The 60948-nt window shown below is 34.7% G+C and overlaps 1 protein-coding gene across 2 annotated transcripts; it reads left to right on the top strand.

The window, feature by feature from the left end:
* The first annotated feature begins 19509 nt into the window (after nucleotides 1-19509).
* Nucleotides 19510-54282, top strand: LOC129798485 (dnaJ homolog subfamily C member 13). 2 transcript variants are annotated; one of them, XM_055841643.1, is made up of 10 exons: nucleotides 19510-19657; nucleotides 20000-20551; nucleotides 26164-27272; nucleotides 29419-30225; nucleotides 32761-34344; nucleotides 41508-42862; nucleotides 45844-47026; nucleotides 47141-47314; nucleotides 53094-53475; nucleotides 53559-54282. In XM_055841643.1, exons 2-10 carry the CDS (start codon nucleotides 20080-20082, stop codon nucleotides 53672-53674), a joined length of 7182 nt encoding a protein of 2393 aa, XP_055697618.1. In that variant the 5' UTR covers nucleotides 19510-19657; nucleotides 20000-20079; the 3' UTR covers nucleotides 53675-54282. The 2 variants fall into 2 exon arrangements, with proteins under 2 accessions (XP_055697618.1, XP_055697619.1); XM_055841644.1 differs by having other exon boundaries at nucleotides 26185-27272.
* The last annotated feature ends 6666 nt before the right edge of the window (nucleotides 54283-60948 follow it).

Here is a 60948-nt window from a genome sequence, read left to right on the forward strand (position 1 = left end):
AAATCTTTAAACGCGAATATCTCCTAAACTAGAAGAGATAGACCCCCCAAAGTTGGCATCAAAAAAATTTTTTTAGGCATATTTTGTATGCAAATCTTTAAACGCGAATATCTCCTAAACTAGAAGAGATAGACCCCCCAAAGTTGGCATCAAAAAAAAATTTTTTTAAGCATATTTTGTATGCAAATCTTTAAACGCGAATATCTCCTAAACTAGAAGAGATAGACCCCCCAAAGTTGGCATCAAAAAAAATTTTTTTAGGCATATTTTGAATGCAAATCTTTAAACGCGAATATCTCCTAAACTAGAAGAGATAGACCCCCCAAAGTTGGCATCAAAAAAAATTTTTTTTAGGCATATTTTGTATGCAAATCTTTAACCGCGAATATCTCCTAAACTAGAAGAGATAGACCCCCCAAAGTTGGCATCAAAAAAAAAATTTTTAGGCATATTTTGTATGCAAATCTTTAAACGCGAATATCTCCTAAACTAGAAGAGATAGACCCCCCAAAGTTGGCATCAAAAAAAATTTTTTTAGGCATATTTTGTATGCAAATCTTTAAACGCGAATATCTCCTAAACTAGAAGAGATAGACCCCCCAAAGTTGGCATCAAAAAAAAATTTTTTTTAGGCATATTTTGTATGCAAATCTTTAAACGCGAATATCTCCTAAACTAGAAGAGATAGACCCCCCAAAGTTGGCATCAAAAAAAATTTTTTTAGGCATATTTTGTATGCAAATCTTTAAACGCGAATATCTCCTAAACTAGAAGAGATAGACCCCCCAAAGTTGGCATCAAAAAAAATTTTTTTAGGCATATTTTGTATGCAAATCTTTAAACGCGAATATCTCCTAAACTAGAAGAGATAGACCCCCCAAAGTTGGCATCAAAAAAAAATTTTTTAGGCATATTTTGTATGCAAATCTTTAAACGCGAATATCTCCTAAACTAGAAGAGATAGACCCCCCAAAGTTGGCATCAAAAAAAATTTTTTTAGGCATATTTTGTATGCAAATCTTTAAACGCGAATATCTCCTAAACTAGAAGAGATAGACCCCCCAAAGTTGGCATCAAAAAAAAAATTTTTTTTAGGCATATTTTGTATGCAAATCTTTAACCGCGAATATCTCCTAAACTAGAAGAGATAGACCCCCCAAAGTTGGCATCAAAAAAAATTTTTTTAGGCATATTTTGTATGCAAATCTTTAAACGCGAATATCTCCTAAACTAGAAGAGATAGACCCCCCAAAGTTGGCATCAAAAAAAATGTTTTTAGGCATATTTTGTATGCAAATCTTTAAACGCGAATATCTCCTAAACTAGAAGAGATAGACCCCCCAAAGTTGGCATCAAAAAAAATTTTTTTAGGCATATTTTGTATGCAAATCTTTAAACGCGAATATCTCCTAAACTAGAAGAGATAGACCCCCTAAAGTTGGCATCAAAAAAAAATTTTTTAGGCATATTTTGTATGCAAATCTTTAAACGCGAATATCTCCTAAACTAGAAGAGATAGACCCCCCAAAGTCGGCATCAAAAAAAATTTTTTAGGCATATTTTGTATGCAAATCTTTAAACGCGAATATCTCCTAAACTAGAAGAGATAGACCCCCCAAAGTTGGCATCAAAAAAAATTTTTTTTAGGCATATTTTGTATGCAAATCTATAAACGCGAATATCTCCTAAACTAGAAGAGATAGACCCCCCAAAGTCGGCATCAAAAAAAAATTTTTTAGGCATATTTTGTATGCAAATCTTTAAACGCGAATATCTCCTAAACTAGAAGAGATAGACCCCCCAAAGTTGGCATCAAAAAAAATTTTTTTTAGGCATATTTTGTATGCAAATCTTTAAACGCGAATATCTCCTAAACTAGAAGAGATAGACCCCCCAAAGTTGGCATCAAAAAAAATTTTTTTTAGGCATATTTTGTATGCAAATCTTTAAACGCGAATATCTCCTAAACTAGAAGAGATAGACCCCCCAAAGTTGGCATCAAAAAAATTTTTTTAGGCATATTTTGTATGCAAATCTTTAAACGCGAATATCTCCTAAACTAGAAGAGATAGACCCCCCAAAGTTGGCATCAAAAAAAATTTTTTTTAGGCATATTTTGTATGCAAATCTATAAACGCGAATATCTCCTAAACTAGAAGAGATAGACCCCCCAAAGTTGGCATCAAAAAAAAATTTTTTAGGCATATTTTGTATGCAAATCTTTAAACGCGAATATCTCCTAAACTAGAAGAGATAGACCCCCTAAAGTTGGCATCAAAAAAAAATTTTTTAGGCATATTTTGTATGCAAATCTTTAAACGCGAATATCTCCTAAACTAGAAGAGATAGACCCCCCAAAGTTGGCATCAAAAAAAATTTTTTTAGGCATATTTTGTATGCAAATCTTTAAACGCGAATATCTCCTAAACTAGAAGAGATAGACCCCCTAAAGTTGGCATCAAAAAAAAATTTTTTAGGCATATTTTGTATGCAAATCTTTAAACGCGAATATCTCCTAAACTAGAAGAGATAGACCCCCCAAAGTTGGCATCAAAAAAAAAATTTTTTTAGGCATATTTTGTATGCAAATCTTTAAACGCGAATATCTCCTAAACTAAAAGAGATAGACCCCCTAAAGTTGGCATCAAAAAAAAATTTTTTAGGCATATTTTGTATGCAAATCTTTAAACGCGAATATCTCCTAAACTAGAAGAGATAGACCCCCCAAAGTTGGCATCAAAAAAATTTTTTTAGGCATATTTTGTATGCAAATCTTTAAACGCGAATATCTCCTAAACTAGAAGAGATAGACCCCCCAAAGTTGGCATCAAAAAAAAATTTTTTTAGGCATATTTTGTATGCAATTCTTTAAACGCTAATATCTCCTAAACTAGAAGAGATAGACCCCCCAAAGTTGGCATCAAAAAAAATTTTTTTAGGCATATTTTGAATGCAAATCTTTAAACGCGAATATCTCCTAAACTAGAAGAGATAGACCCCCCAAAGTTGGCATCAAAAAAAATTTTTTTTAGGCATATTTTGTATGCAAATCTTTAAACGCGAATATCTCCTAAACTAGAAGAAATAGACCCCCCAAAGTTGGCATCAAAAAACATTTTTTTAGGCATATTTTGTATGCAAATCTTTAAACGCGAATATCTCCTAAACTAGAAGAGATAGACCCCCTAAAGTTGGCATCAAAAAAAAAATTTTATGCATATTTTGTATGCAAATCTTTAAACGCGAATATCTCCTAAACTAGAAGAGATAGACCCCCCAAAGTTGGCATCAAAAAAATTTTTTTTAGGCATATTTTGTATGCAAATCTTTAAACGCGAATATCCCCTAAACTAGAAGAGATAGACCCCCCAAAGTTGGCATCAAAAAAAATTTTTTTAGGCATATTTTGTATGCAAATCTTTAAACGCGAATATCTCCTAAACTAGAAGAGATAGACCCCCCAAAGTTGGCATCAAAAAAAATTTTTTTAGGCATATTTTGTATGCAAATCTTTAAACGCGAATATCTCCTAAACTAGAAGAGATAGACCCCCCAAAGTTGGCATCAAAAAAAATTTTTTTTAGGCATATTTTGTATGCAAATCTTTAACCGCGAATATCTCCTAAACTAGAAGAGATAGACCCCCTAAAGTTGGCATCAAAAAAAAATTTTTTAGGCATATTTTGTATGCAAATCTTTAAACGCGAATATCTCCTAAACTAGAAGAGATAGACCCCCCAAAGTTGGCATCAAAAAAAAAAAATTTTTTTAGGCATATTTTGTATGCAAATCTTTAAACGCGAATATCTCCTAAACTAGAAGAGATAGACCCCCCAAAGTTGGCATCAAAAAAATTTTTTTAAGGCATATTTTGTATGCAAATCTTTAAACGCGAATATCTCCTAAACTAGAAGAGATAGACCCCCCAAAGTTGGCATCAAAAAAAATTTTTTTAGGCATATTTTGTATGCAAATCTTTAAACGCGAATATCTCCTAAACTAGAAGAGATAGACCCCCCAAAGTTGGCATCAAAAAAAATTTTTTTAGGCATATTTTGTATGCAAATCTTTAACCGCGAATATCTCCTAAACTAGAAGAGATAGACCCCCTAAAGTTGGCATCAAAAAAAAATTTTTTAGGCATATTTTGTATGCAAATCTTTAAACGCGAATATCTCCTAAACTAGAAGAGATAGACCCCCCAAAGTTGGTATCAAAAAAAATTTTTTTAGGCATATTTTGTATGCAAATCTTTAACCGCGAATATCTCCTAAACTAGAAGAGATAGACCCCCCAAAGTTGGCATCAAAAAAAATTTTTTTAGGCATATTTTGTATGCAAATCTTTAAACGCGAATATCTCCTAAACTGGAAGAGATAGACCCCCCAAAGTTGGTATCAAAAAAAATTTTTTTAGGCATATTTTGTATGCAAATCTTTAACCGCGAATATCTCCTAAACTAGAAGAGATAGACCCCCCAAAGGTGGCATCAAAAAAAATTTTTTAGGCATATTTTGTATGCAAATCTTTAAACGCGAATATCTCCTAAACTAGAAGAGATAGACCCCCCAAAGTTGGCATCAAAAAAAATTTTTTTTAGGCATATTTTGTATGCAAATCTTTAAAAGCGAATATCTCCTAAACTAGAAGAGATAGACCCCCCAAAGTTGGCATCAAAAAAAAAAATTTTTAAGGCATATTTTGTATGCAAATCTTTAAACGCGAATATCTCCTAAACTAGAAGAGATAGACCCCCTAAAGTTGGCATCAAAAAAAAATTTTTTAGGCATATTTTGTATGCAAATCTTTAAACGCGAATATCTCCTAAACTAGAAGAGATAAACCCCCTAAAGTTGGCATCAAAAAAAAATTTTTTAGGCATATTTTGTATGCAAATCTTTAAACGCGAATATCTGCTAAACTAGAAGAGATAGACCCCCCAAAGTTGGCATCAAAAAAAAATTTTTTTAGGCATATTTTGTATGCAAATCTTTAAACGCGAATATCTCCTAAACTAGAAGAGATAGACCCCCCAAAGTTGGCATCAAAAAAAAATTTTTTTAAGGCATATTTTGTATGCAAATCTTTAAACGCGAATATCTCCTAAACTAGAAGAGATAGACCCCCCAAAGTTGGCATCAAAAAAATTTTTTTAAGGCATATTTTGTATGCAAATCTTTAAACGCGAATATCTCCTAAACTAGAAGAGATAGACCCCCCAAAGTTGGCATCAAAAAAAATTTTTTTAGGCATATTTTGTATGCAAATCTTTAAACGCGAATATCTCCTAAACTAGAAGAGATAGACCCCCCAAAGTTGGCATCAAAAAAAATTTTTTTAGGCATATTTTGTATGCAAATCTTTAAACGCGAATATCTCCTAAACTAGAAGAGATAGACCCCCTAAAGTTGGCATCAAAAAAAAATTTTTTAGGCATATTTTGTATGCAAATCTTTAAACGCGAATATCTCCTAAACTAGAAGAGATAGACCCCCCAAAGTTGGTATCAAAAAAAATTTTTTTAGGCATATTTTGTATGCAAATCTTTAACCGCGAATATCTCCTAAACTAGAAGAGATAGACCCCCCAAAGTTGGCATCAAAAAAGAATTTTTTTAGGCATATTTTGTATGCAAATCTTTAAACGCGAATATCTCCTAAACTGGAAGAGATAGACCCCCCAAAGTTGGTATCAAAAAAAATTTTTTTAGGCATATTTTGTATGCAAATATTTAACCGCGAATATCTCCTAAACTAGAAGAGATAGACCCCCCAAAGTTGGCATCAAAAAAAAATTTTTTTTAGGCATATTTTGTATGCAAATCTTTAAACGCGAATATCTCCTAAACTAGAAGAGATAGACCCCCCAAAGTTGGCATCAAAAAAAATTTTTTTTAGGCATATTTTGTATGCAAATCTTTAAACGCGAATATCTCCTAAACTAGAAGAGATAGACCCCCCAAAGTTGGCATCAAAAAAAATTTTTTTTAGGCATATTTTGTATGCAAATCTTTAAACGCGAATATCTCCTAAACTAGAAGAGATAGACCCCCCAAAGTTGGCATCAAAAAAAATTTTTTTAGGCATATTTTGTATGCAAATCTTTAAACGCGAATATCTCCTAAACTAGAAGAGATAGACCCCCCAAAGTTGGCATCAAAAAAAATTTTTTTTAGGCATATTTTGTATGCAAATCTTTAACCGCGAATATCTCCTAAACTAGAAGAGATAGACCCCCCAAAGTTGGCATCAAAAAAAAATTTTTTTAGGCATATTTTGTATGCAAATCTTTAAACGCGAATATCTCCTAAACTAGAAGAGATAGACCCCCCAAAGTTGGCATCAAAAAAAATTTTTTTTAGGCATATTTTGTATGCAAATCTTTAAACGCGAATATCTCCTAAACTAGAAGAGATAGACCCCCCAAAGTTGGCATCAAAAAAAATTTTTTTAGGCATATTTTGTATGCAAATCTTTAAACGCGAATATCTCCTAAACTAGAAGAGATAGACCCCCCAAAGTTGGCATCAAAAAAAATTTTTTTTAGGCATATTTTGTATGCAAATCTTTAACCGCGAATATCTCCTAAACTAGAAGAGATAGACCCCCCAAAGTTGGCATCAAAAAAAATTTTTTTAGGCATATTTTGTATGCAAATCTTTAAACGCGAATATCTCCTAAACTAGAAGAGATAGACCCCCCAAAGTTGGCATTAAAAAAAATTTTTTTAGGCATATTTTGTATGCAAATCTTTAAACGCGAATATCTCCTAAACTAGAAGAGATAGACCCCCCAAAGTTGGCATCAAAAAAAATTTTTTTTAGGCATATTTTGTATGCAAATCTTTAACCGCGAATATCTCCTAAACTAGAAGAGATAGACCCCCCAAAGTTGGCATCAAAAAAAAATTTTTTTTAGGCATATTTTGTATGCAAATCTTTAAACGCGAATATCTCCTAAACTAGAAGAGATAGACCCCCCAAAGTTGGCATCAAAAAAAATTTTTTTTAGGCATATTTTGTATGCAAATCTTTAAACGCGAATATCTCCTAAACTAGAAGAGATAGACCCCCCAAAGTTGGCATCAAAAAAAATTTTTTTTAGGCATATTTTGTATGCAAATCTTTAAACGCGAATATCTCCTAAACTAGAAGAGATAGACCCCCCAAAGTTGGCATCAAAAAAAAATTTTTTTAGGCATATTTTGTATGCAAATCTTTAAACGCGAATATCTCCTAAACTAGAAGAGATAGACCCCCCAAAGTTGGCATCAAAAAAAATTTTTTAGGCATATTTTGTATGCAAATCTTTAAACGCGAATATCTCCTAAACTAGAAGAGATAGACCCCCCAAAGTTGGCATCAAAAAAAATTTTTTTTAGGCATATTTTGTATGCAAATCTTTAAACGCGAATATCTCCTAAACTAGAAGAGATAGACCCCCCAAAGTTGGCATCAAAAAAAATTTTTTTTAGGCATATTTTGTATGCAAATCTTTAAACGCGAATATCTCCTAAACTAGAAGAGATAGACCCCCCAAAGTTGGCATCAAAAAAAAAATTTTTTAGGCATATTTTGTATGCAAATCTTTAAACGCGAATATCTCCTAAACTAGAAGAGATAGACCCCCCAAAGTTGGCATCAAAAAAAATTTTTTTTAGCCATATTTTGTATGCAAATCTTTAAACGCGAATATCTCCTAAACTAGAAGAGATAGACCCCCCAAAGTTGGCATCAAAAAAAAATTTTTAGGCATATTTTGTATGCAAATCTTTAAACGCGAATATCTCCTAAACTAGAAGAGATAGACCCCCCAAAGTTGGCATCAAAAAAATTTTTTTTAGGCATATTTTGTATGCAAATCTTTAAACGCGAATATCTCCTAAACTAGAAGAGATAGACCCCCAAAGTTGGCATCAAAAAAAAATTTTTTAGGCATATTTTGTATGCAAATCTTTAAACGCGAATATCTCCTAAACTAGAAGAGATAGACCCCCCAAAGTTGGCATCAAAAAAAATTTTTTAGGCATATTTTGTATGCAAATCTTTAAACGCGAATATCTCCTAAACTAGAAGAGATAGACCCCCCAAAGTTGGCATCAAAAAAAAAATTTTTTAGGCATATTTTGTATGCAAATCTTTAAACGCGAATATCTCCTAAACTAGAAGAGATAGACCCCCCAAAGTTGGCATCAAAAAAAATTTTTTTTAGGCATATTTTGTATGCAAATCTTTAAACGCGAATATCTCCTAAACTAGAAGAGATAGACCCCCCAAAGTTGGCATCAAAAAAAATTTTTTTTAGGCATATTTTGTATGCAAATCTTTAAACGCGAATATCTCCTAAACTAGAAGAGATAGACCCCCAAAGTTGGCATCAAAAAAATTTTTTTTAGGCATATTTTGTATGCAAATCTTTAAACGCGAATATCTCCTAAACTAGAAGAGATAGACCCCCCAAAGTTGGCATCAAAAAAATTTTTTTTAGGCATATTTTGTATGCAAATCTTTAAACGCGAATATCTCCTAAACTAGAAGAGATAGACCCCCCAAAGTTGGCATCAAAAAAAATTTTTTTTAGGCATATTTTGTATGCAAATCTTTAAACGCGAATATCTCCTAAACTAGAAGAGATAGACCCCCCAAAGTTGGCATCAAAAAAATTTTTTTTAGGCATATTTTGTATGCAAATCTTTAAACGCGAATATCTCCTAAACTAGAAGAGATAGACCCCCCAAAGTTGGCATCAAAAAAAATTTTTTTTAGCCATATTTTGTATGCAAATCTTTAACCGCGAATATCTCCTAAACTAGAAGAGATAGACCCCCCAAAGTTGGCATCAAAAAAATTTTTTTTTAGGCATATTTTGTATGCAAATATTTAAACGCGAATATCTCCTAAACTAGAAGAGATAGACCCCACAAAGTTGGCATCAAAAAAAATTTTTTTTAGGCATATTTTGTATGCAAATCTTTAAACGCGAATATCTCCTAAACTAGAAGAGATAGACCCCCCAAAGTTGGCATCAAAAAAATTTTTTTTAGGCATATTTTGTATGCAAATCTTTAAACGCGAATATCTCCTAAACTAGAAGAGATAGACCCCCCAAAGTTGGCATCAAAAAAAATTTTTTTTAGGCATATTTTGTATGCAAATCTTTAAACGCGAATATCTCCTAAACTAGAAGAGATAGACCCCCCAAAGTTGGCATCAAAAAAAATTTTTTTAGGCATATTTTGTATGCAAATCTTTAAACGCGAATATCTCCTAAACTAGAAGAGATAGACCCCCCAAAGTTAGCATCAATAAAATTTTTTTTAGCCATATTTTGTATGCAAATCTTTAAACGCGAATATCTCCTAAACTAGAAGAGATAGACCCCCCAAAGTTGGCATCAAAAAAAATTTTTTTTAGGCATATTTTGTATGCAAATCTTTAAACGCGAATATCTCCTAAACTAGAAGAGATAGACCCCCCAAAGTTGGCATCAAAAAAAAATTTTTTAAGGCATATTTTGTATGCAAATCTTTAAACGCGAATATCTCCTAAACTAGAAGAGATAGATCCCCCAAAGTTGGCATCAAAAAAAAATTTTTTTAGGCATATTTTGTATGCAAATCTTTAAACGCGAATATCTCCTAAACTAGAAGAGATAGACCCCCCAAAGTTGGCATCAAAAAAAAATTTTTTTAGGCATATTTTGTATGCAAATCTTTAAACGCGAATATCTCCTAAACTAGAAGAGATAGACCCCCCAAAGTTGGCATCAAAAAAAATTTTTTTTAGGCATATTTTGTATGCAAATCTTTAAACGCGAATATCTCCTAAACTAGAAGAGATAGACCCCCCAAAGTTGGCATCAAAAAAATTTTTTTTAGCCATATTTTGTATGCAAATCTTTAAACGCGAATATCTCCTAAACTAGAAGAGATAGACCCCCCAAAGTTGGCATCAAAAAAAATTTTTTTTAGGCATATTTTGTATGCAAATCTTTAAACGCGAATATCTCCTAAACTAGAAGAGATAGACCCCCCAAAGTTGGCATCAAAAAAAATTTTTTTTAGGCATATTTTGTATGCAAATCTTTAAACGCGAATATCTCCTAAACTAGAAGAGATAGACCCCCCAAAGTTGGCATCAAAAAAAAATTTTTTTAGGCATATTTTGTATGCAAATCTTTAACCGCGAATATCTCCTAAACTAGAAGAGATAGACCCCCCAAAGTTGGCATCAAAAAAAATTTTTTTTAGGCATATTTTGTATGCAAATCTTTAAACGCGAATATCTCCTAAACTAGAAGAGATAGCCCCCCAAAGTTGGCATCAAAAAAAATTTTTTTTAGGCATATTTTGTATGCAAATCTTTAAACGCGAATATCTCCTAAACTAGAAGAGATAGACCCCCCAAAGTTGGCATCAAAAAAAAATTTTTTTAGGCATACTTTGTATTCAAATCTTTAATCGCGAATATCTCCTAAACTAGAAGAGATAGACCCCCCAAAGTTGGCATCAAAAAAAAATTTTTTTAAGGCATATTTTGTATGCAAATCTTTAAACGCGAATATCTCCTAAACTAGAAGAGATAGATCCCCCAAAGTTGGCATCAAAAAAAAATTTTTTTAGGCATATTTTGTATGCAAATCTTTAAACGCGAATATCTCCTAAACTAGAAGAGATAGACCCCCCAAAGTTGGCATCAAAAAAAAATTTTTTTAGGCATATTTTGTATTCAAATCTTTAATCGCGAATATCTCCTAAACTAGAAGAGATAGACCCCCCAAAGTTGGCATCAAAAAAAATTTTTTTTTAGGCATATTTTGTATGCAAATCTTTAAACGCGAATATCTCCTAAACTAGAAGAGATAGACCCCCCAAAGTTGGCATCAAAAAAAAATTTTTTTAGGCATACTTTGTATTCAAATCTTTAATCGCGAATATCTCCTAAACTAGAAGAGATAGACCCCCCAAAGTTGGCATCAAAAAAAAATTTTTTTTAGGCATATTTTGTATGCAAATCTTTAAACGCGAATATCTCCTAAACTAGAAGAGATAGACCCCCCAAAGTTGGCATCAAAAAAAAATTTTTTTAGGCATATTTTGTATGCAAATCTTTAAACGCGAATATCTCCTAAACTAGAAGAGATAGACCCCCCAAAGTTGGCATCAAAAAAATTTTTTTTAGGCATATTTTGTATGCAAATCTTTAAACGCGAATATCTCCTAAACTAGAAGAGATAGCCCCCCAAAGTTGGCATCAAAAAAAATTTTTTTTAGGCATATTTTGTATGCAAATCTTTAAACGCGAATATCTCCTAAACTAGAAGAGATAGACCCCCCAAAGTTGGCATCAAAAAAAAATTTTTTTAAGGCATATTTTGTATGCAAATCTTTAAACGCGAATATCTCCTAAACTAGAAGAGATAGATCCCCCAAAGTTGGCATCAAAAAAAATTTTTTTTAGGCATATTTTGTATGCAAATCTTTAAACGCGAATATCTCCTAAACTAGAAGAGATAGACCCCCCAAAGTTGGCATCAAAAAAAATTTTTTTTAGGCATATTTTGTATGCAAATCTTTAAACGCGAATATCTCCTAAACTAGAAGAGATAGACCCCCCAAAGTTCGCATCAAAAAAAAATTTTTTTAGGCATATTTTGTATGCAAATCTTTAAACGCGAATATCTCCTAAACTAGAAGAGATAGACCCCCCAAAGTTGGCATCAAAAAAAAATTTTTTTAAGGCATATTTTGTATGCAAATCTTTAAACGCGAATATCTCCTAAACTAGAAGAGATAGATCCCCCAAAGTTGGCATCAAAAAAAAATTTTTTTAGGCATATTTTGTATGCAAATCTTTAAACGCGAATATCTCCTAAACTAGAAGAGATAGACCCCCCAAAGTTGGCATCAAAAAAAAATTTTTTTAGGCATATTTTGTATTCAAATCTTTAATCGCGAATATCTCCTAAACTAGAAGAGATAGACCCCCCAAAGTTGGAATCAAAAAAAATTTTTTTTTAGGCATATTTTGTATGCAAATCTTTAAACGCGAATATCTCCTAAACTAGAAGAGATATACCCCCCAAAGTTGGCATCAAAAAAAAATTTTTTTAGGCATATTTTGTATGCAAATCTTTAAACGCGAATATCTCCTAAACTAGAAGAGATAGACCCCCCAAAGTTGGCATCAAAAAAAATTTTTTTAGGCATACTTTGTATTCAAATCTTTAATCGCGAATATCTCCTAAACTAGAAGAGATAGACCCCCCAAAGTTGGCATCAAAAAAAAATTTTTTTTAGGCATATTTTGTATGCAAATCTTTAAACGCGAATATCTCCTAAACTAGAAGAGATAGACCCCCCAAAGTTGGCATCAAAAAAAAATTTTTTTAGGCATATTTTGTATGCAAATCTTTAAACGCGAATATCTCCTAAACTAGAAGAGATAGACCCCCCAAAGTTGGCATCAAAAAAAATTTTTTTTAGGCATATTTTGTATGCAAATCTTTAAACGCGAATATCTCCTAAACTAGAAGAGATAGACCCCCCAAAGTTGGCATCAAAAAAAAATTTTTTTTAGGCATATTTTGTATGCAAATCTTTAAACGCGAATATCTCCTAAACTAGAAGAGATAGACCCCCCAAAGTTGGCATCAAAAAAAATTTTTTTTAGCCATATTTTGTATGCAAATCTTTAAACGCGAATATCTCCTAAACTAGAAGAGATAGACCCTCCAAAGTTGGCATCAAAAAAAATTTTTTTTAGGCATATTTTGTATTCAAATCTTTAAACGCGAATATCTCCTAAACTAGAAGAGATAGACCCCCCAAAGTTGGCATCAAAAAAAAATTTTTTTTAGGCATATTTTGTATGCAAATCTTTAAACGCGAATATCTCCTAAACTAGAAGAGATAGACCCCCAAAGTTGGCATCAAAAAAAATTTTTTTTAGCCATATTTTGTATGCAAATCTTTAAACGCGAATATCTCCTAAACTAGAAGAGATAGACCCCCCAAAGTTGGCATAAAAAAAATTTTTTTTAGGCATGTTTTGTATGCAAATCTTTAAACGCGAATATCTCCTAAACTAGAAGAGATAGACCCCCCAAAGTTGGCATCAAAAAAAATTTTTTTTAGGCATATTTTGTATGCAAATCTTTAAACGCGAATATCTCCTAAACTAGATGATATAGACCCCCCAAAGTTGGCATCAAAAAAAATTTTTTTTAGCCATATTTTGTATGCAAATCTTTAAACGCGAATATCTCCTAAACTAGAAGAGATAGACCCCTCAAAGTTGGCATCAAAAAAAATTTTTTTTAGGCATATTTTGTATGCAAATCTTTAAACGCGAATATCTCCTAAACTAGAAGAGATAGACCCCCCAAAGTTGGCATCAAAAAAAATTTTTTTTAGGCATATTTTGTATGCAAATCTTTAAACGCGAATATCTCCTAAACTAGAAGAGATAGACCCCCCAAAGTTGGCATCAAAAAAAAATTTTTTTAGGCATATTTTGTATGCAAATCTTTAAACGCGAATATCTCCTAAACTAGAAGAGATAGACCCCCCAAAGTTGGCATCAAAAAAAATTTTTTTTAGCCATATTTTGTATGCAAATCTTTAAACGCGAATATCTCCTAAACTAGAAGACATAGACCCCCCAAAGTTGGCATCAAAAAAAATTTTTTTTAGCCATATTTTGTATGCAAATCTTTAAACGCGAATATCTCCTAAACTAGAAGAGATAGACCCCCCAAAGTTGGCATCAAAAAAAATTTTTTTTAGGCATATTGTGTATGCAAATCTTTAAACGCGAATATCTCCTAAACTAGAAGAGATAGACCCCCCAAAGTTGGCATCAAAAAAAAATTTTTTTTAGGCATATTTTGTATGCAAATCTTTAAACGCGAATATCTCCTAAACTAGAAGAGATAGACCCCCCAAAGTTGGCATCAAAAAAAATTTTTTTAGCCATATTTTGTATGCAAATCTTTAAACGCGAATATCTCCTAAACTAGAAGAGATAGACCCCCCAAAGTTGGCATCAAAAAAAATTTTTTTTAGCCATATTTTGTATGCAAATCTTTAAACGCGAATATCTCCTAAACTAGAAGAGATAGACCCCCCAAAGTTGGCATCAAAAAAAATTTTTTTTAGGCATATTTTGTATGCAAATCTTTAAACGCGAATATCTCCTAAACTAGAAGAGATAGACCCCCCAAAGTTGGCATCAAAAAAAATTTTTTTAGGCATATTTTGTATGCAAATCTTTAAACGCGAATATCTCCTAAACTAGAAGAGATAGACCCCCCAAAGTTGGCATCGAGAAAAATTTTTTTTAGGCATATTTTGTATGCAAATCTTTAAACGCGAATATCTCCTAAACTAGAAGAGATAGACCCCCCAAAGTTGGCATCAAAAAAAATTTTTTTTAGGCATATTTTGTATGCAAATCTTTAAACGCGAATATCTCCTAAACTAGAAGAGATAGACCCCCCAAAGTTGGCATCAAAAAAATTTTTTTTAAGGCATATTTTGTATGCAAATCTTTAAACGCGAATATCTCCTAAACTAGAAGAGATAGGCCCCCCAAAGTTGGCATCAAAAAAAATTTTTTTTAGGCATATTTTGTATGCAAATCTTTAAACGCGAATATCTCCTAAACTAGAAGAGATAGACCCCCCAAAGTTGGCATCAAAAAAAATTTTTTTTAGGCATATTTTGTATGCAAATCTTTAAACGCGAATATCTCCTAAACTAGAAGAGATAGACCCCCCAAAGTTGGCATCAAAAAAAATTTTTTTTAGGCATATTTTGTATGCAAATCTTTAAACGCGAATATCTCCTAAACTAGAAGAGATAGACCCCCCAAAGTTGGCATCAAAAAAAAATTTTTTTAAGGCATATTTTGTATGCAAATCTTTAAACGCGAATATCTCCTAAACTAGAAGAGATAGGCCCCCCAAAGTTGGCATCAAGAAAAATTTTTTTTGAGGCATATTTTGTATGCAAATCTTTAAACGCGAATATCTCCTAAACTAGAAGAGATAGACCCCCCAAAGTTGGCATCAAAAAAAATTTTTTTTAGGCATATTTTGTATGCAAATCTTTAAACGCGAATATCTCCTAAACTAGAAGAGATAGACCCCCCAAAGTTGGCATCAAGAAAAATTTTTTTTAGGCATATTTTGTATGCAAATCTTTAAACGCGAATATCTCCTAAACTAGAAGAGATAGACCCCCCAAAGTTGACATCAAAAAAAATTTTTTTTAGGCATATTTTGTATGCAAATCTTTAAACGCGAATATCTCCTAAACTAGAAGAGATAGACCCCCCAAAGTTGGCATCAAGAAAAATTTTTTTTAGGCATATTTTGTATGCAAATCTTTAAACGCGAATATCTCCTAAACTAGAAGAGATAGGCCCCCCAAAGTTGGCATCAAAAAAAATTTTTTTTAGGCATATTTTGTATGCAAATCTTTAAACGCGAATATCTCCTAAACTAGAAGAGATAGACCCCCCAAAGTTGGCATCAAAAAAAATTTTTTTTAGGCATATTTTGTATGCAAATCTTTAAACGCGAATATCTCCTAAACTAGAAGAGATAGACCCCCCAAAGTTGGCATCAAAAAAAATTTTTTTTAGGCATATTTTGTATGCAAATCTTTAAACGCGAATATCTCCTAAACTAGAAGAGATAGACCCCCCAAAGTTGGCATCAAAAAAAAATTTTTTTAAGGCATATTTTGTATGCAAATCTTTAAACGCGAATATCTCCTAAACTAGAAGAGATAGGCCCCCCAAAGTTGGCATCAAGAAAAATTTTTTTTGAGGCATATTTTGTATGCAAATCTTTAAACGCGAATATCTCCTAAACTAGAAGAGATAGACCCCCCAAAGTTGGCATCAAAAAAAATTTTTTTTAGGCATATTTTGTATGCAAATCTTTAAACGCGAATATCTCCTAAACTAGAAGAGATAGACCCCCCAAAGTTGGCATCAAGAAAAATTTTTTTTAGGCATATTTTGTATGCAAATCTTTAAACGCGAATATCTCCTAAACTAGAAGAGATAGACCCCCCAAAGTTGACATCAAAAAAAATTTTTTTTAGGCATATTTTGTATGCAAATCTTTAAACGCGAATATCTCCTAAACTAGAAGAGATAGACCCCCCAAAGTTGGCATCAAGAAAAATTTTTTTTAGGCATATTTTGTATGCAAATCTTTAAACGCGAATATCTCCTAAACTAGAAGAGATAGACCCCCCAAAGTTGACATCAAAAAAAATTTTTTTTAGGCATATTTTGTATGCAAATCTTTAAACGCGAATATCTCCTAAACTAGAAGAGATAGACCCCCCAAAGTTGGCATCAAAAAAAATTTTTTTTAGGCATATTTTGTATGCAAATCTTTAAACGCGAATATCTCCTAAACTAGAAGAGATAGACCCCCCAAAGTTGGCATCAAGAAAAAATTTTTTTAGGCATATTTTGTATGCAAATCTTTAAACGCGAATATCTCCTAAACTAGAAGAGATAGACCCCCCAAAGTTGGCATCAAAAAAAATTTTTTTTAGGCATATTTTGTATGCAAATCTTTAAACGCGAATATCTCCTAAACTAGAAGAGATAGACCCCCCAAAGTTGACATCAAAAAAAATTTTTTTTAGGCATATTTTGTATGCAAATCTTTAAACGCGAATATCTCCTAAACTAGAAGAGATAGACCCCCCAAAGTTGGCATCAAAAAAAATTTTTTTTAGGCATATTTTGTATGCAAATCTTTAAACGCGAATATCTCCTAAACTAGAAGAGATAGACCCCCCAAAGTTGGCATCAAGAAAAAATTTTTTTAGGCATATTTTGTATGCAAATCTTTAAACGCGAATATCTCCTAAACTAGAAGAGATAGACCCCCCAAAGTTGGCATCAAAAAAAATTTTTTTTAGGCATATTTTGTATGCAAATCTTTAAACGCGAATATCTCCTAAACTAGAAGAGATAGACCCCCCAAAGTTGGCATCAAAAAAAATTTTTTTTAGGCATATTTTGTATGCAAATCTTTAAACGCGAATATCTCCTAAACTAGAAGAGATAGACCCCCCAAAGTTGGCATCAAAAAAAATTTTTTTTAGGCATATTTTGTATGCAAATCTTTAAACGCGAATATCTCCTAAACTAGAAGAGATAGACCCCCCAAAGTTGGCATCAAAAAAAAATTTTTTTAGGCATATTTTGTATGCAAATCTTTAAACGCGAATATCTCCTAAACTAGAAGAGATAGACCCCCCAAAGTTGGCATCAAGAAAAAATTTTTTTAGGCATATTTTGTATGCAAATCTTTAAACGCGAATATCTCCTAAACTAGAAGAGATAGACCCCCCAAAGTTGGCATCAAAAAAAATTTTTTTTAGGCATATTTTGTATGCAAATCTTTAAACGCGAATATCTCCTAAACTAGAAGAGATAGACCCCCCAAAGTTGGCATCAAAAAAAATTTTTTTTAGGCATATTTTGTATGCAAATCTTTAAACGCGAATATCTCCTAAACTAGAAGAGATAGACCCCCCAAAGTTGGCATCAAAAAAAATTTTTTTTAGGCATATTTTGTATGCAAATCTTTAAACGCGAATATCTCCTAAACTAGAAGAGATAGACCCCCCAAAGTTGGCATCAAAAAAATTTTTTTTTAGGCATATTTTGTATGCAAATCTTTAAACGCGAATATCTCCTAAACTAGAAGAGATAGACCCCCCAAAGTTGGCATCAAAAAAAAATTTTTTTTAGGCATATTTTGTATGCAAATCTTTAAACGCGAATATCTCATAAACTAGAAGAGATAGGCCCCCCAAAGTTGGCATCAAAAAAAATTTTTTTTAGGCATATTTTGTATGCAAATCTTTAAACGCGAATATCTCCTAAACTAGAAGAGATAGACCCCCCAAAGTTGGCATCAAAAAAAATTTTTTTTAGGCATATTTTGTATGCAAATCTTTAAACGCGTATATCTCCTAAACTAGAAGAGATAGACCCCCCAAAGTTGGCATCAAAAAAATTTTTTTTAGGCATATTTTGTATGCAAATCTTTAAACGCGAATATCTCCTAAACTAGAAGAGATAGACCCCCCAAAGTTGGCATCAAAAAAAATTTTTTTTAGGCATATTTTGTATGCAAATCTTTAAACGCGAATATCTCCTAAACTAGAAGAGATAGACCCCCAAAGTTGGCATCAAAAAAAATTTTTTTTAGGCATATTTTGTATGCAAATCTTTAAACGCGAATATCTCCTAAACTAGAAGAGATAGACCCCCCAAAGTTGGCATCAAAAAAATTTTTTTAGCCATATTTTGTATGCAAATCTTTAAACGCGAATATCTCCTAAACTAGAAGAGATAGACCCCCCAAAGTTGGCATCAAAAAAAATTTTTTTTAGGCATATTTTGTATGCAAATCTTTAAACGCGAATATCTCCTAAACTAGAAGAGATAGACCCCCCAAAGTTGGCATCAAAAAAAAATTTTTTTAGGCATATTTTGTATGCAAATCTTTAAACGCGAATATCTCCTAAACTAGAAGAGATAGACCCCCCAAAGTTGGCATCAAAAAAATTTTTTTTAGGCATATTTTGTATGCAAATCTTTAAACGCGAATATCTCCTAAACTAGAAGAGATAGACCCCCCAAAGTTGGCATCAAAAAAAATTTTTTTTAGCCATATTTTGTATGCAAATCTTTAAACGCGAATATCTCCTAAACTAGAAGAGATAGACCCCCCAAAGTTGGCATCAAAAAAAATTTTTTTAGGCATATTTTGTATGCAAATCTTTAAACGCGAATATCTCCTAAACTAGAAGAGATAGACCCCCCAAAGTTGGCATCAAAAAAAATTTTTTTAGGCATATTTTGTATGCAAATCTTTAAACGCGAATATCTCCTAAACTAGAAGAGATAGACCCCCCAAAGTTGGCATCAAGAAAAATTTTTTTTAGGCATATTTTGTATGCAAATCTTTAAACGCGAATATCTCCTAAACTAGAAGAGATAGACCCCCCAAAGTTGGCATCAAAAAAAATTTTTTTTGAGGCATATTTTGTATGCAAATCTTTAAACGCGAATATCTCCTAAACTAGAAGAGATAGACCCCCCAAAGTTGGCATCAAAAAAAATTTTTTTTAGGCATATTTTGTATGCAAATCTTTAAACGCGAATATCTCCTAAACTAGAAGAGATAGACCCCCCAAAGTTGGCATCAAAAAAAATTTTTTTAGGCATATTTTGTATGCAAATCTTTAAACGCGAATATCTCCTAAACTAGAAGAGATAGACCCCCCAAAGTTGGCATCAAAAAAAAATTTTTTTAGGCATATTTTGTATGCAAATCTTTAAACGCGAATATCTCCTAAACTAGAAGAGATAGACCCCGTTGGCACTTTTACCGACTTTTACAGTGTAAGAAAACTAGTAATTTTCAAAAATGTTTTTCACGCGCTGCCAACTTCAGACTGTGTGCGTACATGACGTTCGGCGAAAAACTAAAAAAAAGAAGAAGAAGAAATAGGAGGCTGTCAGACGTTAGTGAAAAAGAGATTTTTCCGTGAAAAAGGCCGCTTTTCCTCGCAATTTGTGCCCAAAATCCAACAATAGCACCCCTCAAAGGTAATTCCAATGGAATATTGTTGATATCTCTGCGATATTCAGAGGAATTTGAATGTTTTCCACATGGCCCATTGCGAAGGCTCCCACTTTGCTGTCTTGTTTGCTCTCTTTTTGTCCCCCAATTCCTTTGTGTTTATCAGTCCCCCAGTTCTTTCTGGCCAGAGAAATCCATGTGGATGGGGCTTCTGTGAGTGCGTGGTTTGATTGAGAGTGAAGTGGTCAAGTGGGGAGCCCCCTGAATGTGAATCAATCTCGCACTTTGATATCGCACACGTCAATCTCCATGAAAAACCACCCATTTGATACCATTCCCAAGCTGATAGGCTTTTGTTTACTCGGCAGAGAATGGTGTTATGAGATTCTCCTGGTGCCCACAGAGAGAATCCACGTGAAAGTCCCCAAATTCGACCAAACAGAGAAACATGATCCCCAAGGAGAACATTGACCTGGAGTGCTTCCTCGTGACCAAGCACTCGTGGAAGGGGAAGTACAAGAGAATCCTGGGTGTAGGTACAACTGGGGTGTCCACCTACAACCCAGACAAATTTGACCTGACCAACCGGTGGCCCTACAGCGATGTGGTCAGTGTTGTGCCCAATAAAACGGGCAATATCCATGAATTCCAGCTGTCTGTGCGCAAGGAGAAGAAACTGGACACCATCAAGCTCTCCTCGGAGTTTCGCAATGAAATCCTCACGTCCCTACTGCGATTCCACAAGGAATTCGCCGAACGGATGAAGCCGGTGCAGAAGTATCAGGCTTACAAGCATCACTGGTCAGGCATTGATCTGCCCATTGTCCTGGAGGTCACTCCATATTCCCTGGATCAACTAGATCCGGCCACGGAGACCGTCATGGCCAGTTACTGCTACAAAGACATCGAGGGCATTATCGGTAAGTTTCTTAAGAAAACTCTTTTACTTGAATCTTGTCCTTATCGGTGCTGCTGCAACATTATTAGGGCTTAGTTGGTCAAAATACTGATAAGAGCAATAGAAACACAATTGACAAGCAACAGCAAAAAGAAGGGAAGGGGAATACGGGAATAGGAAGCTAATAAGAAAGTGAAGAGAGATGAAATTTGATGCGAACTCATTAACTAGCCTTTCTCCCCAGAAATCATAAATTTACAGTAAACATTGGGGAGAAACCACAGAAGAGGGTAATTGAACTGAAAACTGATTTTTTTTCTCCCTAAAAAATCCTAAAGTGAGGTTATGTTCAGAATAACCTACAATACGCGAAAAACGAGCAAAAAGTTTCTCAAAATCAAAAAAAAAATCCTAAATTTATACTTAATAAGACAAGAAGCTTTAAATTTTAATTTTAAAATGTCAAGGGCTGATAAAATAGGATTTTTCATCCCTAACCTCAAAAGTGAAAAGTTTTATTCAAAGTTCAAGCTGGCAAAAAGAATACCAGAAGAGCAAGGTGAAGGCTAGATTGATAGATAATGAAAGTGAAATAATCTAGATCTAGAAGATTAAATTTTTAATGTAAAATAAATTTGGAGGTTATGTGAAGCATAACCAAAAATTCCTGACTAACTCTTTAGCTAAAAAAGGGAAAAATACTGGAAGCTCAATATTTATAACTCGAATATCGTAGATACAGTAAACTTCTCCAAAACTCAACGACGCGACGGTTGCTTTCGAAATGTGAATTTTGAGGTTATGTGAGATAATTTTTCAAGGAGTTTGAATTAGAAACATTTTTTCTCTAGTTCTCTGTCAATACGGTCAATACTATCGTATTATATTGACTACTTTTGGTAAATTCTATTTTTCTTGCAATAAATTACAAAGATAAATTTTCTAAACTCTTTTTTCTTGGTTTAAGGTTAGTTTATTTCACATGAATTCCATTACATTTTTGAAAAAAATTGTTCATATTTGAAGATCGAGAAATATCATCTCTATATTCCCCAAATATTCATATTTTTTGAGGAGCTCGACTGCTTGACCGTAAGTGATCTTAGAATTTGAGGTTATATATGATCTAACCTCGAAAAGGAAGGTTTCGCAAAATAACTAATTTAAAGTTCAATTTTATATGCAATTTATTCCTTCGAATAAAAGGAAATAACATAGAAGTATTTTAATTGATCAAAACCTTAATCTCAAGTTGTAGGTCCAAAGGATTAGATTTTCTACAAAAAGTAATGACTTGTATTAAAAGTCATGAGAATAAACATTTTTGGAATGTGTGTACCCGGCTAAATTTGTTAGATTTTTTAACCTAAAAAATCTAATTGTATTCTTGCATAGCGGGAATAGATTAGAAAAAATGAGGTTAGAATGGGATTTAAATTGAAATATTAAGGTTACAAAAAAGAGAAAAAGGTTTGAAAAAACTATATCTCGTATAATCTGGTTTGTTCAATTAATTTAATTTTAAAAATGTTAGGTTATATTGGACCTAACCTCAAAAATCAAAGACACTATTTTGTGTGTTAGAGGAATTTTTAATAAAAGCTGGGATATAAAATTATATATCATTCTCTTATTTCGCCAATAGATTTATATTACAGTGCTGTCTCTCTATATGCACACTCTCTATATGCATAGCTTTTGTGTCGGTTGCATTCAAAATCAATTTGTTTACATTTTGACAAAGTACTAAAGAAAATTATTTTCTTCTTAACTAATTTTTCTTGATTTTAATTTTCTTAATTTTATTTTTTCGGTCTCATATTATATTTAAAATAACACGGGAAATTCTAGAACAATAAAAAAATGATAATTTATTAAAAGAAAGAAAAAAACCGTTGGGAATTTCAAAAAAAAGTTGTGCATATTCAGAGAGAGAACTGTCAAAAAAAGTACCCAAACTGTGCATATAGCGAGACAGCACTGTAAAAAAGTTGTAGGTTATAATCAGCCTAACCTCAAAAAATCAAAGTGATATGCATTTTTGTGCCGAATTCTTTTAAATTTCCGGGAAACTCCCATGCGAAGCGACTATAGTTCTGCTTGCGACTTCTTACTAAGATTCTACCCTCCTTAACCTTCTACGATTGTGTAGATTGTAGATACACTTTCAAAAATAACTTCCAGTTATAAAGAATATAAAAAAATGCCCCAATTATAAATTAAAAATTCCATTTCAAGAAAGAAAATATAAATAAATCATTCTTTGTTAAGGTTAAGACGAACAGAACCTTAACATCTACTTAACCTTCTTTATTAAAAAGTAAAGACACTATTCTGTATGGCGGAATATTCGAATTTTCACTTAAGAGACATTTTTGCTGAAAAGTTTTTGGTTACTGAAAATGATTCTGGAATGCTATGTAACGTAAAATACATGTTAGTCTTATTTGGATAGTTTTAGGTTATGTTAAGTCTAACCTAAAAAAATCAATATTACTTTTAGAATTTTAATGAGTTTTCTTTGTTGGCTGCTGCACGGTTTCTTACTAACATTCGATTTTCCACTTTCTTAACCTTTTCCGACTGGGCGTGGATGTACAAAAATGACGTCTAGTCGTATTTTATTTATAAAAGTTTTCTTAAAATTTCATTAAGAGGAATTTTTGAATAATAATTTGGTCCTGGAATAAAATAAAGATTTTTTTTCCTCATCATATACATAAATGTTTTTGAAGAAAATACCACTTCTAATTCAGCCTGAAAGTTTCCTACTATGAAATTGTTTTCTTTTTTGAGGTTATGTCAGATATATAACCTCAACGTCTACAAAAACCTCCTTACCAAATAAGAGAATAATGCACTTAGGCCTGATTCCTTGTGTTTGATAAAGAGGATATTGAGGAAATTATATTTGTGCTAGGTCAAGTAACTTCTTAACCTAAAAATGTCTGGTGTAAAATTCCGAAAACTCTAATAAGTTTTTAAACATTCTGAAGAGAAATTAAACAATTTGATTTCCGTAGTCGATTTTTATGGACATTTTTAAATAGTTTTTTCCTTTTCAAAGTGCATTAAGTCATAACGTCAAAAAATTGTTTAGGGGACACTTAATTCAAATTTCTCTGTTTGATACAGTTTATGAAGAAAATTAGGAAAATAATGTACAATAGGGTAAAGTGGTACAAGTTGGACAGTTGTACAAGTTGGACAATGGTACAATTTGGACAGGGCTTTTTGTCTTGATAAATTTAGTACTTCATTTTTATTTGTATATTTTTAATGCTTTAGTTTTATAATTTGGTTCCTTGTGCTTCAAAACAAATTTTGTACTGTATTTATCAAGAAAAAAGCCATGTCCAACTTGTACCGGCGAATTGTCCAACTTGTAACACTAATTCCAAATTATACATTTTACCCTAATTTTTTTTTTTGTTGTGGATAAATTACTAAATTTCAGAAATTTCTTCAACAAATTGGCAGATTTTGATAAATAAGATGTATCTTAAATTTTTGAGGTTAGGAGAAAACATAACCTAAAATTTTTAATTTAATTTACTGAATAAAAATGAAAATGGAGAAATCACAGAAGAGGATTCTCTCAATTGGACGTTTGGGACAAGTTGTCATCCGAATAAACGAGGAATTCTGGCGTTAACCCTTTAAGAACGATAGGGAAACCGGTGTCCCAAAAAAAATTTGAACCGTTGAAACCGAATAAACGTCAAAATAAGTTTATTCTGGTAGCGTTTTGATCATTGACGTACATGTTTCATTTGACGTTTATTCGGTTTCAACGGTTCTTGCACGCCTCTGCTCTAAAAAGTCAGAAAAGTGACTTTCTGACCCATAATTTTAGACCATCTCGTCTTTAAAAGCCTTAAAGGATTAAAATGTTTGAAATCCAACGATTTTGTGTTCACCAACATAACCTGAAATACTCATAAAATCATTGAGAATCCCACATAAAACCTCAATGTCAAAGAATATCGATAAAACTGAACAAAACCAAAGCAACTTTTGGAGTTATTTCCTTCAATAGACAAACATAACTAACTTAGGTGGCTCCAACCTTCTAACGGAGAGTTCTGGCGACTCTCCGTCAGCTCGCTCCAATGCGTAGCATAGGTCGTTGTTGTAAAGCCCGTCCTAACGGCAGCTCCTTCCGAGTTTTCGTAACAATCTTGCTTTTACGGACAGGAGTTGTTAGCCCTCCGTGTAACCGTTTCTACAAGGACCAGATGCCTTGATCCTTATGCCCTAGACACACTTACGACTAAAGTCCAGAGACGACTAAGCTCGTTCATAGCCAAGTCAGTTCCTGACACACTACAAACGAGGCTTAACATTTTCTGGCACTCACAAAACATAACTTTCGTGGAGTTTTATGCAGATATTTCTACTGAAATGCACTAGTAGTCCTTTCAAAATGAAACTACTTTTAAATTTACTTCACAATAAACGTATAACAACAAGAATTATTCACTATAATCGCCTAAATTAGCTTAAGTCGCGAGTTAGCTTCCACCTCACAAATAATTGCAATTAACAATAATTATTGCACGTGTACTGAGACATGATATTACAAATATTTTCATTTTCAGAGGAGTATTAGTGCATTTCAGTAGAAATATCTGCAAAGAAACTCAGGAAAGTTATGTTTTGTGGATACCAGTGAATGTTAATCCTCATTTGTAGTGTGTCAGGAACTGACTAGGATGAACTAGCTTAGTCGTCTCTGGACTTTAGTCGTAACTGTGTCTAGGGCATTAGACTCAGGTTCGTGGCTTCTCTTTGGGGTTGGCTGCCCAACCTTCTATCACTCACCTGAGTGTACCAGCACCCAAATGAGAAACTGTCCCGATTAAAAAAGAGTCGATGGAGTTAGAGTCCACTGTACAACAAAATTTTGAAATTTCCGTTGCGAAATAACATTTTTTGAGGTTAGATTCTACATAACCTAATCTTATTTTTTGAGGTTATGTTCAGCATAAACTAATAATTGCAGAATAAAAGATTGAGGCCAACTGTGAAACCGTTTAGGATGAGTTTGTTGTTATTCTATGAAGCATCAGTCCCGTCAAGATATCTTTATAATGTTGTAAAAATACTGATAAAGAAAAGAAATCAGAGCGTGAATATTCCTGAATGAATCTTATCAGTCGAAAAATGTGCTTTTGAGAATAATTGAAAAAATCAATCACTTTTTGTTGAATTTTGAAAGTACATTTTCCAATCAGTTCAATTATCCTTTGCTGTAATTTAAGTGCAATTTACAAAAAATAAACACTTCTTTAAAATTATTGATTTCTAGAGCAAATTGACTCACTTGCTCTGCTGCTGCTTTGTTTACAAAACAACAACAAGAGTCTCTCTGTATTTCTGAATGTAGTGCAATAAACTTTGCAGCTTACTAAACAATTTGCTTCTCAATTAAAATGAGGAAGAATTTTACTATTGAATGAATTGCTGAGACAAGCAAAATAAGAAATCTTTTCTATTATCAATAATTTTTTTTGCTGAGTGTATTGAGGAAGGGTGGGTTTTTAATGGGAGTTAGCAAAAGGCTAAAAATAGCTTTTTAGATAGAGAATGAAAAGAATCTGGAGCAAAAGAGAGCTTTTTGAGTGAAAGCAGACACTTCTGATTGTTTCTCAGGCATTCAGGATTACGATGGAGGAATTGTTGTTGCTTGTGGTGGTTTTAGTCGCATTCATCTCTTTAAGGCACTCAATCACCATGAAATTGTGCAGAATATTGCACAGTGTTCAGCACAATTTCTTGGTTTTGAGGTCAAAGTGCTGCAGAGTCAGATAACAATGGAGAGATTTGAGAAGGAGCGCTTTGGAACTTATTCAGGGGATCACTGTCAGACATCAATGTCAGAATTTTTGGTGCAGAAAATAACCCCAAGGCATTCAGAGCCAACAAGGAGGACACTATGTCTCACAGAGACGACAATCCTGGAGAGAGATCCACAAACTTATACCATTTGCACTTTGAGACCTCTGACGGAGATTTTTGCTCTGGTCAGAGATCGAGAGAATATTCAGATGTTCTGTATTGAGTACAGAAATGGATTGGTCAGGACTTACTTGACTAATGATCGAGATTCTCTCCTTGCGACCCTTCTGGACGCTGTGAGATCCTGTGGGAATCAAGATGTTCATGTTAGGATCTCCAGGACTCCCAGGGGAAAGAGGGTGGGTCCATTGAATCATCCAGTTGATGAGGAGACAGAAGGACATCTCCTGCGATACGTAATCAATAACATTCAGAACACTCAGAAGCGTATGGAAATCCTAGAACGCTTCAATGCCAACATTCCCTATTCCGGACTCAATTACAGCGTCACGCAGGATAGTTTATTTGCTGAGAACAAGGAACGCCTCATTGTTCAGGCTCTCCAGGCTCTCAGTCAGAAAGAAGTCGATGGAGGTGCTCAAATGACAAATCTCGAAGTTGAAGCAACTTTTCATGCACTAAGACGTCTGCTGGCCAGCAAAGTAGGCTTTGCTTCCTTCACAAATTTGCCAGGATTCCGGGAGGCCATCGGTGTGAAAGTTGTAGCTTCTCTCAGGCGAAATGACTTGGCTGTAACTTATGCTGCCATCGATATGATTAATTCCCTAATGCACTCGATGAATGCGGATTTTGACCTGAAGCAAGAACAACTGAACAAATTCTCACTGCTCTCCTCAAAGTCCTTCCTGGAGAGTTTGCTAGAAATGTGGACAGGACATGCGGTAAGTTCTCAAATTTATTCTGTCTGAAATTATTTCCGTGACTAAGAAAATAAATATCTCAAATGGATTACAAAAAAATTAATGATAAATTTCAAAATAATGTCATAAAGGTTAAATTTTGAAATTTAAGGTTATGAGTGACCTAACCTAGAAAATGAAGATCATTTCATGAAGATAGTTTCCAAGTTCATTGACATCCATTTACTCCTAAAATTAAAATTGCTGGGCTTTCTCAAAAATTTCAGAAATATTTTAATATTTCCAGGATCGGTTATGCTTTTGAGGTTAGAATCTGATCAGCCTTTTATGCAAAGCTGAATTATAGATTAAAAAAAAACCGCGAAACCCTTCGTGGTCCACGAAAGCTCGCGAAAACCTGCTCAAAAATTCGTGGTCCCAGGCGCCAACTTTCGTGGCTCGAAAAAATCCGCGAAAACTTTTGTGGTGCGCAAAAATCCGCTAAAAAACCGTGGTCCAAGAAAATCCGTTAAGCGGAAACTTTCGTGGCCTGCGAAAATCCGCGAAAAATATCGTGGCCCACAAAATCCGCAAAAACTTTCGTGGCCCGCGAAAATCCGCAAAAACTTTCGTGTCCCGAGAAAATCCGCGAAGACTTTCGTGTCTCGAAAAAATTCGCGAAAACTTCTTCGCGAGAATTCCCGAAAAGTCCTTAAAAAATTCGTGGCCCGCGAAAACCCGCTAAAAAATTCATGTCCCGAGAAAATAAGCGAAAACTCCGATAAAAAATTCGTGGTCCAAGAGAATCCGCGAAAACTTTCGTAGCCCGCGAAAATTCGCTAAAAAATCCGTGACCCGAAAAAATCCGCAGAAACTTTCGTGTCCCGAGAAAATCCGCGAAAACCTTTATTGCCCGCGATAATCCGATTAAAAATTCGTGTCTAGAGAAAATCCGCGACCACTTTCGTGGTCCGCGAATATCCGCTAAAAAATCGTATTCGAGAAAATCCGCGAAAAATTTCTTGCTTGTGAAAATCTGCTAAAAATCCGTGGCCAGAGAAAATTCACTAAAAAAAATTGATGGCTCAAGAGAATCTGCGAAAACTTGCATAGCCCCCGAAAATGCGTTAAAAAATTCATTGCCCGAGAAAATAAGCGAAAACTTTCGTGGCTCGTGAGAAGAATCCGATAAAAAATTCGTGGTCCTAGAGAATCCGCGAAAACTTTCTTGGCCCACGAAAACCCGCGAAAACTTTCGTGGCCCGAGAAAAATCCGCGAAAAGTTTTGTGGCGCTCGAAAATCTGCTAAAAATCGCTAAACTTCCATTCCCGAGAAAACCCGCTAAAAATCTTTTCCTGAGAAAAACCGTAAAAACTTTCGTGGTCCGCGAAAATTCGCGAAAAAATTCGTGGCCCTAGAGAAACCACGAAAAATTTCGTGTTCTGCAAAGGTCCGAGAAAAAATTTCACGAACTGCGAAAATCCGCAAAATTTATCACGACTCACAAAATAGGTCCCAGGTCTTTTCTCCTACTAGAATATTTAAATTCCTTTATAAAACATTTTAAGTATTCTAATATTATGACATCTTTTAGTTTCAATTGAATTTTAAGGGTGTAGTTAAATTATAATTTTTAGGTTATGTTATTTCCAACATAACGTCTTTATTTTTTTTTACATTGGTAATGAATTAAAACAGTAAGTGAAACTGTGGAAAGTGAAAGATTTTCCAAAATGCTTACAGGTTGAGACATCAGTTTTACCTTCATTTTTTGAGGTTAGATTCAACATAACCTCAAAAATTCCATTAAATCTTGATAGACAAATATTACAATGAGCTCCCGTTCCTTTGTTACAATTATTTCATTATTTCTTTATGAAATAAAATAAAATTTGACAATATTATTAATCATAGAATCATTTCTTAAATTTCTTGCATTCAGCTTACTGAAATGCCAAGAACTGCTTTTTTTCTCATCATTTATCAAGATTTCAAATTAGTTTTCACGAGTTTTCTTTTACTTGTCGCAAGTTTGAAATGAAATTCAAACTCGGAGGACCTTCACATGATAAAGTCAGAAAAATATTTTTGAGGTTATATTACTCATAACCTTCATAACCTTACAAATTTAAATAAATAGCCTCGTGATCGAGATGCAATGAGGCTCCAATAATGCATTCCTTTCAGAATCTTGGCAGTGGAGCTTTAGTGCTCTCAGCCATGTTGGACTTCCTGACATTCGCTCTTTGCGTCCCGTACAGCGAGACGACAGATGGCAAACAGTTTGACATTCTGCTTGAAATGGTGGCTTCACGAGGTCGTTCTCTCTTCAGGCTCTTTCAGCATCCATCCCTGGCGATTGTCAAGGGAGCTGGCCTGGTGCTGAGATCGCTAATTGAGGAGGGAGGACCTCAGGTGGCCAATCAGATGCAAACTCTAGCCCTGGATGAGGCAGCTCTCTGCCGGCATCTCCTGATCGCTCTGTATACCTCAAGCAATGATCCCACAATGGCCACTCATCGGCAATTGTCGAGGCATTTGGTTGGTTTGTGGATCACAGACAACGAAGATGCCATGCATTTGTTGCAGAGGATTTTCCCAGCAGGATTACTGATGTTCCTGGAGAATGAGGATGAAGTGCCCAAGGGAGATGTTGAGGAGGATAAATTGAATTTCCGGGATAATCTCAAATTAGCCATTCAGCATTCGAGTAAAGGGGCGAGGAGTGTGATTGAGAAGCATTTGGAGGGTATTAAACATTGGGGCCTTAATTTGATAGACAGGCAGGAGAAGGTGAAGCAGGCCATGAAGAATAGGCCCATAGTCCTGAGGAATAGGCGGCAGAAGAAGAAAACGACGGAGAGTGTAATGAATCTGCCGCTATTTTTCTATCAATTTCAACAGAATCACTCGATGCCCAATTTAATCTGGAACCACAAAACAAGGGAAGAGCTAAGGGCGGCTCTGGAAAACGAACTGAGGCAGTTTTCGCAGGTATGTGCAAATCTCCTACCAAAATTATTCAAAGTAAAACGTTCGAAGATAAAAATGTTCAATGCGAAATTTTCGAAGACGAAATTTTAGAATCGAAATTTCGGAACACGAAAGATTTAGAGGAGAAATTTTCGAAGACAAGATATTCGAATTCGAAGTCAAATTTTCAAATACGAAATATTCGAAGAACAAATATTTCGGTACAAAATATTCGAAAACGAAATATTCAGGCGACTAAGGCCATCATTTTCGAAGACAACATTTTCGGGATAAAATTTCAAATTGCAAATATTCGAAGAACAAATATTTCGGGACAAAATATTCGAAAACGAAATATTCAGGCGACTCAGGCCATTATTTTCGAAGACAACAATTTTGGGTTAAAATTTCAAATTGCAAATGTTCGAAGAACAAATATTTTGGTACAAAATATTTGAAAACGAAATATTCAGGTGACTCAGGCTATCATTCTCGAAGACAAAATCCTCTAGACGATATTTCAAAAATATTCGAAGAACGAATATTCTGGCACAAAATATTCGAAAACGAAGTATTCAGGTCATTCAGGTAATCACTTTTGAAGTTAACATTTTCGCGATAAAATTTCAAATTGCAAATTTTCGAAGAAAAAATATTTCGGGACAAAATATTCGAAAACGAAATATTCATGTGATTCAGGCAATCATTTTCGAAGACAAAATGCTCGAGGCGATTTTAAAAAATATGCGAAGAACAAATATTCTGGTACAAAATATTCGAAAACGAAGTATTCAGGTCATTCAGGCAATCAGTTTCGAAGATAACATTTTCGGGATAAAATTTCAAATTGCAAATATTCGAAGAACAAATATTTCGGGACAAAATATTCGAAAACGAAATATTCAGGCGACTCAGGCCATTATTTTCGAAGACAACAATTTCGGGTTAAAATTTCAAATTGCAAATGTTCGAAAAAGAAATCTAGCACAAAATATTCGAAAACGAAATATTAAGGCGACTTAGGCCATCATTTTCGAACACAAAATGCTCGAGGCGATATTTAAAATTGCAATTATTCGAAGAACAAATATTTCATTACAACATATTCGAAAACGAAATATTCAGGCGGTTCAGACCATTATCTTCGAAACCAAATTTTTTCGGATAAAATTTTAAATTCAAAATATTTGAAGAATAAATATTTTGGAATAAAATATTCGAAATCTAAATATTCAGGTAAAAATTTTTGTACGCGCATTGTTCATGGTGTAATTTTTAAATACTAAATATTCGAAAATGAAATATTCAGGTCATAATTTGCGAAAGCAATGCTCCGAGTGAGATTTTCGAATATGAAATATTCGAAGAAAATGTTTGTATAAATTTTCGAAATCAAAATATTCAGGACAAAAATCTTCGAAGAATACTTTCGAACAAAATATTCGAAATCAGAATGTTCAAGCCATCATTTTTTTTTTTTTTTTGAAAGGAAAGTTCTGAGAAAGACTTTAGAATGCGAAATATTCGAAAAAAATCGTATAAATTTTTCGAAATATCAAAATATTCGAAATCGAAATATTCAGGTCATCATTTTCGAATGTAAAGTTCCAAACGAGACTTTTAAATGCGAAATATTCGAAGAACCTTTTCGTATAAATATTTTGAAATAAAAATATTCAGGACAAAATCTTCGAAAACAATGTTCAAAACGAGCTTTTCGTATTCAAATATTCGAAGAACATTTTTCTTTAAATTTTTCGAAATCGAAATATTCAGGACAGAATCTTCCAAGACAATGTTCAAAGCTATCATTTCGAATTCGAAATATCCGAAGAACATTTTCAAACAAAATATTCAAAAATGAACTATTCAGGCCATAATTTCGGAAGGCAATGTTTCGAGCGATACTTTCGAATGCGAAATATTCGAAGGACATTTTCGAACAAAATATTCCAAATCTAAATATTCAAGCAATCATTTTCGAAAGCAAAGTTTCGAGAGAGGCTTTAGAATGCGAAATATTCAAAGAACATTTTCGTATAAATTTTTTTAAATCGAAATATTTAGGTCAAAATCTTCGAAGACAATGTTCAAAGCTATCTTTTCGAATTCGAAATACTCGAAGAACATTGTTGTATAAATTTTTCGAAATCGAAATATTCAGGACAAAATCTTTGAAGATAATGTTCGAATGTAGATTTTCGAATTCAAAATATTCGAAGAACATTTTCGGACAAAATATTCGAAGAACATTTTCGAACAAAATATTCCAAATCGAAAAATTCGGGCCATAATTTTCGAGGAAAATGTTCCGAGCGAGATTTTCGAAATCGAAATATTCAAAGAACATTTTCGTATAAATTTTTCGAAATCGAAATATTCAAATTGGTAATATTATTCGAAATCAAAATATTTAGTTCATCATTTTCGAAGACAATCTTCAAAGCTAGCTTGTCGAATTCGATTCGAAGAACATTTTTGGAACAAAATATTTGAAATCGCAATATTCGAGATAAAGTGTTTCGGGTTACAAGGTCCTATATTCCGTTTTTACAGGATAAGGATCTGTCTGGGAATATTTTAGTGGCGTGGAATTATGAGGAATTTGAGGTTCAGTATCAATGTCTGGCGGATGAGATAAAGATAGGGGCGTACTATATTCGATTGATTCTGGAGCGGGATGATTGGCCACAGAATCTGGTGACGGATCCCATTGAGTTGTTCAATGCCCTGTACAGAAGGGTCCTCTGCCGGAATCGAGTGAACGATGATCAATTGACTGTGACGTCACTTCAGGCTCTGGCCAAGGTTTACAGGAGGTACCACGAGGAGATTGGATACTTCAGTGACATGTCCTACATCCTTCAGATGCTGGACAGGTGCCTGTCTCCGGCTCTGAGGGATGCTCTGCTGAACCTTGTGAGGAATCTTGTTCTGAACAAGGCCAATTGTCGTCCACTGACGGATCATGTCAATTGTCTCGTGGACCTGATCAGTCTGGCACATTTGCATCGAGGGAGAGCTCTGCCCAATACCAAGACAAATGTCATTGAAGCTGGTCCGAATATGACGCAGTACGAGGAGAAGGATTGGTACTACAATGTGGAGAAGGAGGGAGAGAAACCGGAGAGATGTGGTCCGGTGACTTTTGGGGATCTCAAGGAATTGTGGAAGAAGGGAGTTTTGAATCCAAGGACTAGATGTTGGGCAATTGGAATGGATGGTTGGAGGTCTCTGCAGCAGATTCCGCAGCTGAAATGGTGTCTGATGGCCAAGGGGTCTGCCCTGTACAATGAGACAGAATTGGCATCCTTGGTTCTGGACATTCTCATCAAATGCACAAGTTTCTTCCCGAGTCGTGCTCGAGATGGAGCTGCTGTGTTGATTCCGGGTCCTAAACTCTCGCGGAAATTGTCAGAATTCATCTGTCTCCCTCACATTGTCCAGGTTTGTCTGACGCATGATCCTGGACTGTTGGAGAGAGTGGCAACGTTGCTGTGTCAGATCATGGAGGATAATCCCGAAATGCCCAAAGTCTACCTCACAGGAGTCTTCTACTTCATGCTAATGTACACTGGAAGCAATATTTTGCCCATTGCGCGATTCCTCAAGATGACGCACATGCGTCAGGCATTCCGGGGCGAAGAGACATCCCAATTGGGCATCATGCACAGGAGTATCCTGGGGCAACTTCTGCCCGAAGCAATGGTATGCTTCCTGGAGAATCACAGTGCAGAGAAGTTTGCAGAGATTTTCCTCGGAGAATTCGATACGCCTGAAGCAATTTGGAATTCAGAAATGAGACGATTGCTCATTGAGAAGATCTCCGCTCATATTGCTGACTTTACTCCGCGCCTGAGAGGTCACACAATGGCTAGGTATCCGTATCTGGCCATTCCCATCATCAGCTACCCGCAGCTGGAAAATGAACTATTCTGTCACATTTTCTACCTGAGGCATCTCTGTGACACAGTAAAATTCCCCAATTGGCCCATTCCGGATCCCGTTCAGCTGCTAAAGCACACTCTGATCGCCTGGAGGAATGAAGTGGAGAAGAAACCACCACAAATGACAGTTCAGCAGGCTTATGAGGATCTAGGGATTGACCTGACAAAGACACCAAACCCAGAAGAATCCCAGGTAAGTGCCAATGCTTTTACAATGAATTACCTTGTTAGCTTTTCAGCGTGAATGGACTTTATTCAATGGCATTGGATTTTCCTAGAGGAAATGAATTTTACAGGATTATGAGGAAAATTTGCAGGCCCAAAAAATGAAAGAAAACATTTTTTGTGTGTTTTAAAACTATTGGAAACATGAAAAGTTCCCCGGAAATCCGCTAGGGGCGCTCAAGTCGTTATTTTGAATCAGTGATTTGTTCAAAAAAAATTAATTCAGCGTTACCTGTAACTTATTTTCATTTCTCGTTTTGCAGAAAAATATCATATGTTTCTAGCGAGCCGAAAAGACTTTTGAGTTTATTAGTTGTTTTCTGTCATTGTAGGATGAATTAGCAAAAAATACAAATACAAAATAAAAGCCAATTTAATAACGAAGAGGCAACCAAAAACCCCAAATTGGCAACCTACGTGGTTTCGAAGATATCTCGTGAAATGTGTACGAAAACAGGAAAATATTTACACTAAAACCGGTCGCATTTTTCAGAGCTAATGTCACCCCCTGTTTAAAACTATTGGAAACATGAAAAGTTCCGCGGAAATCCGCTAGGGGCGCTCAAGTCGTTTTTCTGAATCAGTGATTTGCTCAAAAAAAAAATTAATTCAGCGTTACCTGTAACTTCATTTCATTTCTCGTTTTGCGGAAAAAATATCATTGGTTTATGGATATATTAATTCGGCCCCGCCTACAAGTGATTTTAGGCCACGCCCATTTTGGTAGACAGACCAAAAATAATACGAAACACTTTGATTTTTTTGTTAATTTTTCAGAAATGTCGAACAGTTTCTTTTTTATGTTCATTTTCGGTTCTGCAAGACTCTTCAAAGTTTTAAGTAAAAATTGTGTCCATTTTAGCCTCGCCCTCTCAAATGACATTTTTAGAAAAACCAAAAAAAAATTTAAAGAGAATTAAAAATTGATTTTTCGCTATGAATTTTCTACCTAATATTAGTTTAAAAAATATTTATTATAATAGAACAATTTTCTTAGCAATATTTTTTATTCAGTAAAGAATTAAAAAAACAAAAAACAAGGGGTTTAGTCATTTCGATAAACTTTTGTGAAAAACCTGAAAAATGATACGCGAAAATTGAGAAATTAAAAATAAAAATAATAATAATATCCGATGAACGTCGGGGAAAGAAGGATCTGGAATCTATGCCGAAAGCTTTGGGAAAAATCTAAATTTTCTAAGCTGTCTCTTCTTTCCCCGACGTTCATCGAATCCCATTATTACTATATAACCTTTCTGATAATATTTTCAATTAAAAAAAAAAAAAGTTTTCGAGATATCAAAAAAGTTTTCTGAAATCACGAGAGAGTAAAAAATGTCTTGCAACTACAGAAAAACCTAAAAAAATGTCTCTCAGAATCCTGAGAAACCTTAAAAAAGTCTAGCGGAACCTCAGAAACACAAAATTCTTCTATGAAGTTCGAGAAACCCATAAAATTTCTTTCAAAACACGAGAAATTCAAAGAATATGTCAATAAAGTAGAAAAAAACTAAAATAATGTTTTGTAAAATCAGAGAAACCTATAAAAAAATATCTTGCGAAACCATAGAAACCCAAATATGCGTAGTGAATCTTTAAAAACCATAAAATGTCGCGCGAAACAAGGGAAACCCAAAAAATGTTTAGAAAAATCCAATATCCTAAAAATATAATCTCTTTCGAAACCTTACGGCGTTATCACATTTGCACATTAAAATTTTAATGTGGTTCACATTAATTGTCGCCTGTGAGCGTCCAAATATGTTATTTGTGTCTTTCAGTCACTTAATATTTGGGGTCTTTCTATTTATTGATAAAGAAGTGGACTTGTCCTGCAAAAATAAGTTTAAATTTACCTATAAAGCATAAATATTTTTCACATTAAAAAATTAAAGAGAAAATCGCATTAATTTTTCGCATTAATGCTATAAATCAATTTATATCAAATTTTGCGGGTCAAGTCAACCTTATTATCAACAAATAGATCAAATTTTGAATATAAAATGATTCAAACACACAAATTACATATTTGGACTCTCACCAGCGACAATTAATGTGAATCATATTAAAATTTTAATGTGCAAGTGTGAAAACACAGTTAGACTTAGAGACCCAAAAACTGTTTCGCGACACTTGAGTTACCTAAAAAAACCTCTGCGATAGCAGAGAAAACTAAATTTTTATCTTACGAAACCTTAGAAACTTTGGAAATCTCTCGAGCATTTCGTGGAACCCATAAGGAAACCATACGTACCAAATGGAACCCAAAAAATTCAAACATATGGCTCGAAATCTGAGGAACCTGAAACAATACTTCGTGAAATCGGAGAAAACTAGCATAAAACCTTGCGAAAACATGAAAAACTTCAGTGAAAAAATATTTTGTGAAACCTGATAAACTCAATAATAATTTATGCAGTTTGAGAAATCAAGTAATTGTCTTACGGCGTTATCACACTTGCACATTAAAATTTTATTGTGATTCACATTATTTGTCGCTTGTGAGCGTCCAAATTTGTTATTTGTGTCTTTGAGTCACTTAATATTTGAGGTTTTTCTATTTATTGATAAAGAAGTGGACTTGGCCTGCAAAAGTAAGTTTAAATATACCTAAAGCATAAATATTTTTCACATTAAAAAATTAAAGAGAAAATCGCATTAATTTTTCGCATTAATGCTATAAATCAATTTATATCAAATTTTGCGGGTCAAGTCTACCTTTTTATCAACAAATAGATCAAATTTTGAATATAAAATGATTCAAACACACAAATTACACATTTAGACTCTCACCAGCGACAATTAATGTGAATCATATTAAAATTTTAATGTGCAAGTATGATATCATAGTTACGATACCCATTAAATTTATTCGTATGGCTCGGAAAATGAAAAATTTTGAAAACGGTCTCGCGAAACTCCAGAAGTCTAGAAAAAAAAATTCGTGAAACCTCAGAAACCTAAAAGATGCCTCATGAAACCCGAAAATTCCATATAATATTTCGTCGTATCAGGGAACCCTAAAAGAACGTATTGTGAAACCTTAGAAACCTAAAATAGAATAATCCAAGGAACTCATAAGATGTAACATGAAACCGGACAAATTTAAACATACATATCCCGTGAAATCCGAGAAACCTAAAAGAATGTTTCGTGAAACTCGAGAAAACTTTAAAAGAAAATACTTTGCGAAACTTGAGAAACACATAAAATGTGTCTTCAAACCCTAAAAACCTTTTAAAATGTCTCGTGAAACCAGGGAAACCTAACAGAATGTTTTGAAAACTCGAATATTCTAAAAAAAAGTGTAATCTCTTTAAAAACCATAGAGGCCCAAAACCAGAAACAACGACGTGTGAAACCTTAGAAATCTAAATAAAAGACTGTTTCGCGAAGCCCCAGAAACCTAAAAAAATCTTGTGAAAACTGCGAAACCCAAAAAAATGTCTCATGCAATTAGGGAAATCCATGGATTGTCCAAACGAAACAGAACTGAGAAAAAAGGGGGTGCGATTAACTTTTTTTCCTCGTAACTTTAACACTTTTTACGTGTAAAAATATATTAACATTTTTTAATGTTAATTTTACACCTTTTTAAGGGTAAAATTAACATGAAAAAGAGTTAATTTAATCCCCAATACACCTGAAAAGGGTAATATTTACATCGATTTCAGATCAATAATGCAGGGTAAAATTAACATTTCCGAAATGGTATTTTAACTTTTTCGAATTTCTCTCAGTGAGGGAAACCTAAAAGTATGTTTCGAAAATTCGAATGTCCAAAATATGTGTTTTCAAAAACTTAGGGACCCAAAAATGTCTCGTGAAACCTTAGGTGCCAAGAAATTACTCGTGAAAAATTAGGGTTAGAAATACTAAAAAATATCAGGCTTTGATAAACATGATTTTATCGTAACTGCCATATAATAAAGAATTTGCCCTTGCCCATTTCAATTTTCTCTCCATTTAATTTCTGAATTAATTTTTTCCGTAAGGGGGCATTGTTTTCTTCCGCAAGTGACGCTAGTATCTTTTCTCAATTTTGAATTTTAATCAAGTTCGATCAAATTGAATAAACACTTACAAATGTTTTCCAAAGCATTATTTTCTTTCACAATTTTTATTATTTTTTTTTTGTTTTTTAATTAATTAAATAAATATTGAAAACTGAAAAATAAACTTATAAATATTTTTTTAAGATAATTTATTTTTCCAAAACATAAATTGTGTAATATTCATTTGCCTTCAAATTATTTAAATGATTATTTATTTAATTTGACTTTACGTGGGAATCAAATTGCAATGGATACGAAATAAAAATATTATTTTAGTGTTCAATTTAAACATAAATTTTCATTGGATTAAAATTATGAGCAAATTTTCTGAATAATCCTGCAAATAAACAAGATCTAATTAGATATTCAACTCTCTGTCTACAGTCTCTGAAAATAATACTCAATCTACTGCCATTGTTGAATTTTCCTTTTTGTTATTTTTGTGACAGTGAAATTAAATAAAGTCACTGGGAAATATTTGATTCCGGTGACTGAGTGACGAATATAAATTATTCGTAATTAATCTGATTGAGAGATTCGTGTGACAGAAATAATGCAATTAAGTTTAAAGTTCATAAATTGATATAATTATTTGGATTTATAATTGTGGACTCATTGGAAATTGGAAAATTTAATTTTTTGATATGAAACTTTAAGAGTAGAGAGATGAGAGTGCTATTGAAGCGTCTCCAGATATTGGAAAAATTCACTTGAAGTCTTAAAAGGTTATTAAAAAATTGCTAGCTTATTAAAAGAATCTCTCTTGGAAATAATTCCAGGAAAAGTTCAAGGAAAGGACCGTTTTATTGATTATTTAAAAGCCATTAATGATGAGAAGACTGATCGTGAAAATATTTTGATGAGTCGATGGTCAAAATTTTAAGTCCATAGTCTTAATTGGGTAATTTATCAGTGACCGTCATAATTTATAAACTATATTATTGCTCGAACTTTAGAGAGATAAGAGCAATATTTTGTAATCCGTCCTTTTTCAATAGTCACTAATTTTTGTTCTACTACTTTTGGGGAAAAACATGTAAAACGAAGTGAGTGAAGACGAAATGCGCGATGACGAGTAAGTTAAGACGAAATGCGTGTGGATGAAATTACTAAAGACAAAATAAGTGAAGACGAAATGCATGAGAACGAAATGAGTGAAGATTAAAAGTATGAAGACGAATAAGTGTGGACAAAATGCGCGAAGACGAAGTGAATGAAGACGATATGAGTGAAGATGAAATGTTGAAGACGAAATACGTGAGGACGAAGCGAGTGAACACGAAAAGTATGAAGATGAATAAGTGACGACGAAATGCGCGAAGACGAAATGAATAAAGACGAAATGATTGAAGATAAAATGCGTGAAGACGAAATGAGTGAAGATGATACGCGTGAAAATGAAATAAGTGAAGACGAAACGCGCGAAGACGAAGTGAATACAGGCGAAATGTGTGAAGACAAAATAAGTAAAGACGAAATGAGTGAAGACGAAATGACTGAAGACGAATAACTGAAGACGAATAACTGAAGACGAATAAGTAAAGACGAATAAATGAAGACGAATAAGTGAAGACGAAATAAGTGAAGACGAAATGAATGAAGGCAAAACGTGTGAAGACGAAGTTAATAAAAAATAAAGACGAAATGTGTGAAGACGAAATCAGTGAAAACGAAGCGCGTGAAGACTAAACGTGTGAAGGTGAAATGAGTGAAGACGAATAACTCAAGACTAATAAGTGAAGACGAAATGAGTGAAGACGAAATGAATGAATTCGAAATGATTGAAGGCGAAATGATTGAAGACGAAATAAGTAAAGACGATATAAGTGAAGACGAAATGACTGAAGACGAATAACTGCAGACGAATAACTGTAGACGAATAAGTGAAGACGAATAAGTGAAACCAAAATGAGTGATGACGAAATGAATGAAGACGAAATGATTGAAGACAAAACGTGTAAAGACGAAATAAGTGAAGACGAAATGAGTGAAGACGAAATGAGTGAAGACGAAATGACTGAAGACGAATAAGTGAAGACGAAATGAGTGAAGACGAGATGATTGAAGACGAAATGTATGAAGACAAAACGTGTGAAGACGAAGTGAATAAAAAATAAAGACGAAATGTGTGAAGACGAAATCAGTGAAAATGAAAGTGTGATGACTAAACTTGTGAAGATGAAATGAGTGAAGACGAATAACTGAAGACGAATAAGAAAAGACGAATAACTGAAGACGAATAAGTGAAAACAAAATGAGTGCAGACGACATGAATGAAGACGAAATGATTGAAGACGAAATAAGTGAAGACGAAAAATAAGTGAAGATGAAATAAGTGAAAACGAAATAAGTGAAGACGAAATGAGTGAAGACGAAATAAGTGAAAACGAAATAAGTGAAGACGAAATAAGTGAAAACGAAATAAGTGAAGACGAAATGAGTGAAGACGAAATAAGTGAAGGCGAAATAAGTGAAGACGAAATAAGTGAAAACGAAATAAGTGAAGACGAAATGGGTGAAGACGAAATGACTGAAGACGAATAACTCAAGACGAATAAGTGAAGACGAAATAAGTGAAGACGAAATGTATGAAGACAAAACGTGTGAAGACGAAGTGACTAAAGAATAAAGACGAAATGTATGAAGACGAAATCAGTGAAAACGAAAGTGTGAAGACTAAACGTGTGAAGATGAAGTGAGTGAAGACGAATAACTGAAGACGAATAAGTGAAGACGAAATAAATGAAGACGAAATGAGTGAAGATGAATAAGTGATGACGAAATATGTGAAGATGAAATGCGCGAAGACGAAATGAATTAAAACGAAATGATTGAAGTCGAAATTAGTAAAGACGAAATAAATGAAGGCGAAACGATTACAACCGAAGTTTCGGCAAATCCATTCTAAACAATGCAAAACAAAATTACTAGTTATGCATCAAAATCACATCTTCGAGCATTCTGCAAAGTATTTTTCACTTGCCAACCCCTTTTACCCTTCTCCCCAATTAGTTTAATTTATTTGGGAGATGTTTTCCCTTCCACTGAGTCTTTGTCGTTAATTTGAAACTTTCAGGTGAGAAAGAGCTACTATAGATTGGCCCAGCTCTATCATCCGGACAAGAATCCAAAGGGTCGGGATATTTTTGTGCGAGTCAATCAGGCTTATGAGTTCCTCTGTGCTAGAACAGCCATGACAGATGGTCCAAGTCCAAGCAATATTGTACTGATTCTGAGGACACAGTCAATCCTCTTTGATCGGTATGCTGAGGAATTGAGACCGTACAAGTATGCGGGATATCCGCAATTGATAAAAACAATACGGCTTGAGACGAAGGATGAACAGTTGTTTTCGAAGTCTGTGCCACTTTTGAGTGCAGCAGCTGAATTGTGCTATCACACAGTTCACTGTTCGGCATTGAATGCGGAAGAATTGAGGCGGGAGGAGGGTATTGAGGCACTGTTGGAGGCTTATTCGAGATGTGTGTCAATTATGGGGGTGGATTCTAAGCCGGAATCTCTGCACTATCAGGTCATTTCGAATATAACGATGTGCTTTGAGGTGGCGTGCAATTTTGAGAATTGCAAGAAGAAGATTCTGGAGTTGCCGCAGCTCGTGGTGGATGTTTGTCGGGTGGTGTACTTTAAGCATTCACTTTCGGTGGGATTGGTCACGAGTTTAGCGGCTAATAATCTCGATTTGCAGTGCAATTTGGTGAAGAATGGGGTTCTGTGGTCACTCCTTCTCTTTATGTTTGACTATGATTACACGTTGGACGAGAGCGGAGTGGCTACGGATGAAAAGTCAAATAATCAGAAAGTGGCCAATAATCTGGCAAAGCTTGCAATATTGGCATGTGTCTCTCTGGCTGGGTATGAGATGACAAATTTGGCAAAGCCTAAAATATCCCAAACACCTCCCCCACCTCCCATTCAGCAAAAACCGAATAATACGGCCAATTCAAACTATCAAGGAGGCACAAATCTTGCCCTCAGAAGCACCTACAATACCCAAGCTAGAAACCTCCTCCAGGACAAGTCAAAGGGGAACTTTAAGTCTTATGTGGAGGAAAAAGTTGATGATTCTGTGGCTGAGGAGGCTCTTCCTGAGGAAGAGAAGAAAGCCGAAACAGTTGAAGATGAACGAAAGTATGCAATAAGTGGACAGGCTGAAAATGTTGTGGTAAAAAAGATTCTCGATAAGCTCGTGACACCATTTGTGGCCAATAAATTCTCCACGGATCCCGATCGGGATGTCCTCAAAATGTTGACATCAAACACGAGAAATCCCTACTTGATCTGGGACAATGGCACGAGAGCACAATTAATTGATTTTCTGGAATATCAAAGGACAACAAGTTCCAAAGAACAATACGAAGATATAACGGATATCTACAGCATTGTTGAAGGATTCAGCTTTGATGCTCACAAGTAAGTTTTCTCTAAACAAAGTAACATTGATAAGGATTCAATTAGTTTGGATGATATTCCCTGGATGCATTTCCCAAGCAAAAGTCAAATATAGAAGGTACATTAGACTATTTGATCTCCCGGAATTTTAAAGGTGAATTTTCCGATACGCAATGGCTTTCTAAATTACATGAAGTGTCTGATATTTCTTGAGTAGGCAGAGAAAACCCAATTTAGTTGGAAATTTCTGAAGAATTCTGAGAAATTTCCACAAATTGATTTTCTGTCTAAAGCTTCCCTTCAATAATCAAGTCGAGCATTAAATCTCTACGTTCACAGTACGTCAAGCTATTGAATTTTGCAGCACAATGGTATTTTCGGAAATTCAGAATCTAATTTAGGCCCCGCCCATAAATAACAGACGGCCACGCCCTATTAGGAACTCTGAAGCAATTTATATTGATTTATTAATTTATATTCCATTGTTTTATTGCAGAGAATACTTTAAAAAAAAACTTAATCACAAATGATGTAAGGTGTTTGGTCAGAAACAAAACTAAGCCACGCCCCCAATAAAACTTCCACTGAATATAGTGCTATATTTCGACCGTAGATGTATACAAGCTGAAATCAAAGTGGGAATTCGGTCTAATTTTTTTGTTCTTCAATTTGACTTTATTTTGCCAACGTTTCGATCCTGGATGGGATCTTCTTCAGGGCCTATTACATACAAATTCAATCTTTTACTAAACAATTCTTTGGACAATTTTTTAAACAATTTCTTTGGGACTTTAACTCACACACACTGACAGTGGTTCTTCTAAGCAATTTCGTGTGAGTTAAAGTCTCAAAGAAATTCTAGTAAGGCAGAAACGCATTTGAGAAACATGGAATCGGTCTCAAAAATCGCAGAACGGTGTCAAGAAGTATGAAAACGTCTTTGAGAACCGACGGAATCGTTTGAAAAACCGCATAAATGTATCCCAAAAATACGAAAACGAGTTTAGAAACCCGGAAACTAATTTAAGGAATGCTGTAAAACTTCTAGAAGTCCGAAAATGTTTCCAAAAATTAATTCAAAATACAGGGAATCGGTTACAGAAAGAAACACAGAACGTTTATGAAGTCTCACTCAAAATGAATTGAATAAATGCGATAATGGTTCTAGTCACGCAGAAACGCATTTGAGAAACACGGAATCGGTTTCAATAATCGCAGAACTGAACGAAGGAGTACGAAAATTTATTTGAAAACAGAGAAGCGGATGCAAAAAACATGGAAATGTTTTTCCAGAAATCCGTAAACATTTTCAGTATCGCTGAAACGATTTCTAGAAATTAGGAAATGTTTTTAAAAATACGGAAAAGAGTCCATGAAACACGAAAACGTATCTAAATGTCAGGAAACAAATGAAATAAACATGGAATCGTTTTGAGAGTCACAGAAACGTATGCAAAAGAAACGGGAACGTTTTTGAAATGCGGAAACTAATTCAAGAAACCAAGAAACCAAATCAACGATAAACGGAACGTTAATGAAGCCTAAAAAATGAATCTAATGAACACAGAAATGTTCCTAGTAACACAAAAACGTATCCAAGAAATACGGAACCGTTTATAGAAACACAAAAACCAGTCCAAGAGTCTCGGAAATGTTTCTCAAGTACAGACAACATTTCAAGAATCGTAGAAACGTTTTTAGCTATACGGAAATGCATTTGAGAAACACAGAATTGGAAGAATCGTAATTCAAAATCGGAACTCAGAATCAAAATCAGAACTGAGCCAATGAGTACGAAAATGTGTTTTGAAACGGAGTAGCGGATGCAAGTAACGTGGAAAGTTTTTTCAGAATCCGTAAACATTTTAAGAATCGCTAAAACGATTTATAGAAACAGAGAAACATTTAAAAAAATATGGAGATGAAACCATGAAACACGAAAGCGTGCCCAAGAAAGACGCAATGCTTTCTAAATGTCCGGAAACATGTCTTAAGGGTTTTAAGAGTCACAGAAACGTATGCAAAAAAAAACGGGAACGTTCTTAAAACGTGGAAATGAATTCAAGAAATCAAAAAAGCAAATTAAAGAAACACAGAATGTTTATGAAGCCTTAAAAATGAATCCAATGAACACAGAAATGTTCTTAGTAACGCAGAAACGTATCCAAAAAATACGCAATTTTTCTAAATGTCCGGAAGCATGTTTTAGGGTTTTTAAAAGTCACAGAAACGTATGCAAAAAAACCGGGAACGTTTCTAAAACGCGGATATGAATTCAAGAAACCAAAAAACCTAATTAAAGAAACACGGAACGTTTATGAAGCCTTAAAAATGAATCCAATGAACCCAATGAACACAGAAATGTTCTTAGTAATGGCCTCTACACATTATGAGAAATTTCTTTAAAAACAGCCTTTTTAAAGAAAATTTCACTTATCCTTGTAGGCAGAAACGTCAGAATTTTTTTTTAAAGGCAATTTTTAACGAAAATTGCTTCTAGTGTGTAGATACCAACGCAGAAACGTCTCCAAGAAATACGCAGTATTTTCTAAATGTCCGGAAACATGTTTTAAGGGTTTTAAGAGTCACATAAACGTATGCAAAAAAAAGAGGACATTTTTAAAACGCGGAAATGAATTCAAGAAACCAAAAACCAAAAACCAAATTAAAGAAACACAGAACGTTTATGAAGCCTCAAAAATGAATCCAATTAACACGGAAATGTTCTTAGTAACGCATAAACGGATCCAAAAAATACGTAACGGAAAATCAAATCCAAGAGACACAGAAATATTTCTTGATTCCCGACATTTCAAGAATCGTAAAAAGGTTTTTCTAAATAAGGAAATGCATCCGAAAATTATGTTTTCAGAATGGAAAATCCCAAGTCAATTTTTTCCCTTTATGTGTTACCTCTCGGTGGAGTCTTTAAATTAAAAAGACAGCCTCTAAAGGGCTTCCCCTGGAATTGAAATGCAATCTTGTTGTTTGTCTTTTATCAGGGACGAACTGACGATTGGAGGAATATTCATAAGGATTTACATCGAAATGCCAACATTTCCTATCATTAATCCCAAAACTTTTGTCATTGATTTGCTTGAATTTCTCAAGCAAGGCTACAATTTCCTCCTTGGTCAGCGACAAATTTCACGTAAACCCCTAACACCTGCCCAAATGATGACGTCTACTGTCCCCTTGCGTCCTATTCGGGTGAACAGTGGTGCAGGGGGTAAGCCAAAGAGTCCGGAGATTGATGGTGTCCTCACGGAGTATGCCAAATCGAGGACGAAAAAGTCTCTGGCTGAGGAACATCAGCAGAGTGCCAAGTATGACTTTGCAGCCAATCCGAATGCCCTTGAGCACATTGTAATGGTGCTAAAGGCATTGATTGCTGTGATAAAGTCCAATCCAAATGTTGAGATTCAGTGTATTGGGCACTTTGATATGCTTTTTGGGTTTCTGTCGAAGAATCTCTGTGATCAGGATGGGGTGATAAAGTCACTGGCATTGGAGATTGTGTCTCTGGTGTCGAGGAATAAGGAATGTGTGAGTGATATTGCAGCATGTGAGATTCTTGGGCATTTCCTCGTGGCCATGAAGGATAGGGATTTGACAGAGTTGCAAGTGAAGGTTCTGGAGACTCTGAGTGGTCTGATAAATGCCCAGCAGATGGTGAAGGAGGCTCAAATGAAGGGATCTGTGATTTATCTGTTGGATTTGTTCTGTAACTCAAGGCATCCCAATATCCGGGAAACTGCTGCAGAAATCCTGGCTAAATTGACAGCTGATAAACTCAGTGGACCCAAAGTTAGGATTTCTGTCTGCAAATTCCTCCCAGCTGTCTTCCTGGACGCCATGATTGACTCTCCGGCCATTTCGGTGCAAATGTACGAATCTACGCATGAACATCCCGAACTAATTTGGAATGACAAGACCAGGGATCGTGTCAGTGATGCTGTGACAGAAATGGCCAGTACTTTCTACGTGCAGCAAAAGGAGAATCCCAAATTACTTTGGAAGGATCCAGAAATGCTCCAGGACATTGTGACAAATGAACTGGTAGTTTCCGGAGTCTACCTTAGGCTCTATGTGGCCAATCCGGGATGGACTCTACGGAAGCCCAAGCAATTCCTCTCAGATTTGCTGGACTTTGTCGTTGAGAATATCAGCAAAAGTGGTGGAGAGGTATTTATCAAGAAAATATTTCAATCTCTCAAGAATAATTGATTGGAGTGTCAGGAACATTTGGCATCATTTCTTTTGTTTGTGTTTTCTTTTTTTTTTCCTCTGCCTTTGCAGAAGCAGAAGGAAGTGCTCGATGTATCAACGTCTGCCTTAGTTTCACTTCTAAATGCCCAACCAAATCTGGCCGATGCCATTCCAGTTCTTGGCCACATCCCCAAATTCTTTCGTCAATTGTCTATTCAACCGAAGAGTGCTTTAACTGTTCTACATCAATTATCACTTTCAGATGTAAGTACAATATTTATTTTCAATTTTTTTATCTTATTTTCCCAAAAGGATCTTTTTTCAGTTAATGAGCTCAATACTGAACTCATAAGCTGATTATGAGTAATTTTACTGAGAGTATTCTCGGAAAAATTGATGATTTTATTGTTGTTGCAGCTCAAAAACCTTTCAACCATTTTATTGTACCAATAATTTATAATTCAAAGCTTTTAAAAGTATCATCAATACTATTAAAGTATTTTAGAGCGACGGAAGTGAAATTTCATCTACTGCAAAAATTCAAAGTTAGCATTAAAAGTTTGAAGAGCAATTTAGTGCACATTAAACTTTTCAGGCTGCAGGACACAACTGTTAAATCGGTAAAATTTCCTGACGGCGAAATTCGCGTTCCTTTCTTTCTAAAAAGATTTGCATAAATATTTCTCACTCATTCAATCTCGAAATTTGACTGAATTACATTTAATTTGGTGTGATGTTTAAAAGAAGAAGAGTGCGAAAGAATAGGATGGATATATGCTACACGGTAAAAACTTTTGGAGACTGACAAAAATATTGGAACAGGTTTTCCTTGGAACAAATTTTTTTGAAATCAATTTGTACCTAGAGAAGATATTTGTTTGTTGCAAAATGTTTTCTTCACAGTTTTGTTACAAAATACAGTCACCATTTTGTTAGAGTTTTCTTTTGGAATCGTTTTGATACAGTGGAACGTTTACAAATTTGAGTTGATTTCGTATACAAATTTGTTCCCGAAATTTGGAACAGAATTTGTTGCACCCGGCTGTTTTGTTCCCACTATCAGGAACAAATTGGTACATATTTTTATAACAATATTATTCCTACATCTGTAACATATTTGTTCCAAAACTTTTCGATGTCTATGGACGAGGTAATTTTTGGAACGAGATTGTTACTCATACGGGGGATCTTTTTGTTCCCATTGTCGGAAGCAAATTCGTGTAAAAGATTTCGTCTTACAGTTAAGGCCTATACTTCAGTAGAGATGGATTTCGGTGGCGAAAGTTCATAAGGAACATCAAATAAAAAGCAACTTAAGAGTGTATTATACAGACGCGTGCATGACGAAATCATATGCGAGTGTTTGCAGCAAGAGGGGAAGGGAATCTCGAATTAAAAATTGAAACCATGTAGCACGAAAATTGCCACAGATTTGGCGTCCTCTTCGCTTCGGTGACGGGTGACTGAGTGTGAGAGGAGGGATACGATTTTATACTAGACGAGCTATTTATTGGAACAAATTCATTACTAATAGATTTTGGACAGTAAAAAATCGATTTTGATCAGTAAAAATGAACTTTGACCAGTAAAAAAACGATTTTGATTAGTGAAAAATCAAAGTGGGTCATAAGAAAATAGATTTTGGCCAGTAAGTCAATTTTGATAAAAAAATATGAACTTTGACCAGTAAAAATCGATTTTGATTAGTGAAAAATCAAATCAGTCAGAAGAAAATAGATTTTGGCCAGGAAAAGTCGATTTTGATCAGTAAAAATGAACTTTGACCAGTAAAAAATCGATTTTGATCAGTAAAAAAAATCGTTTTTACACAGTATAAAATCGATTCTGGACAGTACAAAATCAGCATTTTTCCATGGAAAGAATCAAAATTGTTTAAGCTGATCCTTTCTTTCCCCGACGCTCACCGGTTCCCGTCCCTAGTATCACCGGTCTAATAGGTTGTAGCAGATTGTGAACGGAAAAATAGACCTTTCTTGACTTTTTCTCTTTAATTCTTCACAAGAAGAAGAAGAGGTGAAGAATTAAAGAGAAAAAGTCAAGAAAGGTCTATTTTTCCGTTCACAATCTGCCCTAGTATCACCCTTCGGAAAATGTCTCTATATAAAATCAATCTTGATCAGTAAAAACAATAAACGTCGGTCAGCAAAAAAGCAAATTTTGACTAGTACAAAATGAATTTCTGTCAGAAAAAAGCAATTTTGGTCAATAAAAATTTAGCTTTAGTCAATAAAATAATTATGTCTGGTCAGTAAAAGACACCATTCTGACCAGTAAAATTCAAATTTTTGTTTATAAAAAAATAATATTGATCAGTAAAAACTCGATTTTAATCAGTAAAAAATCGATTTCGAACAAATTCGAACAAATTCGACTTTTTATGTCTCTGTTGTTTTTTAGTTCAGGAAAATTTCATGAAATCAAAATTCACATCCCTCTCTTTCTGAAACAATTCAAATATGTCTATCCCAGTGTTTTACACTTTAAAATAGACTGAACTAAATTGAAATTTGGTTTGATGTTCAGAAGAAGAAGAAGAGTACGAAAGAGTGGGAGAGACTTATGCAAAAGGATTGAGAAAGAAAGGGATGTGAATTACGATTTCACGAAATTTTTCTGATCTATAAGATGTGCTGGTGCCATTACTGACCAAATTCGGTTTTTACTGACCGAACTAATTCTTCTCTGACAATTTTTACGAAAATAACTGCCTACATTCACAAATGTTTTTACTACATTTTTTTGAACTTAAAAAAGAAATGATTTTTATTTTAAAAGTTTAGATACACATCTCAATTCACTAATGTTTATGTAGCTTTCTTGATTTGATTTAAAATTTCAAAAGTATATTTTGCACTGGAATTATGTTTTATGTTATATTGAGAAGAATGATGTCTTATCAAAAATTCATGGGAAGAGCTTATGAAAAAGTCATAATTTCTATTTTAATCATTTTAATAGACTTTTTGTTCCTAAATTTGACAAACTACGACTTTAGCCCGAATATGTTACCAAGGAATCAATATTTAATTTAACCGAAGTTTAATTTAAAATCTAATTGAAACTTTTTCATCCCGGAAATGGAAAATTTTAAATTCCTTTCTATTGTGTTCCTTTTTCTCAAAAGCATTCCTATGTCTTCCCTATTTCTCTTGAATATGGAGACATTTATCCATGGACAATATCTTGTGCAAAATTGACCGGAAGTAATGGGAAATTCTATTTTGAGCATATCAGGAAACTCGTGCAGATGAAGTTTACAGAAGACTCATCTTAATGAAAATTCGAGGAAGGTGCAGACTATCAAGTGTCTCAATCAGAAATGTGTCGTGTTGAAATTTAATCATGATATTGCAGTCCATTTAGAAAGCTTCGTATTTCTAAATGAATTTATACAGTCACAGATATTAATTTCTGTTTTTGCTAAATGTTCAATGTGAAGACAAAGTTTACTTTGTAAATACAATTGACAAAGTTTATAATGATAATATTGCGGACGGTTATCTATGATTAAAAACAACTTTAGAAGAAATTTTTGTTTGGGGTGGGCAAATTAATTAGAACTCGCAATATAACTCAAATTAATGTTCTTCTCAAGTTATAATTTATTTTCTCTCGTCTAAGTTCATAATTGCAATTTTTGGTAATTTAGTTTTCACTGACTCGAAATATTTCAGATTTTGCAACGGTTTCCTTTCTTTTTGTTTATTTGGTTTTCTCGAATTTGATTTTCTGAAATGGTTTTACGTGTTTCGGGACATTTTACTACGATTTTATATGTTCTGGATTTCGGTCATTTCGATTTTGGTCGCTACGGTTTCGGTAACGATTTTCGTTGCTTCGAGTATTATCTACGGCGTACGGTATTCGTCAATTTGGTTTCAAGAATGCTTTTTTCCGCTTCGGATTTTACTCAAAATTTTCGTTTTCGAATTTTGGTTCTAGTTTTTATCGTTTCGGTTTTAGTAACGGTTTTCGTTGCTTCGTTAGTAACATTTTCGTTGATTTTGTTTCGCAACGGTTTTTCCCGCTTCAGATTATGAGGTAGATTTTTGCACTTTCGGTTTCACCAACGGTTTCTATTGATTAGAATTTTGGTCGTAGTTTTCGTTGTTGCGTTCTTAGTAACGATTTTCGTTGCTTCATGTATTAGCTACGGGTTTCGTCAACGGTTTTTCCCGCTTCACATTTAGATTTAGATTTTCACACGTCGTCGTTTCGTTTTCAGTAACGGTTTTCGTTGCTTCGTCACTTAGCAATGGTTATCGTTGACTTGGTTGTCCTCGCTCCAGAATTTGAGCTAAATTTTCGCACTTTCGGTTTCGGCAACGGTTTTTGTTGATTTGAATTCTGGTCGTAGTTGTCGTCGTTTCGTGTTCAGTAACGATTTTTCTTCCTTCATTTATTAGCTACGGTTTTCGGTGACTTAATTTCGGCAACGCGTCTTCTCGCTTTAGATTTTGGCGAGGATATTCGCACTTTCGGTTTCGGTAACGGTTTTTGTTAATTAGAATACTAGACATAGTTTGTCGTTTCGTTTTCAGCAACGGTTTTCGTTGCTTCGTGTATTCGCTACGGTTTTCATCAATTTGGATTCGGCAATGCTTTTACCTCCCTTTGTGCAAGATTTTCGCACTTTCGGTTTCGGAAACAGCTTTTGTTGATTCAAACATTGATCGTAGTTTTCGTCGTTGCGTTTTCGGTAACGGTTTTCATTTCTTCGTCAATTAGCTACTGTTTTCATCGACTTGGTTTCGGTAACACGTTTTCTCGCTTTATATTTTGAGATGGGTTTTTGTACTTTCCTTTTCGGCAACGGTTTTGTCGATTCGAATTTTGGTCGTAGTTGTCATGGTTTCGTTTTCAGTAACGATTTTTGTTGCTTCGTTTATTAGTTGCGGTTTTCGTCAATTTGGGTTCGACAATGCTTTTAGCTCCTTCCGATTTTGGGCTAGATCTTCGCGCTTTCGGCTGCAGCAACGGTTTTTGTTGATATAAACATTGGTCGTAGTTTTCGTCGTTGCGTTTTCGGTAAAAGTTTTCATCGACTTGGTTTCGGCAACACGTTTTCTCGCTTTATATTTTGAGCTAGATTTTCGCACTTTCCGTTTCGGCAACGTTTTTTGGTTGATTTGAATTTTAGTCGTAGTTGTCGTTATTTCGTTTTCAGTAACGATTTTCGTTGCTTCGTTAATTAGGTACGGGTTTCGTCGATTTGGTTTCAGCAACGCTATTCCCTGCTTCAGATATTGAGGTAGATTTTCTCACTTTCGGTTTCGGCAACGGTTATTATTGACTAGAATTTTGTTCACAGTTTTCGTTGTTGCGTTTTCGGTAACGGTTTTCGTTGTTTTATCTATAAGCTACGGTTTTCGTCGACTTCGTTTCGGCAATGCATTTTCCCCTTTTTGTGTTTGTCGAGGATATTCGCTATTTCGGTTTTGTTAATTCGAATTTCCGTTGTGGTTTTCGTTGCTTCAATAATTAACTACGGTTTTCGTCGACTAGGTTTTCACCGCTTCAGATTTAAAGCTAGATTTTTGCATTTGTAGTTCCGGCAAAGGTTTTGTTTATTCGAATTTTGGTCGTAGTTTTTCGTCGTTTTGTTTTCAATAACGGTTGTCGTTGCTTAACTTTCGGTAACAGGTCTACATGCTTCTGATTTTGCACACGATTTTCGTTTATTTCGGTCTCGGCAATGGGTTCATTTATTCGAATTCTTGTTTTAGTTTTTTGTCACTTCGCTCTCTCCTACGGTTTTGTACGCTTCGGTTTTTGCCAATTTTAGTTTCAATAATGGTTTTCGTTATTTCGGTTTTTGAAAATAGTATTTCGGTTTTCGTTGTGGATATCGTATCTATCCTATCTAATTCTTGGTACAAGAAATTTTTATCAACATAAAGTTTTTTTAACGACGAGTTATTTTTACAAATTGCTACCTGATATAAAGAATAATATTTCATCTTGGGAATTGTCAATTGGAAATAGTATAGAGAGGTGTTTTTTGTTGGATATTTCTTTGAAGATTTGTGTGGCTGCAATTGCGCAGACAGAATGCATTGAATCACTGAAGAAATGCATGGAAAATAACAGGGAACTCACGGCGACAACTTGTGAGACATTGAGTCGTATGTTTAAATGTCAGCATGATTCGCTCATAAGGCAGTCGTTGGAGTGTAAATTGATTCCATATCTGCTGAATTTGCTCACCGTGAGGCTGGAATTGGGTGAGAATCCGGCAATGGTGAAGGCACAAATTGTGGCAGCTCTCAAAGCAATGACCAACAATCTCAATTACGGTGATCGTGTCAATGAGATTCTCAATGGGAGTTCTGTCTGGGCTGAATTCCGGGATCAGAAGCATGATCTCTTCATCACAGACACCAATATTCGGGGATATTTGACCGGTGAGTCAATTTTTTTTTCACAGGATCTTTCGGTTTTTTTCGTTGTTGCTGACTGAAGGTTTTTTTTTTTGGGTACTTGTTAGGAGTAAATTCAACAGCTGGATACCTAACTCAGGGTCCAACAAACAATGTTGAAGTACTTACTTCACCGCCACCCATCGATCGAGATGATCCTCTGGCCAGAAATTCAATTGAATAAGTGAGTGTATAGTATACTAAATTAAGGGATTTCTAGTGTAAAAAGAAAAAAAAAACATTTTCCTAGAAGTAGTCCCTTTTTGCACAGCCAGTGTGTTTATTTGTGGTATTTAGTCCTTCACGAAAAGAAATACCACAATTATGTAAAATTATGTGATATACTTACATAGATATTTTATACATAAAAAATAAAAGGAGAAAAAGCAAAAAAATTCTCGAAGAAATATCAACGAGAATAAGGTAAAAAAAAGCGGCGATGAAATGATAACGACACTATCAAAGAAAATAAAAGAAATTATATCAATAACTTTCTATAATTATTTTTTCATACACATGTTAAGTAAGAGAGAGAGAGAGAGATGAAAGATTAGCATGTATAAAAAAGAAATTGCTAAAAACAATAATAATTAATTTACATTTAGAAAAAGATAATGAAGAACAAAGAGAAAAAAACAAAATCAAGTATTAGTGTGAAATTTTTGGAGATTTTACTCGTGATTTGGATTTTTAGTTAAGTTTTTCGCACTAAAAATCACAATCAAGTTTAAAATTACTTTTGATTTTTGCTAATTGAAAAGAATAAAGAGAGATACACTATGATAAAAAAAACTACATATTATTTGAATGAATGTGTCATTTTTCTGGTATTTGGTTCCTTTCTATCGAATGATCAATATTTCCCAATTAGGACTTTGATGAAAAAAATCCTTTTACATCCATTTCTACTTTTCCGGGGGCAAAATGTGCCAAGTATTAATAAAAGGGAGTGAAACGAGATGTTTTCTATTGTTTTGCAGAATTTTAATTTTACATCAATGAAATCACTGCACTTTCATAAGCCTTTGATGGTGCTTTGTTACAGTAAAAACTTACGAAGAATTTTTCTGTTATGAAAAAACATGAATGGAATTGAACGCGCACGATGTTTTATTTTCCAAACTGTGCATTTAATGAGACTTCTTGAATTCATAACTCGGCGAGCGTTAAAGTTGAAAAGGCATATTAGCTCTATTTTGCCAATAAAAGGACCGTTTGAGAGAAATCCAAAAAAGTTAAAATACCATTCCGGAAATATTAAAATATTAATATTAATAAAATATTAATATTAATATATTAAAATAATCCGAAATCGGTGTAAATATTATGCTCTTTAGGTGTATTAGGGGTTAAAGTTACCCTTTTTCATGTTATTATTACCTTTAAAAAGGTGTAAAATTACAGTAGACTCTCTCTCAATAGGGCATTTGGGGCAAAATGTCATTTGGTTTATCGATAGATTTGGGCATCAAAGTCTTTTAAATTCCATAAAAAGCGCTCAATTATAAAGAATCACAATAAAATAGGAAGAACTAGAGCGAATTTGAGCGAAATAGCTTCATAATTAAACGTGAAAATTGTCAACAAAATTTTGTGCCCGATTGAAAGAGAGCCGATTTAGTGAGAGTCTACTGTAACATTAAAAAATGTTGATATATTTTTACACCTAAAAAGTGTTAAATTTATGTGGAAAAAAAGTTAATCGCACCTCCGTTTTTTCTCAGTGTAGGAACGGAACGTTATTGAACACTAAGTAAGTTTGAGCAGAACATTCAACCAGTGAGTCAATGGAACTGCCCAGTGTCTTTCAAATAACTCAATTTCTCCAAAAAGAAGGCAAAGCGTCCCAGTGAAATACTTTGGCATAATTTACCGGTTCACAATTGATTTATTGAACCGATTGAAGTAATACAATTGATTTTCGGATAAAAAATACTTATCAATTTATTACCGGTTCAGTTTTATCGGAAATTCGAAGACCGTTCCAATTAGCTAAAAATGATACCATTCGATTGATAAATACGCTCTCTAGGTCCATTTTAACCTTTGACCTTGAAAAACCATTGTCCGCCTATGTAGATCTAGGATGATGGGAAGTGAGCAAAAACCGTTTGAAACTGAACAAACGTCAAATGAAAATTGTACGTCAGTGATCAAAACGCTACCTGGACAATCTTATTTTAACGTTTATTCGGTCTCAAACGGTTTTTGCTCACCCCTGATCTAGATCCTAGATCTCCGGCAAAATCTAGGACAAGGTGTTTGAAGTTTGAAGCAATTTCAGGATTTTACCTGGGAGTGCTTTAGAATAGACTGCAAACAACAAGTCCATCTTTAATGGACTGTCCTTTATTATTATTAATCGTGTCGAGGCTTTAAACAAATTAAATATTTCTGGTCCAAAAACGGGCCACGTCAATGGCAAGGGGACTTGCCGACATTAAGTCTCCTGCTCCATATGGAGCAGGAGACTTAATGCTCCATATGCTCGAACTACTTTTAGTTCGACAAAATCTGGTGGAAAGACTTCCTTTCACAGATTAAGTCTGGCCTCCTCTGAAAATTGTTCAAGTGATTTAACAGAGTAGCAAAAGCTCTTACGAGACTGCAGATGCCTCGTTTCAGAAAGAACCTTGCACATCCTCTCTACTGGAGATGATTTGTCTCCTCATCCGTGAAAATCGGACCAGCGGACTTGGATTGTCCTTGAACTCTAAGAAGTTACACTTACTTGCTGTAGACGCGGGTGACTTTGCCCACCTCCTGTTCGTAAGCTTTTCTTTAATTCTAACACTTAAGAGTGCTCTTTACCGATCCGATCTACCATGTCTAATCGGTAAAGATCATTCTCAAACATTAGAATTAAAGAAAAATCCATGAACAGTAGGGTGGGGGGGGGGGCAAGTCCCCAACAACTACGGTACTCATTTAAGTAGCGCTATAACCAATTACTAATCTTGGCCTGACTCAGAACCCGTCGCCACTCGATCTTGTTACGCGCCAATGTTCTTCATTTCCGTACCTTTAACGAGCTGGCGTTCTGATGCACGTCGTCACTGACGACGTGCATCAGAATCCAAAGAAATCAAATCCAAAGAATCAAAATTCGTCATTTTTAAATTCCAGGTAGAAAAAATCCAGGTATTTTTGGACAAGGAGGAAAATTTCTTGTATGTGGCACAAAGTTGTAAACGAAAATTGTGCAACTTTGTGCCACATTCTTTTCATCAATAAAATTGGTGTTGAACTTGCCTAATCTGACAATTTTGGCTTTAAATCATCACTATATAATTATTCACGAATAAACAGTACATAAAACAAGTTTCATTTTTATGTCCCTGGAATTTAATTCAATTAATTATAGGGGGAGGTGGGGGTACTTTGAGCTGTGGGGCTACATTGTTTATACGATTTTTTTGCATATTTCTAGTGGAAATTGGGTTTTAACATGATGTAATTTGGTTACACAAAATAATTGTGGATATAAATAAAATAATTGTAAGGATCAGCTTCATTTAGAAATAGGCAAAAAAGTCTTATAACAATCTAGCCCCACAGCGCAAGTAGCCCCACCTCCTCCTAGTTAATAAATTATTTTTCATAAGTCGACTCAAGGAACATCGAGAGGCTAGTGCGACTCATCGTTAGAAAGGTCTCAGCCTTAGCTACGCTACAACATACTAAAATTTCGTCGAAATTGGAAACGCAGATTTCGAAATAATTATTATTATTATTTGAAGTTTTGATGCTCCCAAGAATTGTGTGTATATCGCTCCTTGGAAATTACAAGGGATCACCTCACTTTTTTGCGATTTTGAGATTCTAATGCACTTAGAAAGACAATTTAATAAATTTTCAGATGATATAAGTAATTAAATTTCGTTATTAGAAAATTTTTTTCAAAATTTTAATCTTTTTAATTACTGGCATAATTTTGTTTGAAGTAAAGGGGCACAAAATATATTCATCGTTCAAATTTTTGTGAAACAGAGGACTAACTCAAGCCAGTTGATCCCTTGTCATTCTAATTTCAGTAAAATTTGCACATCATTTAGAACGACAAGGAGCTAACTCATTAATACACATATTTTGAAAGGTAAAAATATAAAAGTTCCGATGTTTATATTAGTGCTCATACAAAGAGAAAAGAAATAATTTTGTTTTTGTTCAGTCATTAAACAGAGATACTGATTTGCACAGAGTTGAATTTTTCATGCTGTCTCCTGAAAAATGGCCGAAAATTAGTTGGCCCCTTGTAATTTTCAAGGAGCGATATTTTTGTAAGACCTTTAATTTACACCATCAGTGATCAAATTCTAACTATACATATTTTTTCATAAGAATGAAAATTATCTAATATGGGTATTGTCAGAAAAATTACTGAGTTGAATTGAAATATAAACAAAATTCGCCGCGGCGGCGCGCTAAAAAAGAACTGGCGGCGGCGGCTGGCGGCGCGCATTAAAAATTTTTGGCGGCGGCGGCTAAGCTAAAATCTCGGCGGCTCGCGCCGAACAGCTAAAATCGGCTTGGCGCACATCTCTAGTCGTCAGTCCGTTGGAGACTAGGTCCGCCTCGTTTCCTCGAAGCGTAGAGTCCGACTCCAAAGACTTCCCAGGCTGGATTGTCTTTATCCTTGCGAACTAGATGTCCAGTCCACCGGAGCCTATTGAGGCACATTTCCTTGTTGATAGTTAACCAAATCCGGAATCGTCCATCCTTACATACGAGGCCACAAAAACAAAGGTTTTCTGGACTGGAAAACTTGACAGACTGATATGGGCAATGGTGGCTTTCAGCAACCGTGCGCGGACTTCTGTTAAGATGTTGTTGTCGGCTGTGATTGTTGACCCAAGGTGGAAAAAGGAGTTAACAACTTCAAAGTTGTAGTCCCCCAAATCGAAAACCTTGTTTGATCGATGTGCTCCGTAGATGTTGCCGGAGTTGCTGCTGATGAGGCGACTATGTACCTTGTTTTGCCTTCGTTTTTCTGTAGCCCCAGACTTCGTACCGCTTGCTCAATCTAGTGAACAACACGAGAAGTAGATGCCATCAGGCAATACCAATCCACCTTCTTAAAAACATCCGCTATCATTCTTACACAACTATTTCCAGGGGGTGAATAAGTATGGTCAGCGAGAGTACCGTGAGTGGCAGATCGGCAGATCGCGTGATCAGTCAACGAGATCGCGCGATCAGTCTCCAAGATCGCGTTGATTGCACTGATCGCACGTTCAGTCCCCAAGATCGCGTTGATTGCACTCAAAGTGTACTGTGAGTGGTAGACTTATTCATCCCCTGACTATTTCGCAAGTCATCGAAGAAGAAGCCACGAGGACTGCATCATCCTAAGAAAAACCACTGAGATCCCTACTCAATCTTATCAATTTGCTCGGGATCCGAATAGTTTTACCCTGACTATGTTATCGTTGGCTGCCTTGAAATCCATGAAGAGATTGTGAAGTGCTTGGTCATGCTCTCTTACCTTCTCCATAGATAGCCGACATTGGTATGGGGCTATTTGACCAAGCAGAATAGAAGAGAATATCTTGTGGGCTGTACTCAATAACGTAATACCCCTATAGTGGTTCTTCGATTATTGCTAATCTCAATTTTAAGATCATTACATAAGTTCAATTGGAATTAAATCCGGACAGTCGTTGCAGTCGCCTTTACAATGACATTAGACGTGAGAAAAGGATCTGTTTTGGCTTTGCGCATAATATTGAGAGGTTATCACGCTTGCTCAATTTGCATGGTTGTCCTCGTTTTTCAACAAGGGACGTTGATTTCAATGCACTGAAGATACTGAAGATCTTTTTTATTGAACATTTAAACCGAGAAACAGTATCAGGTAGCTTTAATTCTTGCTATGGAAGAGCTTTGATGGTCTGATGATTCACATCCGTTGTAGGCTTGTTTCTTTTTTTGTCTATTAGCTGTATATAAATAAACTGCTTTCTCTCTGGAATTCGAGCAGTAAAAAAGCTAAAAAAAGAGTGAAATGAATGATTCGCGCAAAAATTTTTATTTTGAAAACTGTTGCATTTATGAGACTTTCTAAATCCATAACACGACGAACGTGCCAACTTAAAGATAGGTAAGGATTAGTATACGTGTCGGGTGATAGAGGAACCGTGTCTTACTGAACACTAAATGCAAATTTGAACAGAATAATTAGTCAAATTTTCTCTTCAATTGAAAAAGAGAAAATTGAGTGGGTTTGGATTCGTTTTAATACTTTATTGAAAAACAGAAAAAAATCACTTCGCCAAATAAAGCGTGTCCACGATAAAGTTGTTCCCAAGAATAATGCTTTAAAAATGAAGTCTACATAAAATTAAAAAAAAAAGAAAAATATTTTTTGAAACTTTAATTCATTGTAGATTTATTAGATATATTAGTTTTTTTATTCGAGTGTTTGATTGGCGAAATCTGGAATCTTCTTCTTGAGTCCTCCCATCAAGGTCTGTACAAGATCATCATCGCGGTTCTTGGTTGTTTCATTCCATTTTTTCTTGAAGTCCTCGATGTTCTGGACGCTTTTAGCCTTCTTCTTCAGATCGTATTTGATAATAGCCCAATTTGTTTCAACTGGAGGGAGATTTTGAGTGTTTGGCGGATTCATCTCCTTGGGTACATAACGAACGTCGTTCTCCTCGTACCATTCTTTGGTTGCTTTTGAGTAATGGCACGACGCCAAATCTGGCCAGAAGATCGGGGGTATGTCATGGCATCTGTACAGAGGCAACAGTCGTTTTTGCAGGCTCTCCGTGATGTAAATTGACGAGTTCATGTTTCCCTGCATGAAGAACGCCTTGCTCTGACGTCCACATGAGCAGATAGCAATTCAAACAATGTATCTTTTGGAAACTTTTCATAATTTTTGTACCTGTACTTTGTCTTACATCCCCTGCGAGACTTTGCGGCAGGGGCCCATCAAGCGTAATAAAAAGTGAAGCTATTTTTCACTTTTCCTTGTAAAAATTTTGCAGCTATTGTACCGCGACTTTTACAAATTTGCTTGTAGTTCCTGTATAATTTTGGCGAACATTATGAAATATGTAATTTTAGATAGCTTTCAATGCACGATTTCGAGATATATCAAACTGATAAGTCAATTCTCTTTAGGAAAAAACTTGCCAATAGACTTCAAAAATAGTCTGCAAAAACTTACGGAAAAATGAAATGTCGAGAGGCCCCTGCTTTGCGGTGTAATATTGCTGTCCTGGGAATTGTTTGAAGTTCCCTTCAAAGATAAGACATCATCTTATCGTGCAGCCTTCGAGCTCGTGTTTTAGCTGACTGACTGTGCATCCGTGCGATGTGGGGCTGTTTGGGCCTTAAAAGTCTTCAGTCGATTTCTCTGTTTGATTTTGTGCACAAGACTGCGAGAACATTTAAGTTTCTTAGCCATATGCGTCACAGATATCGAAGGATAGTTCTTATAGCGCATGA

Source organism: Phlebotomus papatasi, chromosome 1 (assembly GCF_024763615.1).
Source record: "Phlebotomus papatasi isolate M1 chromosome 1, Ppap_2.1, whole genome shotgun sequence".
In the NCBI taxonomy this organism is placed as follows: domain Eukaryota; kingdom Metazoa; phylum Arthropoda; class Insecta; order Diptera; family Psychodidae; genus Phlebotomus; species Phlebotomus papatasi.

Bases quoted from the DNA above. Each gene is read 5' to 3' on its own strand.
- LOC129798485 (XM_055841643.1), top strand. From the start codon at position 20,080: ATGATCCCCAAGGAGAACATTGACCTGGAGTGCTTCCTCGTGACCAAG. The intron at 30,226-32,760 runs GTATGTGCAAAT...CCGTTTTTACAG, and splicing joins AACTGAGGCAGTTTTCGCAG to GATAAGGATCTGTCTGGGAA. The intron at 47,027-47,140 runs GTATTTATCAAG...CTGCCTTTGCAG, and splicing joins TCAGCAAAAGTGGTGGAGAG to AAGCAGAAGGAAGTGCTCGA.